Genomic DNA, 72089 nt, shown 5'->3' with positions numbered 1-72089 from the left:
CAATTCATACATTGTTTAAGGCCGCGTTCACTTGAGCAATTTTTCCTGAAAAATCACATTCTTGGAAGTTGGGAAATCACATTCTGTGAAATGTGTTTGATTTCTTATTTACAAGCATTCTGTAAATCACAGAATGCTTAGAAAAAGCGATTTTTTGGGACATTCCAAGAATTCACTATTATCACTTTTTTCCTTTTAGAAATTACATTCTTGATTTCTTTTCTCAACGCTTGTGCCAGTCAACTCCCTTGTAAACGTTTCGTCATATTTTAAAATGTACCTTCTAGCATACAAAACCGCTCAAATCTGTCACAAGTCCCCAGCCAACACCACAACCACTACGCTCCGCTCAGGTTTTTGACCTATTTTGGTAGTGGAGCGCAGTGCTGCGCTCAATCTCACTACGCACAATATCGCTCTTTTTTATTTTTTTTCTTACTTTGGTGTGCGGCTCTCATCACTACAAAAGACCTGAAAAGTCTAAAAAAAACCATAAAAAAGAGCCTCAAGCCCCGGCTCTAAGCGGAGCAATATGCTCCGCTCAGGACTTTCCTATCCTTGGAGCGCGGTGCGCACCCTCCGCTCTGGGTAGCGGAGGTTTGAGCGGATGCCAAAACCGCTCCTCTCACGCTCATTTGAGCGGAGCGGTTGCGGTATTGCCCCAGCCATCATACAGTTTGTCCAGGTTCGTCCTCCATCAGCCTCTATCACCACTCTCAAATAATCACATTTACAACTCAACTTACAACGGTGTATTCTCATTCAAACCTGATCAACCAACCTCATTACCAGCTCAACTTGTACAGTCAATCTCATTGGAAACTCCTTAAATTAATTTATCCCATTCACACTCCAACTCACATTGATTGTATTACCCGGATTGATTGAAAAAACTAGTTCGATTCCGTTAAATAATTTGATCATCCTTTGTATCCCATTGGTTTGGGTCTTTTTTACATAACTTCTTTGGTTTTTGTTCATAGGTTTGTGACTTATATTATGAGTGAAGTTGATGAAATCATGATGATTGATAATAGCAACAATAGTAATGATCAATTCATTTTGAACTTGATGTCTTGAATGGTTGATCACACCAAGCTCCCATGTTGCAGTTGATTTTGAGGTTTAATTGGTTTTAGATTAGATTGAAAGGAAATGGACAGAACAGAGGAGAAGAAAAGAGGAGAAAGGGATCAACGGTTTTCAGCCGTCCTTAATTGCATCCAAGTCAACCGACTCAAGACCGCTTCTTTGACAATTTTTCACAAAATCTCAAATTGTGTGTTTTTTCAAAAAAACACTTTTCTACATGTAGAAAAGTGGTTGTGCGTAATGTGATTTCTCAAATTCACCACTAAGTGAACGCGCCCTACGCTCTATACATTCTTTCTTAATCTTAATTAATAATCAGGGGTCATGTGAAAGTGGTACTGAATTAATTAAGGAAGTTATAAACTCCTGGAGGAAGTTTGAGTTTCCAGTTCTGATTCTTGATTTGGAGTGATGACCCAACTCGAGTCTCAATACTTTTAAAACCTGCCAGATAACAACATAAGGGGATTGTTGTCTGACGGTCTGGGAATTTGTATAACCGGATTGGGTGAATGACTGACTTAGTTATTGGATGACACTTGAGAGGAGGAATTATTGCATTGGAGGAAAAGCTTGATTTGAATTACACAAATTAGTCATGACAGCGGAATTCCTAAAAGGTGTGTCACACCTATGTAAAACAATCAATAATATTACAAACATCTGTGTGTGCTTTTGGAGTTGGGATAGGTATAAAACCCTTGTTGTTTTTCTACTTTCTTTTTGTTCTTTATCTTTTAATCAATCAATTTAAGCAAACATTAGTTTACAAACTGCTTCCAAGCTACCACCACTTCCATATTACTCCAATTACCTCTTAAATTAATCTTTAAAACCTCTTTGGTTAGTAATAGTCACGCTCTGCGCTTCCGCCTCTGTTACTCTCTTGTTTGATTATAAGTTGTTAGATCAACTTTCATACCTGTTTGAACATTTTATTGTTCCACTTACTAGTTCAATAATCGGGCTTATTGACAACAACTTTCAAAATAACTTTAGAAACGAGGATTTTCAAAGTAACAGGAAGAACAATAAAAGAAGGAATTTGAGAAAAGACATATTGCCAGGTCCTTATCAAAGGTATGAGAAAGGAAAGAATCACTATGATATAAAGGGAAAAGGACAACAAGTGTAAGTGATAGCTTATTATTTTGACTGAAACATAACCATTAGTGAATGAACTAATGTGAATCAAACATTTAATAAATCAGGAATCAGTCTACATCAATTAGAAGAGAGGACAATCCTCCGAGACAATCAACATCAAAAGAGAAAACCTCGTGGGTTGAGGTTTTTGCGATGTTTAGATTGTGTTCATTTATGTTATATCATTGTTTATGTTTGTTAATTGAATAACATGTGTCCTTGTTTTATTTATGTAGTTGTTTTCCTTTATGCTATTGAATTTCTATAGTGGATTTGATAAGTATGAAATTAGTATCAATGACCCAATGTGCGAATTTGATTGTGACAAAGCCCAAGTGTCGTTGAGAAACAATATTGGTAGTGGATCCGTAAATGAAACAACAGCAACATTGAATTGGCCAACATCAGTAAGATGTGACATGAAAGTTGAAGAGTGGGAATATCAGTTGAAAAAGTATAACTTGTTTGAAAGGTACAGTTACTTACTGGAGGGGTTCAACTTTGGGTTCCATCAAGGTGTCCCATAACACGCCGTCAAGGATTACAAATGGTATTGCCCACCAAATAATAACTCAGCAAGTAATGCACACAATAAAATAGAAAGAAACATAAATGAGGAGATTATGGCAGGTAGGATGTATGGTCCTTTCAAAAAAGAAGAAGTTTACAAGAATTTAGGATTCTTTAGAACAAGGCCTTTAGGTGCGCCTGTGGAGAACGGTGATGGAACTTTTCTTCCTATAATTGATATGTTGTACCCTTGGTTTGTTGACAAAATAAGATCTATTAATTCCTATTTGAACAAAGAGGAATTTGAAACAACTTGGGAAGACTTTAAAGTCGTGGCCTTATTTATAAGAAGGTTGAAGGAGGATGTTCTAATGGGAATCTTTGATTGGGAAGGCGTCTACAGTCAAATCCCGACCCAGCCATTGCAATGGCCTTGCTTGGCGATCAAAGACTTCAACAAGTATATCCTAATAGATGTTATGATTGCTTTTCAAGGAGTAGGCGGTTGCGGATCCTTTGGTGGTCCAGCAGACGGTTGGAAGGAGTTGATGGAAGCAATTTTTAAGCTATTGGAAGCCTTCCGGTGGGTAGACAATAACTCGATGATCAAGAAGAAGTTGGATTCAACAACCATGTGACAAATGGTAAAAGCAAGTGAAGCTTTAGGTGTGAGAAAGAATGTGACAAAATACACCAAGTTTTCAGAAGAACAGAAATTCATAGGCTTTGGGTGAAACTGCCTTAACAAAACTGGATACTTACCAGAAAAGAAATTAACAAAAAGGAAGTTAGAGTTAGACCAATTTCTAATGAAGTTATCTTGCACAAAGAAAGAATTACAAAAATTCAATGGGAAGCTTAGCCACTTGACACTGATTTTACCGCAATTGAAATGTTACCTTGTAGAAAGTTTCAGTTTTGTTGCAAAGTGGAAGTCTCCAGGGAAACAGATCATTTCAGACAACATAAAAGACGACTGGCAGTATTGGAAGTCATACCTGAGTACTTTGAACCCAACAAAACTTGTCCCAGACCACATTGTGATGAATGTGGGCTGGGTCGGGGATTCTTCTACCAATGTTGGTATAGGTATTATCTTGTGAAAGAGCTGGGCTCAGTTCCAATGGTCAGAAGGTTGGGACCAGCCAAATGGCCAGCCAAGGCAAACGATTGCCTGGGCCGAGACCGTGGCAGTTCATTTGGGAATCCTCATACTGAAAGAGAAGCTGAAAGACACAACTACTGGGATGGCAGGATTCAAGTACTCTTGCCTAACGGACAACACAACGACAGAAGGCGCCGCTAGGAACCAAAAGTCACACGACTTTTGGGTTAATTGAGAAGGGAGAATTGTTCAAGATTTACTGACTCAGTTAGATTGCAATATTAATCTAGTCAGGGTCACCTCGGAGGATAACAAGGCGGACAAATTGTCTAGGGGTCTTGGACCCTTGAAGAAGTTGAACCATCTAATAAAGATAGAGATTCTCCCAGACTTGGAGCCACTTTTACGTCAAGTCTTTACCTTGTCTACAACATCATGACAAACTCAGTTAATTTCCTACGACAAAAAAGACCTGGCATTTTCCGCAAACTAGACATGGTTGCAAAGCTATCCTGACCCATGGATGGGCTGCTTCAACAATTCAACAATACACTGCTGCCGTAAAAAAATGCTTCACCTTTATGAACACTTCTTTGTTTCCTTTCCCGTCTTCCGCCAACAATATATACCACTTTGTTTTATGCGCTTAAAGCAGTGAAGAAATGCAAAGTACCTTGATCAATGTGCAAGCGAGTCGGTCTCAACCTGATGGATGTCAAAAAACTCATCACTAGAGTACAAGTGAACACACTACCTAATCTCACAATCCGGGCAGTCTTGCTTGTTGGTTTCTGGGGGTTGGCGCGCTCAGGGGAACTGACATTGCACTGTGACCACTCAAAAGTGTTTGTTAAGAGGAAAGATGTCAAATTCTTGGGGGACTTTGCAAAGGCCATCATTTGTATTAGAATGGCAAAGGCAGCAGCTCCAGGAGAGGAATAATTCTTACACCGTACGAGACAACCTAACAGATTAGACCCAATCATGGCCATTTGCAATATCATCACATTAACTGAAGGTAGATTGGACGGCCCCCTGTTCAGAGGTGTTGACAGACATACCCCTATCTCAAAGGCCTGCATTATATCTGTCCTAAAGAAGCATCAGCCAGCGGGTGGCTTTTGTTGGTTGGGTCACAGCCTCCAAATAGGAGGCGCATCTCTCCAAGCCAATCTGGGCTGCTCTGAGAAATCTGTGAAGGAGGCGGGAAGGTGGCAATCCTTGGCCTATAAGCTTTACATCCATCAATATTCAGCTTTGATTTTGATGGGTACACGCCTTTTAGCACGGCACTTGAATACTTCACACTAATTGAGTACATTCTGTCTACCATGTAACTAGCTCTTGTTTTTGATAACGCTTGTGCCTTCAGTAATAAGAATTGTTTTGCTATGTTGTGCTTGCCTCCATGAGAGTGGGGCTCAAGCCCCTTCACTGGGTCTTGGCTCACTAGAGCCTTTGCTCCCTTAGATGGGTTTGAAGAGACTCTCTCCCCGCTCATATGTATGCTATCCATGCCAGGAGCGTAATTGTCCAATCATGGTATTGGAACAAACTCCTGGACAGGATTCTAGGTTCCACCTGTGGTGTACTGCCCTCAACTTTGAGCAGATGCTTGAAGTCAATTACAGCCATCACATTCTATACCTAGACATGTGAATTTTGGCTTTTGCCGTTCTGCCCCTCAGGCAGTCAAGTCACCTTCCTCCCAAGTGTGGAGGACTAAGACATGGATACTGTGGATGGCACAAGAGGGAGCTATGTGGCTCTGCTCTGTCAGACAACAAACAAGATGAAGATAGTTCACAAACACATGTCAATATAACAATTTCAATCAGAGGGCTTCAAGTCCAACATCTAGGATCAAGCTCTGCTCACCTTGTCATCATTACTCAAAGGCTTCATTGTAAGTCACGCAATCAAACAGTTTATGAACTGTGATAAATTTTTTTGAGTAAAACTGCCAGCAGTGCTGATCATCTAACAATTTCATCAATATCAATAAAATGAAGGTTCAAAATCATACACAAACTTGACTGTGGCCCCCTTTGACCATATGTACATGCCACTTCAAGTGTTTGACTGATCATGGACTGCATGCTGGTTTGTTAGCTTCCTTGAGACACCCCGGACAGAGTCTGTGACAAGCCAAACTGGAATCCTTATTGCCATCCTCATACTTTTTGGTGCAAATTTGGCATGTTGGTTTGCTATCTTCCTCTTTGTCAGGATTAGGGGCCTCTGTAGGTTTGACTTCCTTTGTAAGTGTGGATATGGTAGATTCAAAGCGTTCGTCAATGGTTGGTTGGTTTGGACAAGGCACAAGGAATAACCTTGATCCACGGTACAGGAGACTAAGGGCCACAACAGCTAGCCGCCTGACCAGCTACTGAGCGTCACATGGTTGCCGGATGGCCAGCAACAATGAGGAATTGTGCCTGGCGCACAAGCAGAAGAATCCAAGATCCCCTTGATCCCCAAGTTTCTCCTCATGAGTAACTTGCTCAGATTTTATCCGCTCTCCTCTCCACGCTCGTCCACAATTCTTCTTTCTCCAAAGACTTCATTTCCTCTCCTCTTCGCAGAACATCTCTGTATCCAGCCGTCCTTTCCCCTTTCTCGCCCTTAGCTCCCTCTTGTAGGGCATCTCCTTTTTTCAAACTTTGTTAGATATGTCATCAACAGAATCAGACTTGAATTTAGAGCTTAATCAAAAGAAGAAAGTTGTACCAAAGTGTCAAAGCAAGAAGCAATCAAGGAGAGCTGAAGAAGGACCAAACAAAGAAGTCGAGAACACGGGTGGTGATGTTGAAGTCAGAACAACAGCTACAAGCAAAGAATTGAACAACAACACTAGTAAAGAAGATGTGGTGGAGAAAACAACCGATCTAGCCAAAACAACCGAAAACCTCAAAAACACAAGCATCAACTTGAAATTTCAACGGTGTCACTGTACTATACTCTCACGGTACAGTACCAGTATAGTACCGGGATTGTGGTACTATACTGCCCGATACTAGTACCGGAAATTGAAATTTCATACTGGGTATTGTGAGTATTGCGTTTGAGATCGGTGGTACTATATAATACCTCACCACAAAACAAATCCCATATGATCACCTACTTTATCGCTTCATTAACCCATCGACCGATTAAATCAACTATATATCGATCAGGATCATAGAACAAGGTTTTGGAAACTTGACTGGTCAAGAAACCAACTCCTTGTGACTTTTGATTGGTCTCAACTGGAGTGAGAATGATCATCAGTCTGATCAAACCAACACGAAATCGAATCAACTCACATCAACATCTTCATCTTATTGAATAAATCATCACACTCATAAAACCACCATGCCATCCAAAAAGAACCCACCACGATCATCCAATGAAAACACTGATGAATCGGGAGAGACTTCAGATGAGTCCTCTGCAAAATCCAACTTCTCAACAACAAACTCTCTACGCCAATCAACCTGCTCTCAACAACCGTCAAAAGGTACATTGGCTGCCAATTCTGATTCATCTCAAACTTCAAAACACACCCCAAAAAAGCGTAAGAACAACTCAAATCCCAAGGTTAAGAAAAAGCGTAAAACCAAGAAAGATTTGCTTGCTGAGGCAGCAATATTGACCTCACTTGTAAGTCTGTTTTGCTTTCTTTTGTCTGATCCCAGACCACTTATATTATATGCTTTTCATGATTAATCAGACAACCTCAGCAAACATACTTCAAACACACCATGTTGATCTTGAGCAAAACTCTGATAGAGAGAATGTAAAAGTGAAGCCTCGAAAGGCAGTATCAAGTTATGCAAATGCCAGAGATTGGTATGGTACACCTATACGAGGTGGAAAGGATGTGAGTCAATAGTGATACCCTATCTATTATTGTCCATGATTGCTGACTTTTTTTCTATTAAATATACCATCAAAGCCCATTGAAGGCCCATACAACTCTTATCCGTGCCTATGGTGTGGATCCTTTGTTAGAGGAAGTTGTGATACCCTCAAGAACCTCACCGCCAACATAGATGCCTCGGATTGAAAAATCCGAGGCATCATCGGATGGAAACCCTCGGACAGGTCTTGTCCGAGGATTTGATCCGAGGTATTTTTTGACGCAAAATAATACCTCGGATCAAAACCTCGGAAAGATTTTGTCCGAGGATTTGAGTCCGATGATACCTCAGATTTTTCAATCCGAGGCATCTTTGTTGGCTGTGCCTCGAGGTTCATCGCGATGGATCAATGCAGGAGTCCAAGTCGGGTCATCCTGGGTGCTTAGAATGGTCTACAGCAATTGAGGCGGGTATCAATCTACCGGAAACTGCATATGAGAGGAGATTGAAATTGAACGGAAATGGTCACATTGCGGTCCAATCAACATGGACCTTTGACAACAAGGTATTAAATCAAATCTTGTTGTTTTGGATCCTTTGGCAAGCTCTGCCGTGGAGCAGGATGCAGGACCCCATACCACGTGCTGCGTTTAAGTACAAAAACACTGAAGCTCATCTGTACGGACGAACCTGGGCAGCTCATGAAGCTCATAGGGCTTACCTTTCATTAAGTCAATCTGTGATAAAGACACTCAAGGTTTGTTTTCACTGAATCGGTGCCCATGTTATCAACTGATAAAACTATCAAACTTCATAGGAACTTGATACAACTATCTGCCTCTCTCAAGATGTCTGGACAACTCCAGGAAATCGGTATGCATTTCTAGGCGTTTCAGTCACTTACATCGATAAAAACTGGGTCTATCAAACGCAGCACCTAGCACTCAAGCTTGTTGCATGGTACCATAAAGGTGAATGGCTAACTGAGCCATTGGTAGGTATTCTTGAGAAGAATAACCTTTATCAAAAGATAAGTCTTATCAAATGTGGTTTTTGGATTTTTTCAATCCTTCTATGTTCTAGCAAGAACTGATATTTTTTGTTCATCTTGTCCACCTTCTTGCTCAGACAACAGACTCAGGCTCAAATAACTATACAATGGCCACTGCAATGCACCGACGTCTCTCAAAGATTGCTGAAGATTCCGGTGAACAGTACAACTGGCATCCTGAAGACCTAGTTGTCAAGTGCTTCTGTCATAAGATGTCACTGATTGTAAACGGTGGGCTTGAGGCCCTTGGAGTTACACCAGCCCCCGCTCAAGTAGTTCGAAAGTCAATCCTTGGGAGCTTTCCAGTTAACAATTTATTATTGGCTGTTGAAGAAAGTCTTGAAGAAGAGGAAGAAGCTAATCACGCAGAAGAGACCAATTCACCCCAATCATCTGATAACCGCATCAATATTAACGATCCTATGCATTGCAATGACCGACAAGATCCACTTAACAACCCAGGCCAAACTGTTGGAGACAATTGGTATACCGACGAGACTTGTACCGGTTCTGTTCCAATTACAAACCCCTATGCAAAAACAAACGAGCCTGTATTCATAGTACCACCCTCTCCAGTAGATCAGGAAGCTGCTCGTCATCTGGACGGTCTCTTGAAGCAGGCAAGATTTTCTATCTCTAACATGTATCTATCTTTGTGTAGCTAATTATATGGTTGGTTCCTTTAGCTTGATTATGTGGTTCACAAACTCACAAGCTCATCCTCAATGCAAGCACTATTAGCTGCAACTGCAGCCGCTTTAGGGGTACCGTATGATGGATTGATCGCAGGTTATGGAATATGGTGGAACGTCAAGTGGGATAGCCGACATCGTGCTTGGAAGGCACGTGATGTGAGTACCCTTTTTTGGCCCCCAGCTTCCAACCACTCATTAATTCTAACCCGATTTCAGAATGTACATAGATTATTGATGAGATCTTGAAAAATGATCAGCGAGATGACAAAGATTGTCCGGCTTCTTACAAAACCGCTACAAATACACTTAACCCCTCAATCAACTACACTAAAGGGTGTTTCCTCAAGATCTGCTTCACTCCCAATGATTGGAGGTTGATCAAGATGGTCAACCTAGAGCTCGAGGTCAGCACTCCTATGTATCCTCTTTGACAAGCTACACTTGTTTATTAATCAATATCTCCTCTATAGCATTTTGCTCAGCTAACCAAAAGAATGGAAGGTAATGGCCCAACCGGTTCAATGGTGATTTGAGAATACCTCAAGCTCAAGGCTTGCTTAGAGTCAAAACTCCTCAGAGAGCTCACCGCGTCTCCAATGTATCCCATGCATTATGCAATGCTCACCTGAGTCAAGAAGTACCTCACTGAAGCAACATCATCACACGCGCTATTGATGGCAACCATGCTTCATCCAAGCTGGAGAGCTAGCTTTTTCAACACCAGGTTCGGTCCTCAATCTCCTGTAACTCTTAGAGCCAACGAACTATTGAATGATGCCTACTATGCTTGCAAATTGAAACTTCAAAGGACCAGTTCACCACCAGCCCCGGATACTCAACTCAAAGACACACCTTCCAGCGCTGAATGCAACAATGATGCATATGATCCGATGTTGCATCTCTATGATACACAAAAAGGAAAAGTTGAGATTGATGAGCTGACTGAATACAAACTTGGGTGTGATGCTCCCTCAGAGGATGTTGCGATGGACCCCCACTTGGCATTAAAGTGGTGGCAGGTGAGCTTTTTCTCTTGGTTTTCTGCTCACAAACTAAATGCATGATCTGATTAATAAAGTTTCTTTGCATAGAGCCATGGGGAGAAGTATCCTGTACTCTCTACTCTAGCTCGCCAGTATCTTGCTGTAAGTGGAAGCTCGGCAGCTGTGGAGCAAACATTCTCATCTGCTGCAGATGTCTGCACTACAGATCGTGGAAAATTGGCCCCACGAGCGATTGAGCGCTGTGTGAGCAGTTGTATTTGGATTTCCAATGGGGTTCCGCTTGACTCCAGGTTTGAGGAAGCCTATCAGATTATGAAGCTGCTCGTCTTCTACACAAAACAACTAATCAAGCTCCACACTTTCCTGGTGATTGAGCAAGCATTTTTGTATCTGATTTCCTTCTCATTTGTATTTCAGTTTGTTCTCTCTCTCCTCCAATAAAATGTATATAAAAGAACGGAATCTGTAGTGATCTCTATCAACCAATTGTTGAACGATTGAATAAGCTTTTTAATGAGAAAGGAACAAACAGGCAGTTGTTCATGTCCAACTTGAGGATTTTGCTCACGGTGCACTCAAAACACCAATCACCATAAAGTATCGGAAGTATCGGAATTCAAGCCTCCGATACTATACTATACTTGAGTGTTAAAGTACCAGTCCTGACGGTACTATGTTAGTATCGGACGATACTAGTAATACTAGTATTGGACGATACTAGTATAGTATAGTACAGTGACACCGTTGACTTGATGGAACTGGAAATCATCTCTTCAACGATCAAAACCTCATCAAGAAAGACAATCCCTAAAAGTTATACTATGCCAAAGATAATTGTGAAAAAGACAATTAACTTGGGATCAGAAGATTTGGTTGATGAACATGACAGATTGGTGTCCTCAGATTTGATAGCAAACAAATCTAGTAAGCTACTCACTACGTTGTTAAGAATGTCGGCTGGGTAGGCGACTCCTCAACAGACTATTTTATAGGGATCATTATTGGAAAAAATTGGGCCCAGTTCAAGTGGGTTGAAGGCTGGTGTGGACCCCCCAACAGACCAAAACGATCTATAGCCTGGGCCAAAACCTTGGCAGTTTGGCTGGGCCTGCTGATGGCAGAACAGATCATGGCCGTGGCAGGGAGGTCTTTGTCCTGCCTCACCAAGAACACAACTACGGAAGGTGCCTCCAGGAACTGTAAGTCATCCAACTATTGGGTTAATGAAGCCTGGAAGATCATTCAACAAGAACTGGTTCAGCTAGACTGCAACATTAACCTTGTCAAGGTTGTGTCCACCAACAACAAGGCTGACACACTTTCAAGGGGGTTGGGTCCTTTGAAATTGCTGAAAAGGCAAATACAAATCAACATTCCCCCTGATCCTCACAACTTGATAACACAGACTGCTCCCTCAATACCCAATCATTGATATGACACTAGAATCCGCCGGCTAACACTCCACAAATCCTTGCCAGAAGTATTCAAAGTCCTAAATGAGGGCAGCCAATACATCTTAGCACATGCCTGGGCCGCTTCAACCATCAAAAATACAACGCCGCAGTCAATAAATTCTTCAAATTCATTGCAGAAGAGGGCATGTTTTATTTTTTCCCTGCTACTGATATCATGATTTATAATTTCATTCTCTGGTGCAGCATCAAAGAAGGCAACCATAAAATCATCAGCAGTACAACAATGCGATACCTGACGGGCTTACAGATGTGGCACCTAATCCACAACGCCAGGTTTCCTACAGTGAATGTTGACAGAATCCGCCTACTCTTGCTGGCAGCAACAAAGACTCACATCTCGGTTTTCAAACAACAGCAAGCGGGTCTCACCTTGAAAGGCCTGAACAACATGTGCAAATCTTTATTGACAGTGGCTAAAGTTGACTCAGTCCTACAAGCGCTGCTGCTGACAGGCTCCTGGGGCCTTGCTCGACTCGGAGAACTGGTTCTTAACCCAGATCACCCTTTTGTCTTTATCCCCCGGCCAGACGTGTGCTTTCAAGATGGCAACCGTAAGGCAGTCATCTCCCTATGACTGTCTCAAACAGTTGCACCAGGAGAAGTCCAACCCCTCCTCTTACAGCAGCAACCCTACGGCCTAGGCCCAATCAGTGCATTACAGGTTGTTCTCCACATCTGCAAAGGCAAACCTGACAATCCGTTGCTGCCTGGCCCCCCAAAGATACCGATGACACGCTAGTATGACACACGTTTCCTGCGCAAACATGGTTGACACCATGGCCAAGTCTGGTCGGGACATAGCCTAAGGATTGGGGGTGTGTCGACAAGAGCTCATTGAGGCAACAGCGTGAAACACCTGAAGCAGACAGGGCGGTGGAAATCGGGGGCCTACAAGCTCTACATCCGGCCCTACTCACACGGCCTTGCTTGTGAAATCAAGGAACTTGCCTGCCGCATCTGCCATTGATTTACCTCCTATTTGTGTCATCGCCAACTTGCCTTTAAATTTTTAAATGTTTTCTTTTGCATTGAGTTACAAATCACCTTTAATGTTTCATTTTCTGGCACGTACCCCTGGTGTCCAGGTGCCAATTGTCTGTCATGCGCAAAGCCCTCAAGAGAGGGAAAGGAACTCCTATGCAGGAGTGCAGCTCAAAATCTTCCCTTCTAAGATGGGTTTGATAGGAGATCCCTCCCCTCTCCCTCTCTATTGCGCCTCCGGCAGTCAGACGTCTGACAGCCAGTCCTTGGTGGAATGCAAATGCAGTTTCTCCAAAAACTCATGTGTTCTGTCAACAGTACGAGGATTATTGCGGAGCAATAATCCCAAGTACATTGCCAAGAATCCAAAAAACTACATTCAAAAGAAAATATAAAAATACACCTCTACACTCAGTTTCAAGAGTGCCATCCGAAAAAATACCAAATCAGTTGGAATTAATATTTTATTCCTATAACGATAGAAACCAAGACCAGAACCAGGGATAACTAGACCCCTGAAGAAAGAAACCCTGACCAGACCAAAGCGTATCAACAAGGTACGATACGATGGCTAGTTCAGGGTACCACTAAAATCAATGTTTTACTGTTAGTTACTAAAACAGAGAAATTGAAACTTATAAAGATCTACAAACTTACGCAGAACAAAAAAGAATCATCTCTTTTATCATCACATACAAATATAGCCTTTTTCTTTAAACTTTACCCTATCAGGAACGTTTAAAACAAAAACCCTTCTTATCTTCCTAGTTTTGATCAAAGCCAGAATAGTTTACTTATTTAGAACATCTTACTAAAATAGACTTCTTATAAAAACTACTTCTCCATCTTAACTCAGATACAATTACCACTTTTCCCTTTAAGCCTTTTTTCAATAAAAGTAATATTGAACCTCTGCTGAAGCAAGCCTGAGATATACCTACCTTTTCCAGAAGTAGTCAATCTCAGAAGATTTGTTCTGTGAGTGCACAGAACATCTAACTGGCAGCAGTAGCCATTCTGCACCTTAGACAGTAGTACTAACAATCTCTGCTTTGTTTTTTTCAGCTCTGCTCACCAAGAATCTAAAGCTACCTCCAAGATTTGTAGAAGAACATCATCTATATTTTGCGGATTTAACTTTTGTGAGCAACAAGAATTCAACCTTGTCTTCCAAGTTATCAACTATTTGGAGACTAAGGCTGACATGTTCCTTTCTTTGCCAAGCACTCCCGGAGGCTGAGGGTTTTCACGCGTCACGGGTAAGCCTCACCACGCGCCATCTGCATGTGGCAAGTCTTACCAATATTTATTATCACCCGACGTGATAGAGACACTAGGGTTATCTACTTACCAGAACTAAGCAAAAACCCTGCACTCAGTTTTACTCAGACCTGGTAAAACCTCTGACCTGCCCCACACTTGGCAAAGAGAAGTGGAGTTTCTAGTCAAAGTACTGGGGAAAGCTTTGATGATGAATGAACAAAACTCTTCCCAAGATCTTGGTTCTTTAGGAGTTTTGATGGAGGTGGTTGAATGAATTGAAGCAGCTCCACGAAGCATTCAAAATCCTACTAAGTGCTATCCTTTGTGATCGGCATTCAAAAGCCAAAGTTGTTTAGCCAAGTTTTGAAGCCAGATATTGGTGTTGCAGGTGGGTTGAGTTCCATCAAATTTGATGTGTTTGTGGATCATCAAACCTTTGATGGTCTTGGTGGTATCCCTTTTGGTAGAGAAGGTACTGGGGGAGTACACACAAAAGGGGAAGCTGTAGCTACCTCGGAACTGGAAGTTGGAGGAGGGCTGTTGTTTCTTATGTTGATTTTGGAAACATTTTGAAACAATGTAGCCTTGTCATTTTCCAACATAGATTGCTGCTTGAAGAAAGCGGCAAGAGTGGCGTAATTGTTGAAAGGATTGAAAACTTCAGGCTTTTTGTCAATATTCTTCATGACCATGTCATTCTTGGTGTTCTTTCTGGAGACCGGACTGGTAGGTTGTTCTTCTGAACAAAAATATTGTTCCTTGGCTTTGATTGCATTGTCAGTTGAAATGGTTTCCTTAGATTTTCCTTTTTCTGGAGTGGACTTGGAAACAAGCCTGGCTTGCAGCGCTACACAGCACTGCTTACATCAAAACCAGGAAGGTAGCGTTTTTCTTCCCTCAACCAGCTCAGTAGCCCAGCCAGAAACTGGTGCATGGTAATTGCAAAAAATTGTAGTTTGAAGCATAGTTTGTGAACGCAGTGTTTCACAGTGTTATAGCAAAAAAAAGAAAATTATTCTCTTGGTGAGTTGAAGAAACAAAAAAAGACGGAAAACAAAATAACAAACTTCTACTCCTTTATAAAAAACCCTTTCCACATTCAATATCTACATCATTCTGAGTATAGTCACTGAAAAAGAAAATCAAATCAAATTGTATCTTTCAACCAACAACCTGGTCCACCTGATAAATGGTTTCACTTTAGATGTATAGTCTTCTCAATCATGACCTCCAATGATGAATGAATGATATCGGACTTGGGTTGATGCATGTGCTAATCTTGGCATAGGCAAATTTACATCCACTTGAATCCAAGCAAGATTTTCTGAAAAAAAAACAAAAGAATCACATCGAGTTTGTCTTACTTCATCCAATCTGTCTGAAGAAAAGAGAATCTAGATTAACCTAAATCCAAAATGTAAAGATCACTGAAGCATTCACCATCATCACTTCCACCAAAGATCACACACTTACTACCAACCAGATTCACACTATGATATCCTTTATCCAAAGGAGATTGAACTTGATGTCATTCTCTCCATTCTAATTCATTCAAATCTGTTACATCAAGTTTATGAACATCATCCAATGCTCTCAATCCATTTCCTCCCCCAAAGATGATCAATTGGTTTCCATAGAGAACTGTAGCATGATCAGATCTTTGGTTGATTGGTCTTGTTCCTTCGAGTTTTGGCTTGGTCCACTATTGATAGAACAAAGAAAGGTGAGTTTTGGGTTTGGTTCGGAGAAAAAGAAGCAGATTGCTTACTTGTATGAGTCATCAAAATACTTAGGTCCATCACCAACACCAAAGATAAAGATCCTATCATCCAAATGTGTAACTGAACAAGCCCTACAAGGAGGAGGAGGAGGATCTTTTAAATTAGGTCTCATGAATGAAGGCCATTGCTATTTGCAGCCCACGAGAGAACCATGTAGGGGCTGCCAAAACAGCACCTACATGGGTGTTTCCCACAAAAAAGTGCCTACATTTATGATGTAGGCGCTGAAAACCATCTAAAATGACGCCTACATGATAAACAACCCATGTAGGCGTCATTTGGTTACGCCTACATTCAAAATTTCAGAATGTAGGCGTAATTTTCAAGCACCTACATATCTCATTTAAAATGTAGGCACTATTTTTGAGCGCCTACATTCAATTTTCAGCTCAAATAAGCGCCTACATGCAGTCTTGCATATGTAGGCGCTCCAAATCCAACACCTACAACTCCAGACTGGTCTGACGGCTAATGAAGAAGAAATTTCAAGTTAAAATGAGAGTATTGGAAGACGGAAAAAGCAGTTCGGAGTTGAAATGAGTGTATTGGAAGATGGAAAAAGCAGCTTGGAGTTTAAATGGGTGTTTTGGAAGACGGGAAAAGCAGTTAAGCATATTGGAAGATGAATATGCTCTTTTCAACTCTGGAGTGAGTGTATCAGAAGACGTAAATAGCAGTTCAGAGTTGAAATAATCTACTTCTTTTTCCGCTTCTGATACACTCATTTTGACTCCAAACTGAGTTCAGAGTTGAAATAATTTACTACTTTTTCCATCTTCTGATACACTCATTTTGACTCCGGAGTTACTTTTCCGTCTTCCAATACACTGATTTCAACTCCAAACTGCTTTATCCGTCTTCCGATACACTCATTTTGAGTCCAAACTGCTTTTTCCATCTTCCAAAACTCTCATTTTGACATGAAAATTGTTCTTCATTACCCTTCAGACCAGGCTGGAGTTGTAGTTGCCGGATTTGTAGCGCCTACATATGCAGGACTGCATGTAGGCGCTTATTTGAGCTGAAAATTGAATGTAGGCGCTCAAAAATAGCGCCTACATTTCAAACGAGATATGTAGGTGCTTGAAAATTACGCCTACATTTCATTTTTTGAATGTAGGCGTAACCAAATGACGCCTACATGGTTTTTTTGACATGTAGGCGTCATTTTGGATGGTTTCCAGCGCCTACATCATAAATGTAGGCGCTTCTTCGGGGGAAACACCCATGCAGGCGTAATTTGGCCAGCGCCTACATGGTTTTCTTGTGGGCTGCAAATAGCAATGGCCTAAATGAATAAGTTGGTTTGGTCAATGAGTAGATGCATCCAATTTGATTTCATCTAATGAATGATCATGATGATCTGTTTGTACATATGATTGAGAATATAACAACCTGCCCAATAAAAGACTCAACCTATGTGGTCAAATGAAGCAATATCTTGAGGGATAGGTGTTAGATAGTGGGCGTTGAAGTGGTGATGGCTTGTATGCATGGAAGTGTTATGTGGGTATGGTGGCTGACCCAGATATCCAATATGGTAGTGGGAAGCGTAGTTTCAAGAGAGTCCAGCCCCAATTGCTAGCAAAATGTGTAGCTTGATTGATTTCAACTATCCAGGTAGTTATGCGACTGTGCCGCACCCAGCGCCACGCTGCGCTGCGCGCTAACCTCTGCGCTGCGAGCCAGACTTGTTGGAAACCAGGTCTTTATTTGAAGCATAAGTGATGAATTTCATTTTGTAGGTAGATCTCATCACAAAGGGGTGTCTGGCATGAAGTTGGATACTTCAGGAGGACAAGTGACTGGATCAATAGAAGGATTTGGGTGTGGCGAGGTCTGCAGGGGTAAGTCCTTGTTCATTAACACCTAACAACTTTTGCACCAACAGATGTAATGGAAAAAGGGCTTTATCCTTGTTCTTTTTCAGTGTGTTATAATAAACCGTCTGATCCGGGGTGAATCCTACAGTTTGTGAAGTAGTCCACTGTAATCCTGCTAGAGCTGGCTCCCTATTTTCTGGGGCCAGTAATTCTTGAAGCAGTCAAGTGGCTTCGTCCTCATTCAAGGATATCAGGACTTTAATATGTCTGGAGTCTGATCCTGGTGACATTATGACTAATTTTTCAAATGATAAAGAAAACAACTTGTAAGCTTTTCAAAATTCTTCCCTATACTTTCTCAAATATTTCTCTTTTCATAAAAACTCTAGAAAGATGATTGAATTACCATTGTTTTGATTTTAAGGGGGTATTCTTATAACTAAGTACTACTTCCAATTTCCTATCTTGATTATTTTTGAGGGACTTTTGAGACATTTGACAATCAACTAGAAAATTTAAGTTGACAAAATTAAGAACACCAAAATGAGACAAATCAGAGGTTAGTCAGATCAGTCTTTATCAAGGCTCCCAGTGTAACCAGGACAAAACTACGCACATTAAGTACTCAGGGTATGGAATAACCAAGGGGAGATTTAGGACAAGTAAGAGAAAATGACAAAGGTAAGATCTTCTAGAAGATCTTCTGATGATGTTAAGTTCAGGTTTTTTAAGGTGTGAAGAGCAGATTGCAAAGGTAACGGGCAATGTTGTGTACGCGGAGCAATGTAATGTGACAAGGCTGAAAGTTCCAATTGTACTTCTACTAAGCCTTTTCTAAAAGCGTGAATGTGAAAAGAAGATAACTTTGAACAAGAAGGTTGAATAGTGACAAGTAAAGACTAAAGATGATAACGGAGATAACGGATAAATCCTAGCTTGGGCACTATTACCAGGATAGAATAGTACCTACTATCTTTAACAAGTCCATTGTATGAGGTTATAGCGCAAACCCTGATGGCTTGTGCTGCAGCTACTAACAAAATTATAAGACCCCTCTACAAGGCCATCATCTAATTTGAAGCTTCAAGGAAATCAAGAGGATTTCCATATCTCATCTCTTTGCTTGAATTGGTGAAAATTGTGTGTGCTTTCTACCTTCAGCTCAGTCAAGAAACACCAATGTTGGGAAGGTATGGTACTAGGGTCCAATTTGAAAATAGAGCGATGAGATTGGAGAGGACAATTTGAAATCTACAAATGCTCATAACTTTTGCAACTGGCATGGAAAACACTTGATTATTGGTTCATTAGAAAGCTGAACTCTGTCTCCAGATATTTTATTGAGGTGATGGGGCTGTGTCCAGCTTTGCAAAGAATCTATGTGGCTTTGAAGAAGATCTTTCAAAGTGACTATAGCTGCCTTGTGAGAGAGAATGAAGCCTGGAATCATTATTGAGACATTTAGAGAGAGACTGTGGCTTTCTAATGAGCCTAAAAGCCAGTCTCTTGACCAAGAATTGCAAATTTTATGAGCATTTGTAGAATTCAAATTGTCCTCTCCAATCTGAGGAACTGAATTTCAGCATCTGTTACAGGTGTATATCTGATGAATATGGGGTTTTTTGTTAGTACATTCAACAATATGCCCTCTAAAAATACACAAAAATACTTAGCTTGAAGCTCTCAACACCAGGAACAATATCCATATTTTTTTGTATTTCTTGCCCTTCTCCTGACCGCCCAATATTTCTGTATATCAATATTTGCGTTTTCTGCCCAGAAAACATTATATTCTTTGTAGTGTATTATTTTGCTGATAGGTATCATTTCTTTTGTAAGTTTCTGATGTATTGAAATCTGGAGGTTTTAAATTATCATTCATTTCTTGGTCACCTACACTGTCTAAATCTGCTGTGGCGTGATTCATACCTGACGGATAACTTTTCCCTGTAATTGGACTAAACTTCTTTTTAACATTTCCTTTGGAGTACGCTATGGAACGGGCAACAAGAACCAATCAAAAAAGCAAATTTTTCCAGTTAACAATCTATTTAAACTTAATTGACACTTATGATCATATATAAATTCACATACAATTGTCTAAAAAGATTATCCTTGCATCTTGAAGCAAGGCTGTCCTAGCTTTTGCTTCTTCTAGAAAATTTTCTCTTTCAACACTTGGGTCTCCTGGTGCCCCGTTAATACGATTACATAGAACATCAGTTCACACCATTATATCATATCTAAATGTGGTTACCCAACCATGTCTTAAGCTCAGATGTTCTACATGTTTGAAATATTTTTCTAAACGGTTTCATAACAGTATACTCAGTATGAGTTTATGTCTATAAGATTTCACATAATTTTGATTGCTTACTCATTTGCAAAAGGTATGTGTTGGTACATGTTCCTCAAGTATTTCAACATAAGAGTTTTAGCTCTTGTCTAATTGACAAATGATAGCCACCATTCACTCTTTGCAGGTTGTCCTGTAGGTTTATCTTTCTGCTTTGACAAGGTATTCATTCCATCTACCATGTGATCTAATTCGATCCACTTGTCATTAAAGATGGTCAAATTTAGATGTACATCTAACTTCTTGAGGTGATCATCCCAATACTTTGTGAATGCCCTCAAACCTGATTTCAACACTTGACCACTTACATAGTTTTTCAAAGGATCCATTTTTGAAGAGCTTGAAGTTCCTTCTATGCATCCTCCATCTAATCATCTCAAGAACTGTTCTACAATTTTTGTGTTGCCCATTGCTAAGGCCATCTTTGCAATTTCAACCAAAACCTCTATAACAAAATGAGAAACAATTAATGAGTTCCAATTAATAACTTGTTCAACAATAAGTAGGGGACAGGACATGTATAACAAAATTTGTTATGACTGAATTTCTAATGTTCATGACAACTCGGAATAAATCACAGATGGTTCTTGTCAATGATGAATGATTTGGAATAAATCACAAATAAAATTGCGGGAGAATCATGCGTTTGTTGCTCATTATCTCGGAATAAATCACAAAAATAATGTGAAATTGGACTAAATCAAGATGGGAGAAAAAGATAATTTGAAATTGGGTTGAATTACAATAGGAGTATTTCTTAGAGAGAGAAGAGAATTGTATTGAAGTCATAACCTTCAATTAAAACTGACTTTTTTTTGGTTCTTTGACTTCTATTGACGATGATGATTTTTCATAATCATCTGAATCTTCATTACCAAATACAATCTTCATTTGTATTCTCATCTTCTAATTCTTGTAATTGGATCATATTTGTTAACTTACTTCTATTCTTCTTCTTATTTCTGATTTCATTCAATGAATTGATTCTTAATTCTTCAGCATCCTTTCTATCTTGGCTTTCTTGTTCTTCTTCTTCAGTCTTGATTTCATATTGCGGCAAAGTTAGTATTGGAGTAAGTTCTGGGCTCAAACCTTTTTTTCTTCTGCTTGCTCTAATCATTATGTAGTTTGAAAAACTGGGTTTTTACCCGTGGGAAGAGCTCTGAGACGTGAAGAAGAGACGGAGGGGAGCCAGGCAACCAGGAGGGAAATGGAACAAGAATTCAATTCCTGTTCAGGGAGGAACTGAGCTTGATGACAGTGATCACTCTTTGAGAGCCTGGGGATGACCTCATCCAGGGCACAGCTGTCGTAAGCAGGCTTGTGTCTTACACGCCAGGAACCTAGACACTGCTTTGCTCGAGTGTGAACTCCTGTCACGTCAGGAGCTTTCTGGGTCGGCACATGGACAGGATCAATTCCTAGTCCCATTGTCACTGATCACAAATCAATGAGAAATTTATAAGAAAATTCACTCTGAAATGGGACTGGTGACTGGATGTAAGTTGAATTCAATCCCATTTTGGTTGAAGAACTGAACACACATATCAAGATGTATTATTATTATATTATATCTTCCATTATCAAATACCGAGGCGGGTGTTCCTGTTGTGCGGCCTTAAATTGCACTAAGGATGACTTCAGTAAAGTCTGTAATCAATTGAAAGCCTCTGCCTTTACATCATCCCTCTCTTTAAGTGTTGCTCATTTTCACTTTTATTGTTGCTCTAGATTTTCAGTGTCAACTTTTTTGGTGTTTGTGATTCATCAACTTTAAAAATTTGATGAGTGTATGCATGGCTGACATCTAGACTTGGACTCTTTCCCTCTTTAGTCAACGCAGCTCAAGCTGCTGCCCAGACACAATTTCCATATTTTGTAAAACAGTCTGACGTCTCACATTGATGTGGTCATTCTAGCTGGATTCAAGGAAGGAATTCAGCATGATCATCACTCCTTTGAGGAGCTCTCAAATCTGCAACTGACCACTCACTCAATGTTTATGCAACTCTTTAAGTCAGTTTCAATCTCTTGTGCTGCACACTGACCAATGGACTTGCTTTGAATGTTCATATACAGAGGCTGTGTATTTTTAAAATGGTAGTGTGCCAATACTCAATGTATCTGCTTGTCGTCACTTGACCATGGTGCGGAGGCATTGAGTATATCTGTCATTGTATCTCTGATCAACAATCCGGGTGCCACTCATCACCAAATACCACTTGTCCGTCTGGGGTCAAGCAAAGAAAAATCAAAAGATATCATATTATCAAAAGGACAAACAACCTTCATGAAATTTAAGCATCTGCTCATAAAGGAACTGATCTACAATCAAACGGTATTGGAATCTTTGTGGGTTAGCTAGTTCAAAACAATTGAAACCATAATGTAACTCATGTGGTTTGGGCAGTTAATTTATAAACAAATGGTTTAAGTGATAAAAGCACTGCTCTTCCGGGTGGAACATACATTTACCCAATCCAAACCATCACCTTCAGGACTGTGCACTGCATCTGTAGTTTTCATGGGGGTTGTTTCCAAACTTTGCAAACCTGTTGCTTCCCGCCTGGGTCTGTAGCCATCTTGCTCAACTGGCACAAAACCTAAGTCCAGGCATGATGGCAAGCATTTATGTGAGTTCCAAAAACACAAAATGCTTTTTTCCCTTGAATTCTCAGCTGACCACCACGCTCTGCAGGCCAAACGTCCCAATCAATTAGTCAGAAAAAATCATTGATACAATGTAATTTGAGGATTAACGTACTTGTGATTGACCATTTGGAAATGAGACAGTACATGTCCTTTGGCAGAGATTTCAGCCAAGAACGCCTCACCTTTGTACAGATTGAATGTCAAGTGAAACCATGACTGAAGGGCCTGGAAGAGTAAATCACTCTCTTCCAAGGTGACTCTCGAATCCTGGCTAACACATTTTTTGGGTGAAACCGTCTGGTATGTCTCAACTGCCCATAGGTCATTACGATTCGGTGATGTCCACAACTTCTTGGATATTATAAATGGGCGGACAACCTAGAAGGCTCCGAAACATGAGATATCTACAATGTTATAAACATGAAGCCATAGAAAAGCACATGCACCTCCAAATTTTTGACAAGGGCTGCCAACAAAGGATTTGTCCCAGAATGACCAGCCACGAATTCTTGGAAATCATATAGTAATTTCCGTGCTTGACAGTTTGTCTGCAGCTCCTCTAGGTAGTTCAACAGTGAGTTCTCCTCCATGTGCTTTCTTGCCAAGACATTTAACAAGGAACCATCAAAAAGTATTTGTCCGCCGAATTGTTCTTTGGACACACTTGATGGGTGTGGGTCACTCAAATCCACGTGACAGCTTACCCGCCATGGCCTGACGGATATGTCTGCCTGTCGAATTGTCTTGAACAACGGGTCACTTGGCAAGCTTAATGTCTCTTCGAGATCACGTATCTCAAGACCATTAGCTACCGGTTCAACATGTATAGCAAGGAGAATAACATTTTTCCAAATGGGAGCACGGGTGGAATTGGCCCAGGCAGCCGAGATGGGAACCGCAACTTCTCCAAAAAATCAGAGGTCCAGAAGGTTTTTGTTGGAAAATTCAACGTCTGTAGTAAATTGCATACGTCAACCAATGCAATCATCAAATACTTCAGTATATTGAAGCATACCACAGCCTAAGACGCCAGAGAGCATGTTGATGTTGCCAACATTGCAGTGGCTCATAGTAACACTGTCCAATTCTAGAGTTACAGACGTTCTAGTGTTGGCTCCAAAAAGTGGGAGGTTTTTGTTGGCTGGATCAAACCACCACACAGGAGGGCTATTGCTTCTTTGAAGAGGATGCTGATAGGACCGTAGTGTCGTCAAGTGATTGGCGGAGAGCAGTCTTGAATTTGTCTTTGTCGTAGTGGCCACCTTTGTAGATTGTGGAATATTTAGTTTGAAGGACGCTATAATATACATAATGTTCAAAACTTACTTGAGCCCTCACTGCCAGCGGAGGTTGAGTTGGAAGGCCTCTTTTTCTGAGAAGTCTGATGAGATTTGTTTGAGCTATCTTTAACTTCAGGCTGATTGTGTAGGTACTCCTTCAGAGTAAGACCCATGGAAATGGTGATCAACTGGTCATATTTGTCTTGAGAAACAGTCTGCAAGTACACCCCTGGGGTGAAAATCAAGGTGATGTTGATTTTTGCCAAAGGGCCCTGTTGAGCCTTTTTGTTGGCCTTTGCGTCCACATGAATACGGATCTGATCATATGACATGTGGTCTTTTCCTACCCCCAGAGATATGTACTGATCCAAAAAAATTATCGGCAGAGGGAAGATGTGATACATTGAACACTGGTTTTCGAAGGTGAACTTCAAATTGTTGTTGCAGAACAAAATGATGTCGTTCCACGCATCTCTTGTAAAAGCGACTGGCCAATCAGGTGCCTGAGTGTTGATAAAGCTGGAGAATGTTTTTGCACCGTGATCAGAGGTAAATGTTTTTGGTGTTCCGGCAATGATGGGTTGAGCGGTAATATTCACAGCACAAGATGCTGGACCTAAGGTTCCTGTAAGTGGCATTCAAGCACATCCACCCTTCAAAGTGTTGGCGGCACCACCTTTCTTTGATTCTGCACTTTCCATTTGTCTCTTCCAGCCCCATACATTGAATTCCTCTTTGCTAGCAAGATTGGCCTGTTGGGTGTTGAAAGTACCCAAGTTTGACAAATGGAAAGAGTTTGATGGGGTAGGGTTCATTCGTGGGGGTTCCAGATAGGTCTCTGCTGCTCAAGGTCGTCTAGATCCAAGGATGGATCCTGGGAGTGATGAATCTCCTGCATTTTGTCAGGGGGGTTCCACGGGGGAGCTTGTGAGACCCTTGGAAAGACATACACCACAAATGGGAGGTTTGCTGGTTAGTTGGGGGTATCCAATTGAACAAAAGTTGCAATGGACCAGCTGGTGTCCAGCATTTTGTTGTTTTGCAATGCAGAAGCTGAAGACCGTGGTACGTAGATGAGGTACTAATTGACTGTAGGATGTACAATCAATCTTTCCGGGTGGGGGTGGGTCTCAAGTGTTTGCAATATAAGGAGTGGATGAGCTCATAATGTACCTTGAGATGAAGAGAGAAACAGACAAAATTAGTTGTGTAATCAAGATTGCACAAGCAAAAAAGTTTCTGTGACAAATTGATCCTCTGAAAAATTGTTCTCCAATTTTTTTCAACACACATACTTGTATGCCTGTATACAAGGATTCCATAGACGGAACAATGGTTTCAAGGATATTATGTGCTCTCACAGGTTTTTTTTTCTTGCTCTCACCGTGACATGTGTCCAAGGTTTTGACTGTCTGCATTAATTCTGATAACTTTTGGTGAAAGCAGGGTCCAGCAGAAGGAGACTGTGGGTCAACAGTATCAGGTGGGAAAAAAACTCTTATACATTTGACATTCTTTTATATCCACTTTGCTATGTACATTCCTGAAGACAGATACATCACTTTTTGAATATTTTCATCAAAGTTTATATTACTCTATGGCAGACATAGATGTGCAAGCTGATGCGTGTAAGTCCTCTATTCCCCAATCATTTCCCTTTTTGTGTAAAATCTGACCCGTATAAATATATAATGTACCAAGCCCAGATAGTTTCAACATGGAAACTTCCTTTCTTAGAGGTCAACCTAAAAGGCTGTCCAATTAAAAAACTCGAGAACAAGACGCTGGAGCGTGAATTTTGAATTGGTAAGTATTCAATACGGCTTTCAAAGAAAATTTTCCAATCTGATGTGTGTTGAGCTCCACAGATGATTTGGATGTCAGTGATCTTGAACCACCTTTGTCCATAGGCTGGAGGGTTTCTCAAGTTCATTCAGCAAAGAATTGTGAAAAAAAGAAACCTGGGAATGGTTATGCTTTGATCCTGATGCCCAATGAAGATGAGAACGGGGTTGAAAAGTATGAATTTTTTCCGCAGAAAGTCAACTTCAGGGTTCACCAACAAGAATTCATCCACCGCTGGGACTTTTGTAAAAGATTCAAAGCTCAACTGATCTTGGACAAGGATACAGTAATGGATGTCATTTAGGGGATACAAAGTAGAATCCGGGCACGTGCCCGGGCGCGTTGTAGGGACCCTTGCTGAAAAGATGAGTTTAGCAAGCTGTAACTGAGTAGGGAGCCAAAGAATTAAAGACAACCACCACACACACACAAAGAAGTATATGAGGTGTGCAAATAAACCTTGGATAGAGTTAACTAGCCTACTCTAAATATTACTGAGCCTTTAAAAGAGCCAAAAGACCAGAAGAAAGAGAGGAATATAATACTTTGAGGAGTACTACAGAAATGAGAAAAGGGTAAAAGATGAGTATAGAGTTTATTGAGATTTAAATAAGGGATAAAGGGATGGTAAGGTGCTTAAATGAAGAAGACTTGTAAATAAAATAGTGTGTACTGAACACAGATGAAAAAAAAGACTACACTACAATTACTACTTCAGACTATAATTCCCCAAAGCAAAGTAAAGTTTAAATATAACTCAGTGAAAAGACTAATCCTAAAGGAACTACCCCAGACTACCCCCTTGAATACAACTGGCAACCAAATCAACAGACAGACTACCCTCTACTAAGAACTAGACTAATGAAAGATAAAACCTGACAAAGCTATAAGCTAACTGCCATCCACAAAGTAAACGTCCAACAACTTATTGGCCAATGTGCTGTAGCCTTATACTTTTCTAAGCCTTTCAAAACCTAGGTTAATATGTTAGAATTCTAGATGGAGTGTTCAATGAAGCAAACTAAGCATATGATATAATAATAGAACTCAATGAATTATCTAGACCAAAGGATATACCACACACTTTCAATCAGAGGGTGAAAATATAGAATATTAGACTCATGTAGAGAGCAAAGAAAAAGTCTCCTTATATCAACTCAATATAAGGGGCAAAAAGTGATCACAGAAATAAAAAGAGAGTATAGGCCAGTTGGTACTGTCAATGAGCTATAAACTAATAGGAACTTTCCTGCATAAATTTCTGGATAACTTTCAAATCCTCCCTGTCAACCCGCTGCCTTATATACACACAGCCAGACACAATTGAATAAAGAGAAATTGAGATAATAAAAAAAGATATGAGAGAACAAACACAGGCCACAAATATGTACACATACAACTTCCAAACTCTGCCAAGACCATTTCCCACCAACATAGATAAACTTTGTACATATGAAATATGTAATCCTCCTTGCTGAACCAAATAAATAATTGAATTGAGAGAGATTGAGTGAAAGAGAAAAAAAAACTAAGCCTCCACCCTGATTGTACCAATTACATAACTGAATTGAAACTGAGATTGAGTAAAAAAAGAAAACAGAAACAAAGAAACTAAGAGAAAAAAATCACACATCCATCTTTTACATAACTTCCCACACATGTAGATTTTCATACTCCTCCCTTCTCACATCTTTGATATTTCAATTGTTGTTTAATGGTTTTGATATTGAGATATTTGATTTGAATGGTTTCAATTAGTCATTTGATACTGTTTGTTATTTGTAATGAATTGAATATTTGATCATTAGTTAATGTACATTAGTAATTTGATATTGTTTGAATTCTTCAATTGATCATGTGTAATTTAGATATTTAGTAACTAGTTAATTGAAGTCATCGGACAATTGATAATTTGACATATGATGGTATGAATTGATTGTACACTTGATATGTAATTTGAGATTGATGTGTAATAACTCAATTTGATATGTAATTACACAATTTGATATGTAGTTCATTGATGATTTTGTTACTGTGTGAGTTCATCATTTGTAATTGAATATGTAGTGATGAGAACTTTTAAAGATTGATCATTTGATTTCTCAATTGATTTGGTTTCTAGTCATTAGTAACTGTGAGATGTGAGTAAGTTTCAATTTGATGACTAATAGACTTTGATTGATTGCACCATGGTATGTTTTTATAGTTTGGATAGTTGATTACCAATTCATTTGTTAGATGTCTTTAGTGATTTTAATTATCTAGGTTTCTGATGACTAATAATTTATAATTGTTTGATGACTAATTTGTTATTTCAATTCTTTGAAAATTGTTAATTGATTAATTGATTGATGTCTTATTTGATGAAGAAGTTGAGAAGAGGATGAGCTGCTGATTAATCTAGCCAATTAATAATCTCATCAATCTTAATTTGAATGTTTGAATGCTTTCTAATAATCAATGCTCTCATTTGACTAATTTAATTAAGCTTCATTTAATACCTCAAAAATCTTTAATTAAACACTTTTAAATTCTAAATTTCATTGCACCACTCATTTCCTTTGTTTCTTGTTTTTCAATTCAATTCCAACCTTCCTTTTCATAATCCTTTCAACTAAACACTTCAGTAAGTACCTTTTATCCTCCTCTTTATAATTCTTCTGTTTGTTTTGCTAATTTGATTTTCAATTTGTCTTAATTTTTAGATTTCTTTCTTGCTTTTCTTGATAACTCTAAACCTTCTTTGATTTCTACTCTGACTTTTACATTAATTGCTGTTCCATTTCATTTCATTTCATTTTAATTTCATTCAATGTTTTGATTCAATTTGATTCTCAATTCTTTTAATGTATAAACTACTAAACTTGTAACTGTAATTTGTTGATTTGATTTGATTTGATTTGATTTGTAACTTGCTGCATTGATTAATAATTAATTTAATAAAACTTTGAGCCTTGATTTTGAGCACAGACTTCAACAATATAATCTAATAACTTCTTTCCAATTAATCCTTTGCAGATTGAGATTTGCTCACCACAGCGTGCCCGGATTTTTTTGGCAGTAAATTTTGATTTTCTGGGCACAAGTCCGGGCCCAGAATTCAAATTTACTGCCAAAAGATTCTGGGCACGTGCCCGGATTCTACTTTGTATCCCCTAATTGCTTGCAAGAGTGACCCCGGATTTCCAGTAAGACTTGAGCATTATTGTCGAGTTGCTCAGGCTATGCTATTGGCCATCTGGCTTGTGAATGAATTCAAGGATGTGGCCAGAGAGTTGTCAACATGAATTGATACGTGGTTTGAGGGTATAAACGTCATCACTGCTAGATATGGATGATTTAGTATGGTCACACTGATTCTGTTCTTCTGTGTGTCTCAGGTTATTTCTCATGTTGTAGCGTATGAGGAGAAGTCTGGTGATAGTTCAGTACACGAGGATGACATCTTCGTGATTGAAGAGTGCTTGATGGGTCCCTGGATCAATCATCAACATGATACCAACTTCAGGGCCATACAAAATCCGACTTTCCAAGAGGAAAACAGGGTGATGAGGGCACTTACCCATTGGACTTATGATCATTTCAAGGGCCAGGCTATTCTTGCTGTATTCCACGCAATTGGTATGGTGATCACAGAGATTAAATTCATGGAAAGGTATGTGACATCACAACTTGTGCTTAAATACTGATTTGATCTGTTTTATTATCTGGGGATATAACGATTGGGCTTTTGGAAACTTGGGACACTCTGGTCTAAAGGCTTTTGAAAACAGCCATGAATGTTCCAATATGTGTGATGATCTTGGCCTCTCCACTTTGCCCAGAGACCCAACATTTATCTTAAATTAAATGTTTTTCATTCTGCCTGTGCTCATTCACATGTCCTCTGATCTCAAAAATCCATACATCATTCTCGTTTGTTATACTCAAACTGACTCTTGGGGTTCACTACCAAAACCAAAAGCAAAACTTTTAGTCATAATGCATGCTTGATGACCAACACAACTTTGTGCTTTTGATGTATGTTTGATTTTGGGGGATCTTTCATTTGTCTCTCCAAGGCGCTCGCTATTGTAACAAGATATATAGGAGAAGCTACAGTAGTGACAATTGATGAGCATATAACTCTTGTTGAATTTGTGACCCCTGTGAACGATCAAATCAAGCAAACAATCCAAATGGAGAAGCTATATGAGAGGGTATTGATCAACATATTTAACTCTTGATGAATTTAACACCTGAATTCAACCCCTGTGTATCATCAACCCGTGAAAAAGATCTAAAGATTAACATACTGCAACCAATATTGGTGTGATTTGGAAAGATATAAGCAAACAACTATCAAAGGTCAGCCTGAAGTCAGAGATGTGTGCTTTTTGTTTATGTACATAAGAGTTTAGAATACAGATTAGATTTACATGAAGTTTCAGGTTTGAATATGGATGTGGTGGGAACGATTGACTCTCATGATCCAATCATTCCAGCTGTCCATGATAGAGCTAGTGAGTTTTGTTTAATGGATTCGGCTGAGTAGTTGAGTTAAAATATCACTTTTCTTTTTTTTTTCTTATGTTTCTTGATGATCTACTCTTTCTGAATCTGACCTTGCAAAACATACACATCATCCCTTTGTTTTCTTTTTGCTCAATTTATTTGTGTTAGTTTCTTGGTGAGGTTCAAAGGATTGGTCAACCTGATTATATCCCAAACAAGACTGATGTCTTAATGGCACGTACAAAGACAACATGTATCTCTAAAACTAAATTTGAATCCGGTCAACTTTCAATTCAGTATGTTCAAATCACCCAAACCCATCAACCTTTCCAATCAAGATCATTATAATCAGCTATCTTTTTTAACTAACTAAGAACTCTCTATGGATTCTCTTTTATAGTATGTTTGATGTGGGTGGACAAAGATCAGAAAGGAAAAAATGGGTTCCTTTGTTTTGAAGCTTTTGCTTCCATAATTTTTTTGTGCAGCACTAAGTGAATACAAGCAAGTCCTCCTAGAATAAAGTGGTCAAGCAAGTCTTCTTGCTTTCCCTTCTTTTCTTCTCCTTTTCTTTCACTTATTTGTTTTTGTTTTGTAATTCTTCAGAATCAAATGGTAAAATCATTAGTCTTATTTCAATCAGTCATTAACTCTAGATGGTTTTTGAGAACTTCGATAATTTTGTTTTGTAAATAAGATTGATTTCCTCAAAGCTAAACTACCTAAAGTTCCGCTCAAACATTATTTTCCTGAATATACCGCTGGGAATGATGTTAATAAAGCACCAAATTATATTTAATTTATCCTCAGTTTGCCCTTTTCTTTCTTTTTTGATTTTTTGGTTTGGTTTGCATGTGAATTGATTGCTGATTTTTTGAGGGGTTTTTTGTGTAGTTGGGGCTAATGATAATTCTGATATTTGATCTGTGGTTGAGGCTGCGGAAGATGTTTCTGATTCAGATCCGTTGATCACGAGTGGACCGTGATCAAGACCACTTTCCTTCACATCTGTAACTCTTGGAACTGATGAAATTCTATAAAAAGCCTCCTTTCCATTTTCCGTTTCTTTGCTTACCCTCTTTTTCTAAATGTGATTCCTTTTTGCCTTTTTCTTTTGAAATTTTTTTGGAAGCCTAGGAATGACTGACCCTCTAGGCACATCAATACGGAGTTTGAGGAGTAGCAAATATGGTGCTTCACTTTGGATGACAGGGAAGGAATTGATTTATCAATTGATTGATCAATATATCAATCACTGTGACTTGTGTAAACTAAGCATTATAAAAGGTACTAGATGAGCCCTTTGAGTTAGTGATAAGAACGTGTCCTCAGAGTCTCTGATCTGATTGAGACCTTTTGAGATTTGAAAAAACATTGCTTATGACTGATCACTATTCTGTGATTGGTGTAACTGTTACTTGGGTTGTTTTTGAACTGGACTATCAAGCTTTTCAATTTTATTTTCAACCGTTGCTCGGGAAACTATGAACTGATAGTGAGTTGGAACAATGCTTTCTTTGTGACAACTTTGTGACGAAGAAAGCACTCTCAAAGGTGTGATCGCCCTGAGATACTTGACTTGAGTGGCAATAGTGGGTTACAATGATGCTTGCTTCCTCACATTTGTTATTGTGAATAAAGGGATGACTGTAAAAGTCTAAAAGTTGCAATTGCTTCAATGTACACAACTTTTTGGGCTTCTTTCCATCAATACAGCAACCGCTCGACTTGAAAGAGCGTGTGTGAAGCGTTTTTTTGGGCTGCTAGGCTCATCGCCATACAGAGCGGTGCCTGCGCACCGCCCTCCCAGGGCTTGAAAACCATAAGTGCAGCAAACGCTACACACAGGGTCAGGGCTTGGATTTCTCCGCTCATTGAGCGGAGCAATACCCTGTACCCAGGGGTGAGGGCGTACACTATCACTATACTGTACATCTCATCTATCAACTATCAATCAACTCGACTTGCTCAATCAAGAATTATATGCCAACAATTGTGCTGGATTCCTGACTGGTGCAGGATTCCAATACATTGGTGACCTTTGATGGGTTCAACTGGTGTGAATTTGACCATCATTAGGACAGGCTGTGATTTTTCATTTGTTTCATCCATCAACTATTGACCAATCAGAGCAGGGTGGATACTGTACACTATCTTTGCCACTGCACTGTAAACCATCTCCAACACCATTCAGCACCATTCTTGACAACACCATATCAGATCAAGGCTTCCAATGGGCAACTGGACCTCTTTTCTAACGATACATCCTACCCCCTGGTCATTTATCCAACGCTGGCAGACCTGTGGTTCATACATCCAATGCATTTTAAATGGACATTGGTATGTACCAGTCCTTGTTTTTTCTCTTCTCATCCTCAAAACATCATTCAGACGAGACTGTTAATCAAATCCTCCTTTTCTTCTGATAATCGATCATGCCTGCTTCTTCATCCCTTTCCCAAAGTTCTTTGCAAAGTACCCTCCAGGTACCAGGTCGGACATCAAGTCGCAGCCTTCGAGCACCAAGTCCAGTTCACCCCCAGCCCGGATTTGTGATCACTCCTAAGGACTCAAGGACCTCTCTAACAGCATCTCAAGATTCTGATGATGGGTCTCCTGGTCCACTCGCGCAACATTCTGTGTCACCCCAACCACCTGCTCCAACCAAAAACAGCAGTGTGGCTTCAAAGGCCAAGCCCTCCTCAAAAGGAAAAGTAAGTCATGTCATTATCATATATCAGTTCTATATCAGTTCACAGCTCCTAATTTAGTACATGATTTTCTTCCATTAACTTTTCCAGACTTGTTTGTCTACCAGCAAAGGTGCCCGTTCACCGTCAGGCAGTCCTTCACATCACATCTCCCCATCGTCAAAGCGTCACAACACTGAGGTTGTTTTCCTTTCTTTTATCCGTCATCTTTTAAAGTTCTCTCAATCTTATATGCTCTGTTCACAACTTTGCTTAGGTCTTTGAGGTCCCTGATGGGACTAACGTCAATCAGGATTCAGACATTGATTTGTTGTAACCAGTGATATTGGCTACAATAAGGCTAAGTCTATCGCCATCGAGGACCTTCTCACATACTTTTATCCTCCTAAAGTATGTTCCTTACTTTCCTTTAGTATGTCTTACATCAAGCTAATGCCAGGTATTTTCTTAGGGGTTGAAATATAAGTGTTGATGATGTAACAATTGGCATTTTGTACTATGGTTTATGGGGTCATCGTGGTGGTAAAGAAAGTCAAGCTGTATGCACAATGTGTCACAAGGCCATTGCCGCTGGAGTTGTTCTTCCCCCATCCTACAATGAACAGGTTGGATCCAAAAGCACAGTCAAAAGTACAACCTTGGATGCTTACTTCAAGGGACCTACATTCTCAGCGGACCTGTTAAACATGATCTTGATTATATGGCTTGTTTGACACGCCCTGCCATGGGCTCGGTTTGAGGACCAGTCTCTTAGGGGAGCATTTTACACTGCCAATTGTGCTGCTGTGGTTCGTTCAACAACCTGGGCAGCACAGCAATCAGTAGTCTTGTGTTCTGGCTTGGACAACAAGGCCATTAACACCGTGAAAGTAAGATTTCTATTCTCCTTTTTGATTTTTCTCTTTGCTTTGTTCATTTATCCTTTTAAACTCTTTTTCTGACTCCCATCTGAACTTCTATGCAGGAAAATAAGGGAAAGTACTACTAAAGGCAACCGGTATGCCTTTATTGGTGTCCCCGCAAACTATATCAACAATGATTGGAAATACCAATCCACACATCTCACTCTCAAGATGGTTGCCTGGCGACACTTTGGTGCTCTATTAGCACGACCCATCAGTTGCTTTCTGATTTGGCATGGACTCCATAAGAAGATAAGTATACTACAATATTCTTTGCATTTTTTGGTTCTATTTCGAAATCTAATTATGTTATATCTTTTTACATGCTAGCTCAGACCACCGATAGTGGTGGAAACAACGGATCAATGGCTGCCAAGCTCTCCTCAATGTTCTCTTCAGCTGAAAATCCGGTGTTCTGGAACGGATTGTCGCACCATGTCCGGTGCTATGCCCACAAGCTCAAATTAGTAGTTGGGAATGGGCTTAAGTCACTGGGGCAAAAGGTAAGTACTACAAAGCCGATAACTTCACTCAGGGTTCCACTCCCCATTCCATCTCTCAAGGTCAAAAACGGTGAGGATGAAGTTGATATTGATGACTCGCCTTCCAACAACAAGGATGAGGGTAATCTTCCTGAAAAGGCGGATGCGGTTGATGACGAGGATTTTGATGTCGGTCAGGAAGAGGTTTTATGCAAGAAGGATGATCTGGTTGCACTGGCCCTCGAAAAGGTTTGTCAATTTCCTCTTTCCTCTTTCTCACTTCAACTTTTCTTCAATTTATTTGCTGAGCCTATTGCTTCCTGCCTTCCACTGACTGTAGATTGATACAGTCACTGGCCAGATTGGCAGCAGCACAGCCAGGCAAAATGTCTTCAAGGGACGTGCGACTCGTTCGGGTTACCAGGGACGCATGCTTAAATGTCCTTGCAAGACTTGGTGGAACAGCCACTACGAGAGTTGCAAGATAGCTTGCAAGGCTCAGGGGGTTTGTTCTTCATCATTGTAATCAATACTCAATACCTCCCTCTCTGACAAGTTTTTGTCTTCATAGGTGATAAACACCATGCTTGCAGCTGATTGGAAGGCCTGCTATTTCAAGCGGGTGACCATATCACCTGCAGAATGGCACTGAGTCAAACTAGTCAACAAAGTTTTAAAGGTAACAGTTCTCCTTGACTTTGTTATACCTCTTGATACTGATTATCAATTGCTACAGACCTTCGCCAATGCAACAGATCAAGTCAAAGGTAATGGATCAACTGGATGTATTGTTTTAGCTGAATACAAACGCGTCATCACCAAACTCAGAGCACACCAAGCTGAAACTGCAGAATACCCTAGCCTAGACTGTGCCATTGCCAAAATGATCAAGTGGCTTGTCAAGTACCGGGACAAGACACTCAAATCCGAGGCTATCCTACTTGCCACCATTTTCAATCCTCGGTTTTGGGCAAAGTTCTTCACGGTCTTCTATCCAGAACACAAGGACTCTTCAAATGAGGCTATTCAAGTTGCATTCAACCATGTTGTGCAAAAATGCGACCTGCAATCTCCATCCCCGCATCCTCAAGATGACAATGCTACTGCCGAAGAACCCGATGGATTCGACATATTTGGAACTCCAACCAATCTTGCTACCAATAACAAATTGTCCCAATCTGAGCTTCAGGAGTACTTGCAAGGCAAATACAAAATCGACAAGGATCAAACCCCTCTTGATTGGTGGAAGGTTTGTCAATCTCTCTCTTATTTTTTCTCAATTGTATATATTCTGAGATTGAAAACTTTGAATCACAGGAACATGAGCAACATTTCCCCAACCTTGCACAACTGGCTGGCGATTACCTATCTATCTCAGCAACATCTTGTGTGTGCGAGCAAACATTCTCTGCGGCTGCTGACATCTGTACCCCCTTGCGTGGAGCCATGCTTCCCAAGACAATGGAGCGACTGGTATAGGTATTCAAGCCTGGTTGAAGGAGGGGATGATCCCTGATGGCAATTTTCAAGAAGCTGTAATGGCTTTGGAAGCTTATATCAAAAGCTTAGTGAAGGAGAAAAAGTCCTAATTTTTTTTGTGTTACTTTTCATTCTAAATATAAATGATTCTACTCGATTACACAATGAGTACACATAAAGAATACTTGCTATGTTTTTAAGTAAAATTGATTTTTTTTGTCTTGTCAGCGGTTTTTGTCGGGATGTGCGCCACAACATAGGAAGAGCGTAGTGGTGAAACCACTACGCACCTCGACATGAGATTTTTGTTTAAAAAGAGCGATTTTGATCGCTGTGAGTATGAGCGGAGCCCACCGCTGCGCATCTGAAATAGGCTGAAAACCTGTGCGGTGCGTAGCGGTTGCGGTATTGTTTCCACCAGCTTGAGACACAATAGTGGAATCATTGATAAGTTATCCTGAGCCATTGAGATTATAGTGGACAAAGCAAATTGACTCAAGACAATGATTGAGGCAAAAAGTCTGATGGTCTGTTACATGCTTTTGACCTTTTGGTTGATCATAAACATATATAAAGCGCTCTATCTTGCCGCAATGTCCACCTTGATTGAACACATCAAAATGCACTTGCACTCTACATTCACAAATTTGACCCTCAACACCATTTTGGTTTACCTACCACTAGAACAACCGTACACAACCTCACCACCTTATTTCCCCACAGATCAAAATGCCAAAATCACTGTCAAAGCAAAAGTATGATTTGCGCAAAAGAATCAAGAAGACCAACCAAGGAAAACAATGGCGCGATGAGTTGAGGATTCAAAAAGAAAATGCACGTAGCAAACACATTGCCTATGAATGTGGACTACCAGATACTGCAAAGTTCTTCTTCATCAGAGAGAAGTCCAAAGAAGAGCTTATCTTTGCGCCGATGAAGATATTCAGCCATGGTATTGTGGTTCTTGTCGACAAAACCACTCTTGACCTGCTATTGAGTGCCCGGTTCAACAATTGTAGTGATATGCATCCGGAGCTTTTTGAATTCTTTCAATCATCAATTTGTACATTTTATTTACATGGTATTTCCAGAGGACATGTCACCAACAACAGCACTATTCAAGGGATCAGCAAGTATGGTGACATGAGAGCTTTAGGCTGGTGTTGTGGAGGAGGCATAGCTGCAGAAGCTGGGAAGGATGTTGGTAAGTTTATGTTCTATAATTTGTTCTACATCCAATATGAGCTATATTTTGTAGGTCACTATGCCCTCAAGCACGCAACATCTCATTCGGAGGACAGAAACTGGCTTGACATTGAGCGCAGCTACTCCCATCTTTTCCGTGCTAAAGATTTCTGGGCAGAGAGATTTGCCGCTCTATCCATGACAGCATTCAAAGCAAATTCCAAAACCTTCTTTTGATTCTCCTGACTGGAAGACATCAGCCAACGGCCAAGTGTGGGCTTCCAGTGTAGCTATTGCCCGTGACAACTTCACCAATAAGCCACATTGCGACAAGGATGCCATACCATATGCTTTTGGGATGTTTGCAGATGTCAATAGATCAACCGGAAAGATCCATGAAATAGTCAAGAAGCCCCGCAACTGTTACATCACAGGTGCTATCTTTTCTTGACCGGATTACTCAGTTGGTATCAACTTTGATGCTTGCAACAGTGTTGTTGAGATGGTATGGAATACCCAGGTCAAGCACTTCACGCTCAAGTCAGCCACCAAAAATGCAGTGGGCCGTAGGAGGCTTATTCCATCAAAGGGAACATCAACACAATTTGGCTCTTCGTGTCAAGTTTCTTCTAAATTGGTGAATATGGGAAAGGCCTTGAAGGTGAAAAAGATAAGATGACAAGCGTGGAATGGGAATTGTACATCCAGGAGCGTGTCGAAGGTTGTGACCAGCAGGTGCAGGTCAAACTCAACAAGTTGTAGATTAGACTTCTTGTATATACTTTCTCCTTTTGCTATATTTTCTGATTCAATCTATTCCTGTTCCAGTTACAACCTACACTGGTTAGCTGCTCCGCATAGTAAGATAGATATTGAAAGACATCCCACTTGTTTCTTTGTTTGGATAACATTTGATTGTTGGTTTCTCTTGTTTGATAACATCAATCGTGCATGGTTTTGATTATGATATATCGAATGATTTTTCAATAACAATCAATCAACATGGGTTTTTTGACAACAATCACAATCACTCATCAAATTTGATGACAAGATTTTCAGAAACCATTTCAACCCCAAGGCATTGTTCATGAGTCAGTTGATGAGTTCTATTCAGAGGACAAGATGAGCGGTTTGATTGGGCTGAAACAAGGGAAGGTCAATAACAAGCAAACTTTTTACAAGTCAATTAATCAGTCCAAAAGAAAATAAAATCCAGAGTTGAGTCATCAAAGTTATGAAGAAACAAATCATTTTTAAAGTTGTGGGTTACAGAGTTGGTTTAAGTGGTCAGCTGATGGGTTTCATGATATGTACTTGTAATACTGGTTGAGGTATTGAGGTTGCGAAATGAGTTTTTGAGTTTTGGGGCTCAGGGTTTCTCACTTACACCGTACCCTGAAGAAGATTCATGTGTACAATATGCTTATATCAAAACTCATGCAGCTAGGTACAATTGGGTATGTCTTTGACACCCAAGATATCAGTTCTCATCATTCATCTACTGACATTTTGTAGCTGTACTAAATTCATGTTCTCTCAAATCCACAGCATTGAAAATATGTTTGTCTTATGATTACCTCATTACAATTTGGAGCAACAGAGAGGAGAACAACTTTCAAAATAAAGCAGTTGAATGTGATGAGGGAACCCTTTTAAATTCCTCCTTTCCCAATGACATTATAAGACATTTTGATCTTTGAGAATATGAGCTTCATTTTCATCATATTGTTTTTTTGAGGATTCTGAAGAGAGTGATCTCTTCAGAAGAAGCAGGAGAATCTACAGTCCAACTTTGGGATTGAGGCATGGGATGTGAATGAGTGTAGAGTGAATTTAATTTGTCCTCTACTAATTCTCAAAACCTACCATGTGAAAAACCAACATATCACCCAAGTCCCTCATGCCTAGGAAAAGACTTGTTGTTAATAAATCTGAGGCACAATCGGACTTGGTTAAGTTTGGTTTCTCTCTTCCTTTTTTCTATTCTCACTATGTCAAAAATTAATTTCAAATCATGATTCTATTATGTCACACTAAATTATTTCTTTACAATGTTTTTCATATACTGAAACTGTCAAGCAGGCTTATGTGTTTCTATTCTTTTTTATTTGTCATAGTTTTGAACTATTCCATACCTTAAATCTAGTCTTCAATCAGTTAGGAGTCCAGATTTGTATGAACAAATAGTGTGTACTCATATCAAAAGAGCCTTACAAAGAATACATTCAAAAATGGTAGTCCAATCCATGGAATCCACAGAGAAGAAGATGATAAACCAAATGTGATGTTAATTTGACTTGAAGACTTGAAATTTAAATTGAGATGCATAGATATGTCCAGGGACAAGCTGCTCACGCTCCTAGTGCTTGAATTGATCTTAAACAGGGATTTCTTGGAGGTTGGTGTTCCTTCCTGAGCTGGAACTTATAGGTATGGTTGATAGCATCCTTTCTGCAGTACGATCATTGTGATTTGATGGATTGCTTAGCCAGTTGAGCTTGGGATCAAGAGAGTGTATGGGGTGGATTCATGAGATGTTAAGGTATTTCAGAGCAATGGTCATGGAATATGTAGTTTGTAGTCATCACAATCATGCTGTGATAAAATGATACTTTTTCATATAAATAGTAAACCCACAATAAGAAATTCAACCTGCATCTTCAATGTCAGATTTTTTCTCTACAACCATCCCATTTGCACAGGGCTTTTAAGTATATTCTCTCTTTACCTTACAACCAGTCATCAATGTAGAAAATTTGACAAAACCAGACTGTCAATCAATTGCATTGTGTTGATGAGTAACACATGGCCAAAGACCAAGATGGTCCAAATAAGTCAACTTGTACCACTTAAGCTTGCCTTAATTGTTGTTGTTGGAAGAAGGTGAGTAACCTTTTTTTGATCAAGGAAATATTGATAAAACCAAGGACAAACACAATGAAACCCAAGTTTGGTTTTCCATGATAAATTGCTCTTTATGACAGGTTGGAGAGCCGGACCAATTTTAATCTGCTTTGCCCTGCTTTTCTGAGACTAAATTTTGTTCTTGCCTAATGCTTTTTTTTGCATGTGCCTGCAAACCAAAAATCAAATCACCTTAGTTATTTATACCATCCACAATGGAATTTTCAAAAGGACCACATGGCTGTGGCATCAATTTGTGTACTGATGATCCAATCCAGACTCACATGATGAGCAGAAGCTGGTCACCAGCTATCATGAAGTGCTATGATGCTGGGTTGACAAATTTGATGGCCTCATTATTACCAACTGACCCAACAATCTTCTACCACTTTGTCATTTCAGCTGATCCAAAGCTAATTCCTGAAGGTATGAACCCAGAAGTACTCCAATAAAATCTAATACAGTTTAGACCTACCTATGTGGACTGGAGGTATGGCATCCTTTCCATGACTTTGATTACCTGCACAAAGCAGCACCTAGAATTGAAGCTCTATTGAATGCACCAAAAAAATAAGTTATCAGATGGGAAATTGGAATATCAGGTGGCGTACACTGTAGCATTGATTGCATTGTGGGGCATGGCTATACTTGATGAGTTGTTGAAGGCCTCTGGGAATTAGATCAAGTCTGAGTGAAGGATGTCATATGGGACCTGCAGTTTGATTTTTTTTAAAAAAGGTCAGGGCGGCAAAGACCGCGGTGGTCAGTGAAATACAGGAGATACACTGTCAGTCACAGAAGCCATTGCTAGTCCTGGCAGGAGCTGTCCATGGTTCAGTTTTGGCCACAAATGCAACGGTTGATGATCCACTCCTTTTGTACCCTCAAGGTGGAAAGCATATAACCCTGGCAAAAGCAAGGTGTCAAATAAATTTCTGCGGCGTCTGGGAGGCACAGGTTGGATCACATCTTACCAGTTGCTTGTTTCGAGTAGGGGGCGTGCCATTGCAATGGAATCTAACCCACTCACTTGAAGAGATAGTTGCAGTAGGACAATAAAGCTTATGAAACCATACATTAGAGATTGGAATGTAAAATCATTCAAAGTTATTTGATTCTTATCAATTTCAAATTGAGGATCTAATTTGTCAAAATGTAATGAAACTGTTCAGTCTTTGAGCACCATACATTGGATGTTCATATTGTGATTGATATATGTGAAACTGAAATGAGTACATATTTTTTGGATGGCCGCCACATAGGCTATAGATACCTGAGGCTCAAGCTTTGGAGTCACTTGGCCAAGTTGAGCATTCTGATTATCTTATTTGGAGTTCATCAGCTTTTTAGGAGCGACTTGCTCCAATGATTCCAGTGGCCATCCCTTCTCTTTCTCTCTTTCTCTCCCCCCTCCTTTTCATCTTTGTCTCCAATTTGTCCTTTGACTTTTCCTTTGACCTTTTCATCAGTGTTTTCTTCAACTTTCTCTCTGTTTATTGTGTCCATTTCCTATGTAGTTCCCTTCCACTCCCCTCAATAGTCTTTTAGTTTTCCCTGTCGCTTTTTTTCCGCTTGACGGATGTAATACCCTCAGCGTAATCAGAACTTTCTTGGCAACATATAGCACCAGGAAACGTTCTGAGCTTTATGATCAATCAACTTTCCTAAGTTAGATATCATGGATTTGGACTCGGGATCTTTGCCCACTTTCTCTCATTTTTGGGTATCAATCCACCAAAACAATCTCAACACCATTGGGCAGGGAAAGGCATCAAATTATTCAAGTATATTCCAATCAGCTCCACGCTCTTCAACGGCACAGTCTCGCCCGACAACGCGGGCTTTAGGATATTTCAAAGCTTGATAGAGTCAGTAGAGAGTATCTCCATTGAATTCCCATAGAACATATTTGACAATCTGTGCTCAGTCATCTTTCTGAATTTACAAGTGCGGTGTAAGCATCTGAATTCCTCTGGTATGCCAACCTGGTTAAAATGGGCAATCTTTAAAAATATCAAAGTGCTTATTCTGAATTACACCAATAATCATGCCTTGTGGCAAGCAATATTGTCAGATTTGGGAAACATCAACAAGTCTCCCATTGTTAACGTTGTGGAGCATTTGATCTTCATTACCCGAGATTTCAGAAGCCCTGGAGAAACAGACTTGGCAACAGGGTTTAGATGACATGGGATCAGTTGTGACTTTAAGCCAGAGATAATACACTCTGACATATTGGTGAGTGAAGGACCCACTTGACAACTTACCAACAGAAAAGGGACTTAATTTCATCTATGTAACAGGAAATCCTCAAGGACTTGAAACAATGAAGAAACATCTGATACTATCCCTGTATGCAAACTCTTTCTCATGTATTAAGCCTGCAAATCATGGTGTTCTACTGCTCTGCCGGTTGCAAAGCTTATGCCCTGCCCTTGGGGTACGGCGGCTAAACATCGACTGATAGCTTGAAACCTCTGTGTTCAGATTCTCACATCATCATTGAATCTTGCTGTGCAAGAAAGATCCCATGTGTGAGCTACTAGCGTCTTTCAGGCTAGTAAGTCACTAAAGAAAAGGACAAGAATAATAAACTGAGTTTATTATGAGCGTGAGAAACTTATTTAAACTTTTAAATAAGGTTGTAAGAGAAGCAGTGGGATCAAATCCGTACTGACTTCAGTTAGATGACCTCTCAACAGGGGATTTTGGATACAATTCCAGGGATTAAGGCAAGACAAGAGTCTTCTAGCCGGATAAAATTAGACAACTGGCACCCAGTGTCGTGCCCAAGATAACTACACTCTACTCTAGAGTTGTTAAACAAGGGAAATATCACCTAGTGATATTTTGAAGTACTTTAGACTCTGAACACAGAGGAACTCCCGTGAGTTTAAAGTTTCTCAAGTTGTTGAATCCCTTTAACAACTTGAGCAATACTTCTAGGATCACCTCCTGACAGAAATAAGAAGTCTTCAAAAGAACTTCCACAAATAACAAAAAAGCAATGATCAACTAGAGAAATATACAATGTCGAATAAATGAGGACAAGGACTCTTATTTATCTGATTGAAGTTGTTTACTGATAATTTGATGGTATGTAATGATGATGATGGACTTTCCTGGCGGGTGGGAGAGCTCTTTATATACTCACAACCCAGAAAATCCCTTACGCACAACTTGTGGTTGGATTACATACTCTTTTGCAGTATGTAATCATATTTTAATTATTTAATTATTACATTTATTACACACATGCGTAACTCTTGTGTTACTCATGTGATAAGCCTTGTGAAAAGGTTATATTACTTCGTGTAATCTCTCGTATTGATCTACATGTACTTACATATGTCATTACATATGTAACTATATGTAATTTCATATGTAATTGGCTCTTGAAACTGAGCCATGAGTTGTAGGTATTATTTTTATTATTTTATTATTATATTTCAGCCCTTTGGTACTAGCTATAGGGCTCGGGGCTGACACCATGAGCCTGTTAATTTTCATTACAGTGATCTCCCTGCCAAAGCATCTTTCCACACATGGGAACCTGCTCAAGCCTCAAAAGCCGGTGGCAGGAGATACATTAGGCTACGTTGAGGATACACAAATGTGATCTTGCCTGACAGACTTCACACTCCCAATGTGCAGCAAGTTTAGTCTTCCATGAGCATTTGGGGTTGGCTCGAGTTGGCGCTGTGAGGTCCTGGTACAAACCACACTCCTCCACTTGACACCTTCATTGAACCACCTGCTGGTTTGTATCAGGACCTTGCAGTGCTTCAATTTATGTGATTGACTCACTAACTCACAAATTTATGGACAAGCACACGGGAATTAATAAATATAGAAACACAATGTTTAATGAGAAAAAATTGTGGGAGGCATAGACTTTGATTGGCCGACAACTCTCCCTCTAATGTCAGGCTGATCAATTGTTCAACATATTGTGGAGGTGATCAACCTGCTGAGCTCTGGCTGACTTTGTCTTGTTGGTTCAAATCATCTTCTTTGTCTTTTGGCCTTTGGTTTTCTAATTTTTTCTTTGATTTTGAATAAACTAGCAACTAAGTGGTGGGCGCCGCCATGTTAAGCTTTAATCACAGAGGGTGCAAATTCTCTCAGTTTTCAAACTGGAAATTGACAGAATTGATGAAAATTTGTGTATTGTGTACATCCCTCAAGCAATTCAAATCCACCACATTGTCACAAATTCAATTAGTATAGCAGCAAAGGGTGACAATTAACTTATATAGAACAAATTACAATGCACACATGATCCTTGCCACATCCAACCTGGAACATCCCAAAAAAAGAGAACTTAATCTAAGACATGAAATAAATAACATTGAACCTAACAGTTTACATCCTTGATCAACAACCAGAGAACCAATACTGATCACAATCAAGATTTGGTATGACAATTCAATTAGGATAGGATGTGATTTGTTGAGATTGAACCTTGCATGAGAAGTGATTGGTGATTGAACTGGAGTTAGGAAATGATTTCTTGATTAAAGCTTCAGGCCATCTTGAATGATTATCTGACCTATCAATCTTGCAATAATCTATTCAACATTCTGCTGATGCTAATGAAGAGCTGCAATACAAACTGAGATTTGAATGCTTGATGACCTCGACAATCAGGTGATATCCAAGTGGAGATGTGATAGGCTATCAGAGTACATGCTCCAATTGTTTTCCAAGCTGTTAATTTGTTGGAAGTGTTGCACGGAAGACATCAAATCTGACTTTGATTGCATGTCTACTTACTTGAGGTTGGAGCAAAAAAGCTGTGTGTTGGTTGGGAAAAGTGTTCTGAATGGTGAACTCTTGTGACCAAATTTTCTGAGAAATATCTTTTTGTTCAGCAGATTGTTCATGGCTTACTTATGTGTGCTTCATTGGTCACTTTGTTTGATAGCGGGATTCACAAAACACATGCTTGATCGGTGTTGGTGTTCCTGTTCCAACAGCAAAAGAAGGTGTCAGTTTTTTGGGATGTAATTGCTGGAGATGCAATTCAGCTTGCACTGGAGGGCTGTGGAGTGTGATTGTTTCAAAGGGTTTTCAAACGGAGAATCCAATTGAAAAGGGACAACACCAACAAATCTTGTTTACAAATGGGTTTCAAAAATTGACAGGCTGTCCGGTAGACAGAGGTTGAAAGAGGAGAATGTAATTGAGTAGAGCCAATCACTCCAGGCACAATCTCATCCATTAATCAGGTGCAAAGGAGCTGAGAACCCAGATATGAGTCTTCCAACAAAGACAATATGAATCAGTCTGATTTTCATTGTAGAACTCTAGGAAATAAGCAATGAAAAAAATTCCAACCTTTCTCTTCATCTCATTCCTGTTTTGTGAAGATCCGGAGAGATCACAGCAAGAGCAGTGAAACAATGATAAGATGACACCGCCGGCATCAATAGGTTCAAGAATTGATTAAAGAAAGTTGTGGTGACTGGGTCTGCAACTTTCTTCAATTGTGGATCTTGTTTGCATTACGCTCACTGACCTCCCTCTTCCTGTTCAAGTTTCAGCCAGTGTCCCTTGAAACAGTTCAAATGTATTCATGGACGTTTTTGTGCTGGATAGCAAGTAGCCCTTGATGATGTTTTTGCTGACTTTGATATCCCGCGTTAAAATTCAACGGTCAATTTTTCATCACACACAATTTGTAATTTTGCCACTTCTGGAATCATTACATAGGCAAATCAAGGGCTTATCTCTCCAGGGTAAAGATATTGAATAATGTGGAGGTTGTCAATTGGCTCAGTGCTCAACTTGTGCTATCTTTGTATAGTCAGTGAGGTGAGTGTAAGGCTCTATGATCAAGAGCCTTCACTAGGTCAAAAGGGACAGGAGCGGTAGCTCCAAGGAGTAATCTATAATCCAACTATATTCCGAAAAAGCACAAACAACTCTAGCTCCAACCAAAGGTATTCGGTCAATCAGCTTTACGCTCCTACAATAGACTTTGAGATAAAGTGAAAAGATGAAAAGAACAAGAACGATAGTGAAATGATAATCTCACCTAGCTCCAACCGAAGGTATTCGGTGAAGAAGAGGTTCTTCGTGGAGCTAGGCGTGCTGACTAATATGAGTACAACCTGTCTTCATCCATATGTCTAAATCCATAATGTAATCCCTTACATCCCTCCCCTCCTGAAAAAAAACCAAAAGGAAGAAAAAAAGAAAAAAAACACAACACAATTGGCATAACACGCCCCTAAAAATTGACCATAACTCGTCCCACGCAAAAGAAGAAAGAAAATCAAAATATAAGGCAGTTCTGAATTCATAAATTGAGAGAAAAGGAAAAAAAAGAAATTGATTAAAACGTAAAATTAAAACTTGAGGTCTTGAGGATCTACAAAAATTGGGTCTTGACTCGTGATTATTCTTGATACTGAGGCTTTCGTTAATCTTGCTATCGTAATTTACGTCGTCTTGTTGTATCTGAGACAGTAGGCAGGCCATTGCGAGGTGCTCACACAAGTGGCCAATGTAATGCTTTGACAATTTTTTTTTGTAGTAGATTCGGCAGTGCATACACTGGGAGGAACTTACTTTCGGACCCTTGTTCCTAGCTCTTCCTCTCTCCAGCAATACTTCTCCAACTTTGAAATGTGGAATGTCGGATGGGATTTGTCGTTTTCGTCCAATTGCAGTCGGAAGTTCCTGCCATTGTTGATGCATTCCATCACTTGGTAGGGTCCGTCATATCGTGGTCGCAACTTTGACGTAGGCTTGCCTTTCCCACCCACAACTTGTTGATGGTCTTTGCTATCAATTAGCACCCAATCGCCTTCACTCAGACTGTCACCTTGCTTCCGTCTATTATTGTAATGCAAGGCCTGGGAGATCCTACTGGCCCAGAGTTTATCTCGATACTGAGCCCAAGCTCCTTGCCAAAGTTCTATCCACTTTCGAACTTCAGGACGTGCCTCGGATATGTCTGCTTGAATGGGAAATAATCTTGGTTTCCGGCCAAACACAAATTCAAAAGGCAAAATTCCGGTTGAGACATTGACCGCCAAGTTTATGGCATATTTGACTGCGGGTAAGGATTCCAGCCATTTGCTGTGTCGATTTTCAACTAGGTGACGAAGAATCTGTACGATGGTCTTGTTCAAAATTTCGCTGCGGCCGTCAGCTTGTGGGTGGTAAGCTGTAGTCAGCTTTACATCTACTTGTAACAGGGAATTTAGTTCTTGCCAGAATCGTGAAGTCCAAGTTTTATCCCTGTCTCCAACCATGCTTTTTGGGGCTCCAAAAATCGCCAACCACGCGCTGAACAGTTGTTGCGCTGTGCGCTCGGCAGTGTCGGTCTGGCAAACTGGAATAGCACGTACAAATCCCGTCAACCTACAAGTGCATGATAGGATCATGTCATACCCTCAAAAGCTGGGGAAAGGTCCAATGAAATCTAATGAGATGTCGTCCATCGGCATTCGTGGTACTTCTGTAGATTGTAAGCGTCCTGATGGTAACGTTGTCCTGGCTTTTGTTCTTTGGCACGTGTCGCACGAAGCTAATAATGCATTAACATCTTTTGTCATGTCTGGCCAAAAGAACTCGTTACGTAGTTGAGCTAATGTCTTCAGTCTTCCTAAATGCCCTAATGCCGTGTGAGTTCTCTCAACAAGCTGTTTGCGTAACTTGTCTTTGTTGGGAACAAGTAATCGTCCGTCAACAAAAATCAAACCTTCTTGCCACTCTGTTCCTTCGCGCAGAGGAAGGGTCTTGCCGACTTTCATACAGAATGGATCCTTGGTATATCCGGCTTTGATGTCTTCTAAGGTCTTGTCATCAAGTGAAGCGCCAATCTGAATAGCTGCTATTTCGTCTTTTCGGGATAGTGCATCGGCCACCGCGTTGTCCTCACCCTTGATATAGTTAAAGATTAAATCAAATTGTGAGAGTGTCTCTAACCGACGTGCTTGTCTACGGCTTAGATTCCTCTGGGTGAGCAAATGGGTGAGAGAATGATGATCCAACATTACGTTAATTTTGAGACCTAGTAGCATCATTTTCCACTTTTGCAACACATTCACTACAGCAAGAAGCTCCTGCTCGTGTACAGCATAGTTGCGCTCGGCTGGGGTCATTGTCCGGCTTTCGTAAGCAATGGGTGAAGATGTATCCCATTGTTTGCCTTGGAATAGTGCTGCGCCAAGCCCATGGCCGCTAGCATCGGCGAATAGCCATATTGGGTCTTCCAATTGGTAATCAATGTCTTTCAGGACCGGTAGTGTCGTGATGATTCTTTTGATATTTTCAAATGCTTTGTCTTCTTCCTCTCGCCATCGAAAGGGTAGGTGTTTGCGTTTAGTGCTGGTCAAGGGGGATAAGGTACCTACATAGTGTGATAGGCCATCAATGAATTTCTTCAGAAACTGAACAGTACCTGAAAATTTTAGTAACTGCTTCTGTGTTGTCGGTGTCTTCCATCCAGCTATCTTTTCGACCTTAGCCTCGTCCGGACATATCCCATCTCCGCTAATCTCATGCCCTAGAAAATTAATCTTTGTTCGAAAGAGTTTGGTTTTGTCCGGTGAACAGTATAATTTTGCTGCTTGAAGTCGTTGCAGTACTTTGCGCACGTGCAATTCATGCTCTTCTACTGCTTGCGAGAATACTACTACGTCGTCGATGAATACGACACAGTAGTTTCCAATGATGTCACCTAGCGCTTCTTCTACTCGACTTTGATGAGTGGCTGGTCCATTTGTCAGTCCCATAGCCATCACTGTCCACTCAAAGAGACCAAATGGGGTCTTGACTGCCGTTAAGGGTATATCCTCTTCCCTCATTCTTGTCTGAAAAAACGAGTTGATTTGATCAATGATTGAGAACATCTTCCCAGTGCTCACAAGTCGTACAGCCTCATCAACATTAGGCAACGGGGATCGATCCTTCACCGTATATTTATTCAGCTTTCTGTAATCACACACCCACCTAGGTAAGGTGTTTGGGTCTTTCTTCGGAATGATCATCAAAGGAGACACATATTGGCTTGTTGATCGTCGTATGCGTCCAGCTTTCAGGTATTGCGTAATCAGCTTCTGCCATGCGTCTCAATACTTGGTAGGGTAATTGTATTGTTTTTCATTTATAACAACATCTGGGTCTGTCAATACAATTTTGTGTGTGACTTTGGAGGATGTATTCTGCCCTTCAGGCGGAATGAAATCATTCTCTTCGTCCACCTTCACAGCTGGCAATTCCTCCGGAAACAATTGAGAAAATTCTTGAAGTACACGCTCCTCTCGCATTGACAAGTCTCGCGTGCTCTGCACTCTCTCAAGGTTCTGAACGACGCATGCTATCATTGCGTTACACATCGATGTTTCAATTTCCTTCTTGGCAGCTTCTTCTATCAATACGGTATGTGTAGGTACATGAGTGACTGATTGATTGTGAAGAGAAACATCAAGATGATATTTCTCTAGAAAGGGAGTTCCAAGGATGACATCGTATGAATTTCCTAAAGGTGCAATCTTGAAGAAAGTCGATCCAAATTGTAGTTGAGGATCCGCTGAACTGACATTAGCGAAACAGAATTCTCGGATGACGAACGGCGCGTTGGTTGATGAGATAGCCAGACTCACCTCAATAGGTGTCACCAGTCGTCTACGAGGTATTTGGGCCTTCTTTGCTGACGTTTCCGACATTAGATTCGCTTCTGCTGCTGAATCAATCAAAGCACGCATAGGAGTTCCGTTAATTACCAGCTTCAAGATGATAGATTTTGTCTTCTTAGCTTCTTCTACGCACCCTGACATCGCTTCTTCCATATGTGCCACCAATATTCGGTCCGCTTCTTCATATCTCTCAATCTCCTTCTGAGTCAAGTCTGGTGCAGTTGAAGTTGAGTATTCCGATACCGCTTTGACTGCAATTGAGGTTGATGGTCGTCCCGCTGGTCTACTGGTGGGTAATCCTGCTGGCGCTGGCTGTCGAGGGTTTGTTGACGTGTATTGGGTATTACGAAGTGGTGGACGTGGGCCTGGATCGAATACACTTAGCGGTGGTAACTTAATGTAGGGGCCTTTGACTGGCCCTTGACAATTAGGGTTCCCGCACTTTGTGCGACAGGTCGAGCAGATTCCGAGGTGACGCAGGTATTGATGGTAGTGCCATGCATAGTCCGCGCGTTGCTCGGCAGTACGACTATTGCTTCTAGCTGGTGGCTGATTTTGATAGTTGGGCCTGGTGGCCGTGGTTTGATACGTGTTCGGGTTGTTGTTTCCGACTTGGCGAGGTAACAAATTACTAGCTTGAAGCAATAACCAGATGTCTGATCCTGATGACATAAATTCGAACCATTCAAAATTCTCGACTTGCAATAGATGACGGTCAGCTACCCAACGTTGAAAAACGTCTGGAGCTCCCCAGACTACATATTCGGCTAAGTTTTTGATTGTGATAGAGCTTTTGACTTCAATCAAGGCGTATAAGTCACGAGCACGATTTGCATAAGTCTTGAAATCTTCTTGTGGCTTTGATTTTAATTGCCTGATAGCCTTTTCTGTGTCGTACAGCCATCCCGTAGGTAAGGTAGCCGTTGCCAATGCGTGCATGATCTCGGTTCATGATAGTCCTTTCAATTCACCTTCCATTCTTGTAAGCCAATTACCAGCACGTGGTTCGACAATGATAGTTCCTAATACGATGAGACGTTCTTCAATATTGTCCAACCTTTTCAACCTGAAGAATTGCCCCACCAGTTGTCGCCAGTTGAACAATGCCGCAGGATCTTTGACTGGTCCTGTGAATTTAGGAGCATCTGACAATTTGATGTCGCAGGCTCGGACGATCGACTGTTCTACGATTGGTGCGACAGTTCGCGGTTCTGGCGATGTCATGACTGGTTGATTCGTGGTTTGGGCAAACAAAACACGGCGATTATTGTCTTCAAATGACTCGTATTCAGCACGAGGCAAACCTGTTGCGGAATAGGGCAATCGCGGTAAAGTGGTCGTGTTTGCTGTTGAGTGTCTCAGGAGGTCGTGCTGGACTGCTGGTGGTCTTGACGGTTCTTCGCGAATTGTCGTCAAGGGGGTCTCACGGTTAGCTGGTTGACTAGGTGCGGGTGGCTCTGTGGCAGTAGGTTTGGACGTCGCCGGAGTTGCAGGTGTAAGTGGTTTGGTGGCAGCAGGTTTGGATGTCGCCGGAGTTGGTGTTCCGGGGCTCCGAAATCTTGTAAACCAGTTGGTTGATGGTGTCGCATTGTTCAATCCATTGCCTGTGGGTCCGGCCGTGTTCGTTGGTTGGTGACTCGAGAGCAGCTGGGACATGGACGCTTCCAAAGCGTTGATTCAATCTTGATCTGCTTTCAACGTGGTTACTTCGGCCTGAAGACGAGCAATCAGGGCGTCCTTGTCCAGTTCGTTCTCTTCCTCCCGTCCTTTGCCTTTTCCTGAGGTGGCTTCTTCCATCATTGGTGGGTTCGGTGTAAATATGAAGCTTCCTGGCGGTCGTGGCGTGTCTTCACAGAGTTTGTAGTTAAAAAATTGACGAACAACTCGGCTGTCAGGCGTAATGGTGTTGTCAAACGGATCTGGTAGGCTGGCTGGTGTCGAAGTCACAAAAGGAGTTTGCGTCGTGTTGGCTAGGATGGTGTAGTTACTGTCAGGCGTGTCAGGAGGTGCTTCCACTCAATAATTGTATCGTGGAGCTGGCGGCGGTTCTGGCGAGTTGTCAATAGGTTGATGTTGCTGTCTTTGTCGGCGTAATAGGCTTTCAGGGTCACTAGTGAAATTGGGCGGTAAGGCGAATCCCATTAAGTAATGTGCCGAAGAGTTCTCTCACGAAATGATTTTCAAGGTGAGGCAAAAAAAAAGAATTGAATAGAAATAGTTGGAAATTGGATTGATTTGCACAGTTGAACACTGTTTATAGATTAAAAAAGTGTAAGGCTCTATGATCAAGAGCCTTCACTAGGTCAAAAGGGACAGGAGCGGTAGCTCCAAGGAGTAATCTATAATCCAACTATATTCCGAAAAAGCACAAACAACTCTAGCTCCAACCAAAGGTATTTGGGCAATCAGCTTTACGCTCCTACAATAGACTTTGAGATAAAGTGAAAAGATGAAAAGAACAAGAAAGATAGTGAAATGATAATCTCACCTAGCTCCAACCGAAGGTATTCGGTGAAGAAGAGGTTCTTCGTGGAGCTAGGCGTGCTGACTAATATGAGTACGACCTGTCTTCATCCATATGTCTAAACCCATAATGTAATCCCTTACAGTGAGGGGAGTCGAGCTTTTTGTCAACAAAAATCCTTTTCTCGGCTTTGCTCAAGGGTGGTCAGCAAACCTAATGCGGGCATAATGCGAACAAGATCTGTGATTGAAGAAAGTTGCGGACCCGGTCACCACAACTTTCTTGAATCAAGTCTTGAACCTATTGATTCCCGTGGTGTGATTACTATTTGAAAAATGCTGACCTGAGCTGACTCTTGTGAATAGAACAGGAGTAGCAGCTCCTGAATTTGGATGACAATGAAACACAGGGCTTCATAAACTTCCAGTTGATGGCTTGAGTTGTGATCACCATCAGAAAAAACTAATCCCCTAATTCAAGGGAGGCAGAATGAACAAAGTGATCAGTTGAACCCTCCAAAGCCTCAAAGTAGAAGACACTTGGAGGACAAAAACAACATTCATTATGACATTTCAAGTAAATTTCCAGTCATGAGTAAACGACTGTATAGAACTTGAAGAAACTGACCCTGATGGAAGCTACTCTGAGATCAATGGTAGATGCTGAAGTGATGTGTTTTTTGGGTGCCCTCGAGGGTGTCAGCCTATTAATTGAATTTGACATAAATGCAAGAAGAAAACTTACCTCGGGTCTTAATGGGAGCAGAAGTAAGTTGTTGATTGTGAGTCAACCAAGTCCAAAATCATTGATGAAACTCCTTTCTTGTCTGTTTTAGCTTATTCAGGAAGATGGCATCTAGTGAGAGAAGATAAAAATTGTTCATGGATTGACCAGGGTTTTGATCTTTGATCCTTTACAGTTCTTTTGATTGGTCAATCAAAATTTTTGTCAATTGATTGATGTCAAGTTCCATTGGCAATTGACTACACTTCTGATGACGGATTGCATGTGCTTAATCTTGATGTTGATTTTACACAGTTGGGGCAAGTTGAGTGATATGAGATTAAGATAAGAGAATCTATAATCTATAATTAAATAGATGTAAAATTGTAAATACCCCCTCCTTTGAGCAAAATCTCAGCAATTATCCCTCCCTTTAGGGCAAGACACATAAGTGCTGAGATTTTGCTTGAAAGCCCGGGCATACAAACATACATCCACAATGGACTGACACCCCTACTGTTTCAGCCACCAATGGTTGTAAAGACAACTTCCTGGTTTGCTGTTGAGGGGCATGGGGACTCACTTTCCCAGAATACAACCTCCCTTTTTATATTAAATGTTCCGCCTTGCCCTCCAGCTCACTCACTGCCTGCTTTGTTGGTCATTGATTGCATTTGGCTATCTTCCTACCGGTTCGTAATCATCAATTTCTCATTGTACTCCATTCAACACTCTTGGCCTCTCTTCCAACTGCTTTTGGTTGTGTTTCCATAGGTCTCCTACCTTCTGATACCTCAACATTCCCTTTCGCGTCATCATTCTATTACCGGCCAATTACCACTCAGTCGAATGAAGTCAATTCCTGTTCTAGTAAAGCTTATTACTCCACACTAACCTATCACTCTCTGCAGAACACATTTGGCATCTTTACATTCCCCCTCAGGTAACCATTCTATCACAGCCTGACTATCACCCAGTCTAATATGCCCATCAACTAACATACCACTGTAATTTGATTCCTGCCTCAGTAAAACTTTCTACTCTACACTTATCTATCACACTCTGCAAAACACACTTGGTGTTTTTTGTCTCATCTTCAACCATCTGTCCTGGATACACTACTTGCTACCACCTCCAGACTCTTCTTTTACATATTCTCTGCAATAATCATCCCTTCAAATTCTTCTTGCCTTCCTTTCTCACGCACCTTCATCAACCTTCCGATGAGAATGATATATATCATGAACAGAGCTGTGTATATCAGGACAGTAGGGCAGTTCAAGTCAAACAAAAATGCTGTACAATTACAAGGGCGCTTTCACTTAAGGACTTTCTGACTAGAAATCACATTCTGTAAATCATTTAATGCAAAAATGAATTATACTCCACCAAACCAGCACTTTCAATTTTGCAGAATGCAATTTCTGACCAAAAATTGCTGAAGTTCAGGGCGCGTTCACTTGAAAACTTTTTGACCAGAAATCACATTCTGTAAATTTTTTGACACAAAAATGAAACATGCACCACCAAATAGACACTATAAATTTTGCAGAAGATTTCTCACCAGAAATTGCTCAAGTGAACACACCCTAAGAGCGCGTTTGTTTAAGCGATTTTTGACCAGAAATCACATTGTACAAAGAGTAGAAATCTTAGAAGGTGAAATGTGTTTGCTCGACTATTTACAAGCATTCTGTAATGTACAGAATGCTTATAAAAATTGTTTTTTGAGTCGATTTCCAGAATTGGCTAATAGCTAATTTTTTTCGATTTCTTCTCTTTCTACCTTTTTCTCAATTTTGGACAAGTCCATGTCCACCGTACTAAACCCGCCAAAACCATACAAAATCTTTACAACAGTAGCAGTCCTGCCACTGACCACCCTTCATTTCTTCACTATCGATCACAACCTCCCTTCCCTTCCTTCTCTAACCAACCCCGTTGAACCACATCACCAATGTCTGACAGCGATTCAGAGCCTATTAGTAATGGTGAGGAAGCCACCACTGGACCATCAACATTAAAAAAAGAAACTCTGATCGATAAAAAATCAAATACAAAAACAAAAGTAAGCCCTCAAGTCAAACTGATCAAATTGAAAGAAAACAAGAAGAAAAATAAGTTGAATGATAAGAACAAAAAGAATTTAGATGAGAAGAACAAACAACAAGAAGAAGATAAGAACAAATCTGATGATGATTCAGGAGGAGAGGTTGTTACTAGTGGCGGTGTATGGAAACATGGATGTACGGTTTGGTTGATTGATGAGTATTGTCATCAAGTTGATCTTGGACACAGAAACGATGGAGGACTCAAGAGTGCTTCATGGAAGCAAGTCCTTGAGGACTACAACAAACGGTTCAAAACCAAGGAACCATTATCACGTTTGAAAAACCATATACAGAAGGTACGTCTTTCACTCTCCTCCCTCCTCTACGCTGACTTTGTTTCAACTGACTCTCTATTCAAATCCAGCTCAAGACAACATACAAAGCTTTTGATAAGATCATGGGTTCCTCTGGAGCTCCTGGATGTGATACAACAGCAGGTACCGTGAGTGCTTCAAAGGAATGGTGGGATGCTTGGATCCAAGGGGTCTGTATAATCATGCTTTCATCATATCTTTCTTTTTCTGTTTTCCCTTTTCACTCATAATCTTTTTTTCTATCTTTCGTTTGCTCAAAATCTTCTACATAATTCTAGGCTGGTAACAAAGATGCAATACTGATCAAGAACAATGGATTCTCCGCGTACCAAGCCGTCTTGCATATCATGCCCGAGTAACACTTACGAGCTAACGGTACAGAAGGGTTCGGAACCCAGAGCAAGAAAAAAAGTGTCAATAACCAGGATCTGACGATGGCGAAGACCAAGGAAATGACAATGGTAAGTTTCTTTTATATATGACACTCCAAATAAGTTCACTGAATAAGCTTTTCATTTATCAAAGATTCAATCCCATCTTAATCCGAATCTATTAAACGAATGGCTACTGAACCAATTGAAGATCAATATGTTCATGATGATAATGAGAGCAAGGAGAGTGATTCAGAGCCGGAGCCTCCTCCAAAAAAGAACAAAGAAACGGTATGTAGTATTTATCTTGATTATTTTAACAATAAATGAATTCTGCTGACTGCTTCTATTCATTTTAAATGCAGAAAAAAACCTACAAATTCAACAAGCGCCAATTTCAAAAAGACCAAGAAGAAGAAGATACTCCAGAGTTGAAATTTGTCCGTAGCAAGAAGAGCCCAATCAACAAAGGACCCTCCGTCAAGTGATCTCGCACCAGCGGTCTGAAGATCATAGCTGATTCAATCAATCAAGCAGTGGAATCAGAAGATCAAGTTGAAAGCAATAGAATTACAATAGCAAAGATGAAATTAGAGCAACATCCAAAACGTCAAGAAGCAATGGCAATATTCAACGCTGAATTCTGCAACGAACTGAAACCAGCTCACATCAACCAAGTAGCAAACAAATTGAAAGAAGATGTGTCCGCGTCGTTCTTCTTCCATATGCACAAGGATGATTGCTGGAATTGGTGAAAAGAGGAAGCTGGGGTCTTACGAGAATATGTGTAGGATATATTTAAAAGGAGAGTATTTCAGAAACCAAATCAAGTTTGTTACATTTCATTTTTTTGTATCTTAATCTCAGAAGTTGTATCTTTTCTGAAACAAATGCAGTGGTACAATTTTTAAAAAGATGCATAGTAATTTTAATTAGTGCTCAAACAAAATCAGCTGTACAAATTAAAAAATGATAGCAGTTTGAGTAATGATAATTTAAATCAAATACTTTGTACAAAGTTTGAAAAACATAGTCCTTTTGATAACAATGTGAATAACCCAATTATGTCCATGATTCAAAAGGAAACAATTGAGCATTAAACACGTCTGCAAGCAGCAGCCGCATTTGTATAATTGTAGAACATCTCTTCAGCAATCTGATCTTGCATTTCATTGGCTTGCGTACGCTGAGCAGGAGTTGGTGCAGACCAGTTTGGGTCATCTTTGTCACGGGCCAGCCTGGCTTCTAATCGTTCCTTCAAAGCGTACTCTTCATAAAACTCATCCTCGCCTGACTTGATCCGTATGATATTATGTAATACACAGCATGCTATTACAATTTTAACTTGGGTTTTACATGGAAACAATGGCATGGTTGCTAGGATTGCAAAGCGCATCTTCATGATGCCAAAGATCCTTTCAATCACAATTCAAAGTGATGAGTGCCGGTGATTGTACAGTTCTTTTGCCGTATGTGGTGCAAGGCCAACATGATTCCACTCCTTGAGGTGCTATTGAACAGATCGGTATGGAGTGAGGAATCCAGGTGAATTTGCATAGCCAGCATCGGCGACATAGGAACAATGTGGATAGATAAAAGATATCAGCAACATGATATATCAAAGATGAAGACAAAAGTAACATACCTTCCGGAACAACAAATCGTTCCTCTTCAAGTGCTTGACAAAGCACTCGAGCATCTGCATATGAACCTTCTAATCCCGCATACACAAAGGTAAAGAGCATGTTAAAAAAGCATCCAGCCAATACGTTTTGGCTGAGATCCCCTTTTTTATTCCGATGACCTGGCTGACAATCTGCAGGAACAATGCAAGGGATGTGGGTGCCATCAATAGCACCCACACACTTGTCGAAATATGGTGTCATCCTCGGATTTGTCCGTATTTCCTTTGGGCAGATCCCGTTGTCGATAGGTTGGACTATATATGTTGATTGAAGGGAAGTGATCTCTTCCAAGACTTCATTGAAGTATTTGCTAATTGCTTGACCTGATCGCTGGAATCTTTTACTGGTGTTTTGATTGGAGCCGGAGTTGCCAACAATATAAAGGAAGATCATCACACATTCTTCCTGTGTAACACTTTGATTACGGTAAACAACAAGCTTGCCTTCAAGAGCTTTCATCAAGCCCTTGAAGGCAAGCTTATCCATTCGACATACTTCTCGAAACCGTATGTCGCTCCCTTCTAGTACTTCTTTTGTATATTCATTCCCTCGTAGTTTGGAGGTTTGGCATGGGATCTTGGGCCTTGTTAGAGTCTTTAGGAAGTCTGTACCAGCTTGAATTACAAGCTTGAGAAGATTACTTCTTCTAAAAGAAGTTGAGGATTGTGTTGAGTTTGAATCCAAAGAGCTTGACATGATGGATGGTGGTTTGTTTGTACCACCATCAATATCGTACTGTGCTTGAGAGCCACCAAGCCAAGCGCTTTTTGATCATGCTGTGCTTAAGACCAGGTAAGACAAACACTTTTTGTTGTCTTTTTGATCTCTTTCTTTCAAAATCACAAATCAGGGCCTTTTGAAAAAAAAGACTTTCATACATGTACGAAAGTGGTCTCCTAGAATGCAATTTCTAGGGAACCGCACTAAACAAACGCGCTCTAAGGCCGCATTCTCAGAAAGTGCATTCTGTGCCAGCGCTTTTCTACATGTAGAAAAGTGTTTTTTAAAAAAAAAATGAAAATCAACGAAAATTGACGTTTTGTGAAAAATTGTGAAAAATGAGGTCAAGAAGCGTTCGACAATGAGACAAATAAGGAACAGTTTTCAGCAATTGATCACGTTGATCATTCACTTTTGATCACCTTTGAGATCAAAGGTGATGTTGCCTATGACTCCACCCCCAATTAAATTAAAGATCCCACGATGTCCTTGAGTTCATCTGATCCGACCTCCACAGGATCATCAAAATCCCTTCGAACCGCAATTGACCTTCTCAAGGTGATTATCAAAGCCGGAACAGACTATCTAGCCTCGATAACCACCCAGAGAATCCCCTGTCGAACATCGAAGTTGAGAGGAAATGAGTATACGAAAGAAATCTTAGAGGGAAGCGACGTACGGTTTTTAGAGCTATGTCAAATGGACAAGCTCGCTTTCAAGGGCTTGATTAAAGCCCTTGATGGCAAGCTTGTCCGCCATTGTAAACAAAGCGTCACCATCGAAGAGCAGGTGATGATTTTCTTATTTATCGTTGGAAACTCGGGTACCAATCGATTGGCCTGCGAGCGTTTCCAACGATCTGGACATACGATCAGCCTTTATTTTAACAATGTATGCCATGCAATAGCCTCATTAGAATCAATTTACATAGTCCAACCTACCGGAGGGGAGATCTGCCCAAAAGAAATTTGAAACAATCCTCGATTTACACCGTATTTTGACGATTGTGTGGGTGCTATCGATGGCACCCACATCCCCTGCATAGTTCCACAGGACCGTAAACAGGCTCATCAATACCGAAAGGGTCTCCTTTCGCAAAATGTTTTAGCTGGGTGCTCATTCAATATGATGTTCACTTTTGTATATGCCGGTTTGGAAGGATCACACGCTGATGCGCGTGTCCTCCACCGAGCGCTCGAAGAACAACGCTTTGTTGTTCCTCAAGGTATGTTATTCTCTCTTGTCTTTCCATCGAAATATTACTTATTGAGCTTTTTCTTGTCCAGGTCAATTCTATGTTGCGGATGCTGGATACGCTAATGTACCCGGCTTCTTGACTCCATATCGATCTGTAAGATACCACCTTCAAGAGTGGAAACATTCTAATTTAACACCTCAAACTCCGAAGGAACTTTATAATCACCGCCATTCGGCCCTCCGAATTGTGATTGAGCGTATATTTGGGGTCTCGAAAATGTGATTCCCGATATTGGCGATGATGCCCTCTTATCCATATAAAACGCAAGTGATGATAGTTATCGCATGCTGTGTATTGAACAACATCATACAAATCGAATCTGGCCAAGACGAATTCTTCGATGAATACATGTTGAAAGAGCGACTGGAACATAGAATGGCTGCTGATAACGGTGAACAAGAATGGGTTGAGCCAAACCCCACCCAACGTACCCAGGCATCCGAGCAAAGGGATCTTATTGCTGAGCAAATGTTTGAAGACTACACCAACGCACCGGTGGCACGTAGGCGAGTTTAGATGGATTCAGATGAAATTTTGTACTCACTTCACTTTTGTTTTCATTTCAATTTGTACTTGTACTTGTATTTGTATCATCATCAAGAGCAAAAGATCAAATTCAATTACTTCAAAGCAAAACACAAATTCTTATTGACTGTAATATATAATATACATATTTTTTTTTGTTTGAGCTCAATACAAAATTATCAGATTGAAATAATATGTATTTTATTTTTTAATGATAAGAGAAAAAGAATTTGAATAAAACACATAAGAATGACAATTTCTTGAGTTGATGAATATGATTCATTGTTGCTCATCTCAATCCTCCTCTTGAATGTCTTGATACTCATGTAACACATTAGCTTCATCCTTCAACCAATTCCATCGATGAGCTGAATCCATGTAGTAGAAGAATGAAGCACTATCGTCCTTCTTTAACTCGTTTGCTACTTTAATGATATGTTGAGGCTTGAGGTTTTTGCTGCATTCTTTGTTGAAGATTGCCATCGCCTCTTGTCGCATTGGATGCTGTTCGGTTTTGATTTTAGCCACAGCAACCTTGTCACTATCATTTTTTTCCTCCAGACTGGTCACTCGATCAACAGCTTTGCTGATTGATTCAGCAACAAGCTTGGGTCCGCTAATTCGGGATCGTTTCGCAGTCGAAGTTGAGGCCCCAACCGGGCTCCTTTTGCTGCGTACAAACTTTCTTTCAGGGGTGTCGTCATTGCTATCGGTGTCAAGAGCCATCTCGGCTGCTGTGAGGTGATATTTGTTTTTGATTCGAGACTAGATCAAAAGAAGATCAAGTTGATAGGATAAGATGTCTTAAAATGAATCAATGAAATTAAATGAGAGACTTACTACAGGCGTCTTCTTTTGTGAAGAAGCTACTTTCTTTCCTTTGATGTCACCATGGTCTGATTCCTTTGGTGAATCGGAAGCGTGCGTTGGAGATCCATCTGATCGATCTCGAGGGGAGCCATTATCAGATAAGACATGAGCTATCAATCAAGAAGGAAAGGTCAAAACCCGTGTTGATCACATTCAAATCAAACGACATAAGATAAAAGAAATGATCAAATAAGGAAATAAGATAGAAGAAATGATCAAATACCTTCTTGATCCTTGTCTGAATCATCTGGTAAAGGGGGTGTGATTGCTTTCTTCTTCTTGCTTTGAGTGCCAAATCCCTCGTTACCATTGGCTCGTAATCGTTTATTGGGCATAATACTCAACATGGCTTGATATGCTGGAAACCCGTTGTTTCGGATTGGTTTCGCATCCTTGTTACCAGACTACATATGATCAAATTTTAGATTGAGATGATGAAACTATAATTGTTTGAAATAATGATATTAAGATTGAAAGTACCATCACTATCCACTGATTCCACCAATCCTTATCAGCATGAACTTCTCCTGTGACGATATCGACTCCAGGAGCGCCGGAAGAGTCCATGATCTTAAAAAACGCCTTGAAAGTAGTCTTTAACTACAAAGAAACCATCAGTCAGTCGAATTGGAAATGAGTTAAATGATGAGAGTTCAAACCTTCTGAATGTGATTCTTCAATCGAGACAAAGGCTCCTTGACTTTGTATTTTGAATTGTAATTGTTCAAGACAAGTTTCCATCCTTCGCTCTTAAGACCACCGTCGTTACCTTTCCCAAGCTCCATTTGATGTTTGACTTCTTCAATAACATATAAAGTATTGGCATGATTCCATTGACCGCCACTGGCTGTTTGTTCTTCTTTGGCCTTATTTTCTTTTACTTTGATTGGTTTCGATTTCAATTTCAACTTTTCTTTCGATGAATTAACAATCAATACTGCTTCATCGTCACTGTTATCTTCATTAGGCATGATGGATGAAGGTGGTGGTTGATGATCGAAGGTGTTGGTTGATGATCGAAGGTGGTGGTTGATGGATGAAGGTGGTGGACGATGATTCTGTACGGTGAAGACGGACTTGTCCAAATTTGAGACAAAGAAAGAAATCACAGAATGTGATTTTTGTTGACAGGAATGCGCTACAAGCGAATTCTCAGAATGTCCCAAGAAATCGCTTTTTATAAGCATTCTGTACTTTACAGAATGCTTGTAAATAAAATATCAAACACATTTCACAGAATGTGATTTCTGTGAATTACATAATGCGATTTCTAGTCAGAATTCGCTTAAGTAAACGCGGCCTAAGCCTTTGGGCCTCCCTGTACTGTAAAATTCTAGAATTCCAACTTTTGTTTGCACATACATGTGCTCCTCAGGTAGGGCTTTCTCAGGGTTTTTCAAACTTTCAAAAATCATAAGCAGAATCATGCTGTACATACTCATGCTGTACATGAAGTTCTGTTTTAGTGCTTTTTCAAACTTGAACTGCCCTAATATCACTTAACACTTCTTGTATTAATATATATATATTTGTTCACTCAATCTGATAGTGAAGCTTCTGCTCGACTCCTCTTTGTCTACTTTCCTCGATACAGATTTGGCCGGCTCTTCTATATTCACATTTTTCTTTTTTGATACTCCAAACCTATACATACCATCAGGCTCCTTTTAACCTATTTTCATAAGAAAGCATCCATTGAAACTCTCCTTGAGTTTTCTTTGTTACGCACATTTAGGTATCTTCCTTGTGGGCATACTTTACAACAAAGGAGCAAAAGCATTCAACACAGCTCCTCTCAAATTGGCTACTCATGAAGCAACGTGCGGAGCTCTTGGCTTGTCTCAATTCAACAATTGTAACTCAGGTATTGAACTAAGAACAATAAAAGTGGTTTATCTTGGTCTCATGATGTAAACCCCAATCCCCCTCCAAGACTGAGAGTAAACTTGTAAAAATGATCCCTCCAGTCAATATACGGATTTGGCAATAGCTGGACAAGTAATGGGCAACAGAGCGGAAGCACTCCACTACACCCCATACCCCTTATATCCGTATTCCAACCGGGGCTTAACATCGGTTGGGAAATGGTTTTTCCTTGCTGGGCGGCCAACTTCACAAAAACCAGCTTGTAACGCACGGCTAAAAACTGCTGATTGTAAATTTGCTTGTATACCAGTTCAAAGTGGGTTTTTAAACCACACAAGATATCTCAAACCTTGTAGGGCAGGTTTTCAACTGGTTTGATAACCAGCAATAAACAGTTTTACATGGCTATCAAACTAGTTCTACATCGTTATCAAACCAGTTTTTAATGGGTGCAGCATGGTTGATGGTCACGGTGATCCTGGTAGCGGAATAACAGATTGACTTTCATTCTGTTTTCACTCTGATGCTTATGAAGCAGCAGCTATTCACAGTTTACAGCAAATTAAGACAGTTCCATTGCACATGCACGCTATCTATACTTTTAATACAGCTCCCTGATGATACAAAAAATAATGTGGAAAAAACTGCAGAACATTTACAATGAAACCAGCAAAAAAGACCACCAGTAAGAATTCACCGTGAGCTAATAGTCACGGGCTATTTATATGCCCAGGGCAGTCCACAAATTCACTTGTTCTCTTCATCTTCTTCCTCTTCAGCTTCTTCTTCCTCCTCTTCTTCTGCTTCTTCTTCCTTGTTTCTTTCCTTGTTTCTTTCCAATTTAGCTTCTTCTTCTTCTTCTTCATATCTTTCTCCTACTTCCTCCTCATATGACATCTCATTGTCTCCAACCTCTTGCCCACAAGTTTCTTCCAACTCTTGTATTGATTCCTGGATGGATTAAGGAGTTGGCGGAGCAAAACAATGACTTGAAGTCTGCATTTGAGCAAGGTTATTCTTACCAGCAATTCCAAGCAAGTCGTTGGTCATGCATGAGATAAAAAATCTGTAATTGAAGAATGGCGGGTTTCACAAATTATTTAAAGGGCTCTAGCCATTTCACCGGAAAACCCTATGCATGGTGGTATTGTCTGCTTTAATTCCGTCATTATCCAATTGGTTGTTGACAACTGCCCACAAGGACTTAGCACTTTTACAATAATCTTGATAATTCCACCCCCAGTGGATAGCCTGCATCCTCTGAGAAGCAAGTCGGAGAGATCAATTATGTATCAAATTTGGAGTCAATCCAATAGACTAGAGGTTACTTACCAGCCATGCATATCAACATCTTTGCAGGTGATTGACCCTCTTGAGGATCTTAACCTCAGCAAGGACTTTACCGGCCACATATGAATGTTCCTTTTGGTAAAGCTATCACAACCTACAGGAGTGTTGTTTTCCAATCAGCTTAATATGTGTGCAGAAAGACAATTAGGACACAACCCACTCGAATGATGATTTCGTTGAGCTTGGGTACATTGAGGTTGCTGGCCGTGTTTACTCGGTCCGGAAGGTGAATATTTGCGAGGAGCTGAACAGGATCACTTGAGATGGTGGACTGAGACCGGCACAAAATGGGGTGCTTACTATTCCCTCACAATCTTTTCTGACCTCCTTTAGAACATTGTTCAACATTCTTGTGAATGCACGAGTTGATTTGACATTGGGATCTACACTGTAGCTGGGTGGCAGATACTGCTTCTTAATGCAATGAAATTCCAGTCTAGATCTATTGCATTAGTACATATCTTATGTGTAGTTGAATAAAAAAACCATTGAAACACACCACGACTTTGGCAAATAAGGATGAGGTAAGTGTCAGCTTTTTTTCGTCTTCCTTTGCCGTATACACTTGAATATCACCGTCCATGATGCTTTTCCATGTTTGAGTCCGCAAGGCACCCTGACATGGATCATCAAGTTTAAATCAAGACAGAAAAAGAGAAGTAATTCAGACTCAAAGCAGAATAGGCAAGAGAAAATGTATGTGACATTACCTTGAGAGCACTGTTGTCTTGATCTTCCCAAGAAGTGCGACCAGAACAAGCTTGGCAAGTTTTGTTGGGGGTGTTCTCAACATCATCCATTTGGTTAGATATAATGACTAATCCTTGGCGCAGCAATAGCATTGTTGCAATCAGAGTGTGAAATTTATCCTTGTGGGAAGCGACCTCGCACACAATTGTATGAATGAAATGTGTTCAAAATAATCATGTGACTTACATCACAAATTTTACGGCCAATGATCTTATGCTCTTTGTCAAGTTCTGTGCTGTTGAACACTTGATTGAATGACTGTAGCCTTAAGCTGGTCGTATGAGAAGTTAATGAAACAACATTGCCATCTCCCCCAGGTGAATTTGATCACATTTGGTTGGTAACTCTACCTTTTACTTTGGCAAAATGAGATCAGTACAATTGTCCATTAAATCCAAGGACTACAATGCTCACCTTGTTAACCATGGTATTGTTGCTATGTTCATCATTTTGAGCATCATTGTTATCTTGGTGATTTCTGTGTCAGTTGTGGCTACCACCATTTGACAAGCCATCATTACATCTGTTGAACATATCAAGATTGTGCTGGTTGATTGGGTAGAGTTGCACTGAGTGTGTTTGGCGTCCTTGCTGGGAAGTTGTTTGGTCTTGCCGCTCTTCAAACCACTCAGGGGCATTGTGGTTGGTACTTGTTACTTTTTTGAAGTTTTCACCAAATGGTTGAATTGAATCCTAGAAGCTTGGGGAGTCAGGTGATCTTGACTTGCAGATGCTTGAGAAGCTGGACCAACAATGCTACCTTGAGGGTTGCAAGATCTCCCTATGGGGTGTGGTGTCTCTTGGGGACTGCGCCTTTGAGTCCTGGTTCCTCCATATGGCATGTTTTGTTTGCTTTGAGGCATGAAGACTGGATGAGGTGGAACACAGAGAGAATGTGTGTAAAGGAGATACTTCGAGTTTGAAGATTGGTCCTGGTTAATCATCTGTGAAGATGCATAAGGATGTTGTGTCTCATGACCCAGGTTGGGACACGACACCTTCAATCTCATCCATCACTGAATGACTCACTTTTTGTGTGTTGAAGACAAACTTGTCATCATTGAATGAAATCAGATGATCTTTTTACCAAAGACTGCTGATTTTTTGAGAGTGCAAATCAGCAGTCTTGAAGCACCACATTCCGTGTGGTCTGCCAAGTGTGGATTTATAAGTTCTTTAACTATTCATTTATTTACGCATGTTATTTGTCCTCATTGTTCTTACAACAGGATAGCCTTGTTTTCTTTGATCATTCATGTGAATAATTCATTTTTGGTCTTTTGTTGGTTTATGCTTTGACACATTTCAACTTTCTTTCTGTGGTCTCTTTTTTCTTTTTGACTAGGTGAGCATGGCTCAAATACAAAGAATTTATATTTAGTTTGACCAAGGTGTGATTACATTTTGATCACACACATCCCATGTTGATGTCAATGTGAGAGCACTCCTCTCAATTGATGTCAAAGAGAAGAAGAGCTGTAATCCCTATTGGCATCATCATGGGTAAAAAGTGGTGCCAGTTCAAATGGCGTCCAGGCTGGGATTTACCTCACAAAAGACCTAGGCAAACAATTGCCTGGGCTGAAACAGTAGCTGTCCGGCTGGTACTACTAATGTTAAGGAAGAAAAGAACTTGTCAAGGTCTTTCCATGTCGGGTCAAAAGTTCTCGTGCTTAACCGACAATACAACAACAGAGGGCGCGGCAAGGAACAGGAAAACAAGGGATTTCAGAGTGAACCGTGAACGGCATCTGGTTCAAGACATGTTGGTAGACTTTGATTGCAATATTAACTTGGTCCGCGTAACCTGGGAAGACAATGAGGCAGATAAATTGTTGAGGGGTCTCAACCCCTCAAAAGGTTCACAAAACGTCGTCGAAATAGATATTCCAGCAGACTTGCAACCTCTCCTTTTCCAAATCTTTCCCTCTTCAACATCTACATCCACATCAAGTACAAAAATCTCACCTGGTTTCCTCACATTATGACAACCGTGAAGAACACCCTCCAACAATCTAGCCTGGAAGTTTTTGTTGTTTGAACAAAGTCGGCAAACAAATCCTTGATTACGGTTGGGCCGCTTCAACAACCAGACAGTGTGCAGCTGCAGTAAACAAGTACTTCACCTTCATGGATACATCTATCTTTCCCTTCCCAGCAACTAGCGATGACATATACCATTTCATTCTGTAGTGCGGAGATTCTGAGAATCAACAGGCAGTCTCAAGTAATACAACTAAATGATACCTCACGGGCATTCACATGTGGCATACGCTGCACAGGGTGGCCTTTCCTTCTCTGAACAGCGACCGTCTGCGGCTGATCCTCGTGGCAGCTAAGGAATATAAACCTCCAGGGGCAGCACAGACTAGGGCTGGGCTTACTTTAATGGACATTGATGAGCTGATCACGCGAGTCCAAGGGAATGCCTTACTGAATCTTCTGGGCAATCATTCTTGTTGGTTTCTGGGGGCTTGCGAGGCTAGGGGAGTTAACATACCATGGCAATCATCCAGACATCTTTGTACATAGGAAGGATGTGTTGTTGTCTTGTGATTTCTCCAAAGCAAAGATCTGCCTATGGTTGGCAAAGACTGCAGCGCCTGGTGAGCTGCAATTTGTCCAACTCACTTGTCAGCCAAACGGACTTGATCCCATTGCCGCGCTGCGCAACCTCTTGCATTTAACAACCGGCGGGCGTAGCGACTCACTATTCCGTGGCGTCTTCCAGCGTAAACCAATGAGAAAATTATCCATTTTGGCTTTTCTTAAGAAGCACCAACCAGCCAGAGATGTGTTTTGGTCAGGTCACAGCCTCTGTATCGGCGGCGCCTCACTTTGAGCAAATCTGGGCTGCTGACAATCTGTGTTGAAACATGCAGGTAGATGGCGCTCTAACACTTCTAAATTGTACATCAAGGGATATTCATCTGGAGTATTGGCGGGTACAAAGCTACTAGCAGGCGTGCTGAATGATTCACATTGCTCCAGGCAGTGATTCTAACACATCCATTATTGTTTGTACCTTGTAATGTCCGTTGTTAGTTGCTGTGTATCCTTATTGCCTGGAATCAAATCAACAGTTGGATAGTGGTTCTAGTGTATGTGTGGCTCCTAGCGAGCTTACCTCTATGAGAGTGGGGTTCAAGCCCCTTCGCAGGGCCTCGGATCATCTGAGCCTTTGCTCCCTGTGGATGGGTTCAAAGGGACTTTTCCCCTCTCTCATGCGCGCTACCGTCTCGAGTGACTCTTTGAGTAATCCCTAAGAGATTACCTGTCCCATAAGACATGCGCTAGGTCTTCACCCACACGTACTTTCCTCACTCTTGTGAACACGGGAGCAAGTACAGCACACTCAACCCAGCTTGCGCAAGGAAAGAGTTATGTAACTCTTTCACTCACGCTCACTCCCTCCTCATCTTGGAGGGAAAGACATGGAGTATGTATATTCATAAAGCTGGAAGATATCCCAGAATCAATTCTCAGGTATAGTACAAAAATCGTATTTTTTGTCTGTGATTTTTTTTTTCAAACCTCAATAACTCAGTCAATTTATGTCACAAAGATTAATAAACTATATTTTCTTAGTGGGAAATACAGGAGCAGGTTTGTACAAATTTATGATGCTGTATGACATCATCTCAATTTTGGTGGTATGCCAACCACTTCTCAATGAATTCTCAATCAATAGATGTTTTCCATTTGATATCCATTCCAAAACTTTCTCATAAATTGCTCATAACTTGCTAGGGTTGGTAAAATGCACTGGCCTTCCAATTCCTTGTGATTGGCGGCTGTGAATAGCACTCAATTAATTGTTTTGACCTTCTCTTTTGCTTTCTTCTTGCGTATATTCACCTCCTCTTTGCCTCCATCTCCGACAATAAAGATCTGAGCAAAGCATGGATTTTGTGGATCTTAAGGCAAGAGTGAATCAATATTGTGATGTAATTGTCTGTGGACTCACAAACAATACATGCCCTTCTGGCCTGCAACTGAATTGTCAACATGAGACCCAAGAGATGCAAAAGAGACTAAGTTGTTGTAAACCAACATGTCCTTTCAAAAGTCCCTTGAATCTATAATGGACATCAGTTATAGTGAGTCCATTCATAAACAAACAGATTGGGGTACGGGGGTCATTCCCAACATATAGATCCATCAATTCTTCAGGCGGCGTACATCCTTCAAAAAAAGTTAACGCGATTGTCACATCTCCTTGTTTGCAACAATTTGAGAAAATGCTGCTATTACCATCTGCCTCATAATTTGTTTGCTCTTGAGGCCATTGTAATGCCCCACAATGTTGACAAGACATATTCGCAGGGCCCAGCTTGTAAGGCAGTTCTCCTTTGAATTCAAGCAGTATGGAAGCTTCATTATTGTATTCCACAGATTTGGTGGCTAATTCGGCCTTGATGACAGCCATGGTGACAACACAATGTGACTCCAAAGACAGCTGTTGATAATGTAGCCTTGTGTAGTTTGAGGTTGTCTTCAACACTTTTGTTATGAACAAGCAAAGTAAATGGACTCAACGGTATAAGAGTAAGCTGATGCGACGAGCAGAATTGAAGCAATGGAACCCCAACGGGACCTATATGAGGCAATGGCAAAGTATGGGAGCAGACAATGTAAAAGAAACTAAATTCATACAATACATAGTGAGCCTACAGGGCGCGGAGCTGCAGGGTCTCAATACAGCAATTGACGTGCAGGTAAAATGCACTGCTCTCGTTACAGAGTATGATTCTGGCAGTCATAAAAAATGTAGAAACCAGACATCTGTGTAAAGGTCAATACAGGGGAGGAATCTGTCCAGGGATCAGAAATAGATTGAAAGGAGAGCCATTCTATTCAAGCATTGACATCAGATCCAGTTCCTCTAGGCCGCTTCACAGGGCTTCTTGCTGAGGGGGGCTTTACATTTGCCTTACCCTTGCCCTTACCGGTGCATGATTCTTCCTCAGGGACATTTGTGTTTTGTACAGCTGAGGAATACGGACCAGCTTGAGAGTTGTTGCTTGGAGGGAAGATCCTACAAAACAGTTGAGTGTTAATATATTGAAAGGAAATGGGAGAACAACACACTAACATTTTAGCTCAAGCTTGACCCCAAGGCATAGTCCGCGTGGAGTTTCGGTCAACTTGGGCAGTTGGAACAAAGTTTTCCAACCCTGAAGTTACGCTCACCCCAGTCACCTGAAGAGCAGCAAATGAGAATGTTAGTATGGTGTTTCATCACAATATATCTTTGAAGGCGACATACCTGCATGATCCACATTTGGCGCTCCTCATTACGGCCCACAATGTGTTGAGTAAGCATCACTTCCCTACCAACCGTCATGAGAGGTTGCAACTTTTCCATAAGCTTAGACCACATCACCCAATATTTGACTTCAAATGTCACTTGAGTACCCACCTAAGGTTAACATGAAAAATCAACTTAGCAGCGACAAAGCATGAAATTTCAACAATGACGACTTATGTTGGGGTTGTAGTCAGAATGGGCAACAATTAAGAAAGCTTTCTCTTTTCCAGGTTCAATTGTTTTGGCTGTACGAGTAGAGATTATACCTATACCAGTCACACTGAGACCGTTGGCAAAGTTACATTCAAGGTTGCTGAGGTATTTGCCAATAATTGGAAATCTGGCTCATGATAAAACTTTTGAATATCTTTATTATTCAGAGCAACTACTCTTCCCTTCAAGTAATATACACCGTCTACATCTAAGATAATGTCAGTGCCACCGTACGCTACACACTTTACAACCCATTCAACTGATTCCTCAGCTTTGTTGCGCATTACAATGGTAGTGTGTGAATGGCACAAACCATACATACCGGGGACTTCAGGCCCAACCTATACATAAAGCAACATCAGTGAGATAAAGGACACAATCTGATAGAAGGAAAACAGGAGTTACATTTTCAAAAACATCAAAAAGGCACAAAACAATAAACGGGTGGTTACGCTTTCTGGGGCCATTGTTTGACAGTTCTTTGAAAGCTTGAGAAGGTGACCTCATGGGAGATGCAGAGGAAGACACCATTTCAAACTCCTAAAAGTTAAAATTAGGCCAATGAACCACAAATAACATGAGTATGACATAAGGCATGAAGAAAACGTGAATGAAGTGACTAATTTTCAGAAGGACGTACAGATAGGTCAGAAACAATGGAGCACTGCAGTGTAATTTTTGTTGATTTGAGTGCAGAGCTCAGTTATACTTTGTTGAATTGTAGAATGCAGTGGAATGATAGATCATCAGCACCGCGAAGATACTGAGGGAGTATACAAAAAATTTACCACACGCGACAAATCAAATTGACCCAGACTCAATGCAGATGGGGATTGAGGGGAATGACAGGAGCTTGGAGTTGAGTGATGGAGGCCGTTTTATAGGAATGACACAGGATTCCACCTGAACCATAGGTCGTTGAACAGAAGAGTCAAACTGAGGCCTCAAATCACTCTGAAGGGAGAGCAGCATGCATAAGACAATCCGTAGGGTCTGACAATGGCAAATGTAACAAAGGCTAGTATATGAAATAGAGCAGACCAAACCACCTGTAGGGTATGACCATGGCGAATGTCACAAGAGCTAGTATATGACGTAGGGTATATCTACAATATGTTAGTATATGTGTCACACAGCCTCCAGCTTATGCCTCCACATACACTAATCAAAAGACTAAATTAGACAATATGTGATGTGAAGTGAGAGTTTGCTTATATTCCGTCTGCTCAATAGACGTCCAACATGATGGATGGTTAGATGAAGCCAGAACTATGATTTACATCCTCCATCAAAAATGATAGTATTGCAGACCAAAATCTGGACGTGACAATGGGATTGGAACAAAGGTCCAAAGTATGTCTGCATACAAAAGAGGTGATACATGTCGCATAGAGTTTAGTACACCAGAGCGTGACCATAATTCCTTTCAATTTGAAGTTCAGGGAAATAGGGAACATGGTGATGAGTCCAACAGGTATGATTCTATGTTTAATGTTGTTCACAGGAAGTATCATCACTTGTAGAATGCATTTACTGTAACATACACAGCTCAGAGAGTCAACACATGGAACACGTCACATAGAGCAAAAGTTGTAATGAAGGTAAGATCTCAATCAAGCTACATATGCCCCGAATTTGCAGGTGTATCTGCCAATAAAACACTCATATTCTAATGCCACCTCAACACAGCTTACGATGCTCCTGTGTCATGTACTGCTTAGATAAGCAAGAATGCAGCCAAAATGTACACCTAAACAGAGGCAAGATTGGATTAACCCAAGCAGTGGATTCTGAGGTGTTAGGACCCATACAGTTTGACAGTAATCAGCCAAAATTGGGATTTTAAG

At 40.6% G+C, this 72089-nt stretch overlaps 10 protein-coding genes across 10 annotated transcripts in view; 3 read left to right on the top strand and 7 right to left on the bottom strand.

The window, feature by feature from the left end:
* Window positions 1-7207: 7207 nt before the first annotated feature.
* Window positions 7208-7727, top strand: MELLADRAFT_60707 (uncharacterized protein; the record flags this gene model as incomplete). Its single annotated transcript, XM_007406480.1, has 2 exons — window positions 7208-7495; window positions 7566-7727. 2 exons carry the CDS (start codon window positions 7208-7210, stop codon window positions 7725-7727), a joined length of 450 nt encoding a protein of 149 aa, XP_007406542.1.
* A 7654-nt stretch (window positions 7728-15381) lies between these two features.
* On the bottom strand, window positions 15382-15647 carry MELLADRAFT_33935 (uncharacterized protein; the record flags this gene model as incomplete). The annotated part of the gene is made up of 2 exons (XM_007406442.1): window positions 15382-15488; window positions 15569-15647. Coding segments are annotated over 2 exons (186 nt in total), but the record flags the coding sequence as incomplete, so codon positions are not given.
* A 45-nt stretch (window positions 15648-15692) lies between these two features.
* Window positions 15693-15963, bottom strand: MELLADRAFT_94600 (uncharacterized protein; the record flags this gene model as incomplete). The annotated part of the gene is made up of 2 exons (XM_007406441.1): window positions 15693-15844; window positions 15933-15963. The coding sequence occupies 2 exons, from the start codon at window positions 15961-15963 to the stop codon at window positions 15693-15695; spliced, it is 183 nt and encodes a 60-aa protein (XP_007406503.1).
* A 7217-nt stretch (window positions 15964-23180) lies between these two features.
* MELLADRAFT_60706 (uncharacterized protein) lies at window positions 23181-24871 on the bottom strand (the record flags this gene model as incomplete). Its single annotated transcript, XM_007406440.1, has 4 exons — window positions 23181-23680; window positions 23792-24073; window positions 24103-24681; window positions 24709-24871. The coding sequence occupies 4 exons, from the start codon at window positions 24869-24871 to the stop codon at window positions 23181-23183; spliced, it is 1524 nt and encodes a 507-aa protein (XP_007406502.1).
* A 5520-nt stretch (window positions 24872-30391) lies between these two features.
* MELLADRAFT_94599 (uncharacterized protein) lies at window positions 30392-31194 on the top strand (the record flags this gene model as incomplete). The annotated part of the gene is made up of 5 exons (XM_007406481.1): window positions 30392-30403; window positions 30564-30691; window positions 30796-30838; window positions 31002-31037; window positions 31093-31194. 5 exons carry the CDS (start codon window positions 30392-30394, stop codon window positions 31192-31194), a joined length of 321 nt encoding a protein of 106 aa, XP_007406543.1.
* A 5504-nt stretch (window positions 31195-36698) lies between these two features.
* MELLADRAFT_60705 (uncharacterized protein) lies at window positions 36699-37391 on the top strand (the record flags this gene model as incomplete). Its single annotated transcript, XM_007406482.1, has 2 exons — window positions 36699-37173; window positions 37228-37391. 2 exons carry the CDS (start codon window positions 36699-36701, stop codon window positions 37389-37391), a joined length of 639 nt encoding a protein of 212 aa, XP_007406544.1.
* A 25974-nt stretch (window positions 37392-63365) lies between these two features.
* On the bottom strand, window positions 63366-65356 carry MELLADRAFT_103654 (uncharacterized protein; the record flags this gene model as incomplete). The annotated part of the gene is made up of 3 exons (XM_007406439.1): window positions 63366-63569; window position 64584; window positions 65133-65356. The coding sequence occupies 3 exons, from the start codon at window positions 65354-65356 to the stop codon at window positions 63366-63368; spliced, it is 429 nt and encodes a 142-aa protein (XP_007406501.1).
* A 3365-nt stretch (window positions 65357-68721) lies between these two features.
* On the bottom strand, window positions 68722-69147 carry MELLADRAFT_103653 (uncharacterized protein; the record flags this gene model as incomplete). Its single annotated transcript, XM_007406438.1, has 1 exon — window positions 68722-69147. One exon carries the CDS (start codon window positions 69145-69147, stop codon window positions 68722-68724), a length of 426 nt encoding a protein of 141 aa, XP_007406500.1.
* A 674-nt stretch (window positions 69148-69821) lies between these two features.
* On the bottom strand, window positions 69822-70709 carry MELLADRAFT_103652 (uncharacterized protein; the record flags this gene model as incomplete). Its single annotated transcript, XM_007406437.1, has 4 exons — window positions 69822-69920; window positions 69988-70140; window positions 70332-70583; window positions 70695-70709. 4 exons carry the CDS (start codon window positions 70707-70709, stop codon window positions 69822-69824), a joined length of 519 nt encoding a protein of 172 aa, XP_007406499.1.
* A 1239-nt stretch (window positions 70710-71948) lies between these two features.
* MELLADRAFT_103651 (uncharacterized protein) overlaps window positions 71949-72089 on the bottom strand; it is a gene marked incomplete at both ends in the record, with an annotated part of 714 nt that continues 573 nt past the window's right edge. Inside the window, one exon of the mRNA XM_007406436.1 lies at window positions 71949-71992. Within this exon, the coding sequence (XP_007406498.1) occupies window positions 71949-71992 (44 nt within the window). The remainder of the gene's footprint in view (window positions 71993-72089) is intronic.

This window comes from Melampsora larici-populina (genome assembly GCF_000204055.1).
Source record: "Melampsora larici-populina 98AG31 unplaced genomic scaffold MELLAscaffold_6, whole genome shotgun sequence".
Classification (NCBI taxonomy): Eukaryota; Fungi; Basidiomycota; class Pucciniomycetes; order Pucciniales; family Melampsoraceae; genus Melampsora; species Melampsora laricis-populina.
This window is presented reverse-complemented; position numbering and strand designations above follow the sequence as displayed.